Source organism: Bidens hawaiensis, unplaced genomic scaffold (genome assembly GCF_021521415.1).
Source record: "Bidens hawaiensis isolate Kalapana, Puna unplaced genomic scaffold, B.hawaiensis_p1.1 tig00048882_1, whole genome shotgun sequence".
Taxonomy (NCBI): Eukaryota; Viridiplantae; Streptophyta; class Magnoliopsida; order Asterales; family Asteraceae; genus Bidens; species Bidens hawaiensis.
The window spans coordinates 11,144-83,232 of NW_027498728.1; the positions used below are offsets into that span (position 1 = coordinate 11,144).

Below are 72,089 nucleotides of genomic sequence, written 5' to 3' on the forward strand. Positions count from 1 at the left end.
GGTGGACTTCATGATCAGCCTTAGACTTAGAATAAATAAGTATGTCGTCGATGAATACGATAACAAATTTTTCCAAGTAAGGCTTGCAGATTCGATTCATCATGTCCATGAACGCGGCAGGTGCATTAGTAAGTCCGAATGGCATAAAGGTGAACTCATAATGGCCATAACTTGTTAGAAACGCGATTTTTGGAATATCTTCATATTGAACTTTGAGTTGGTGATAACCAGAACGAAGGTCGATTTTGGAAAAGAAACTAGCACCTTGAAGTTGGTCAAAAAAGATCATCGATTCGAGGGAGTGGATAGCGGTTTTTTATTGTGACTTTGTTTAATGCACGATAATCGATACACATACGCATAGATCCATCCTTCTTCTTGACGAATAGAATTGGTGCTCCCCATGGTGATGAACTCGGTCGAATGAAGCTTTTCTCGAGAAGCTCGTCGAGTTGTTTCTTTTGTTCCTTCATTTCAGTTGGAGCAAGACGATATGGTGCCTATGTGATCGGAGCAGTACCGGGAATAAGATCGATCCTAAATTCTACTTCACGATCGGGTGGAATTCCGGGAAGTTCATCGGGAAAGACATCAGAAAAGTCGGAGACTACAGGTACGTCCTTTATCTCCTTTGGTTTAGATTCTTCGGTGACGTAGGCCATGAATGCTAAGCATCCTTGATTCAAACATTTGTTAGCCCTAATAATTGAAATTATGCTAACTTAGCCAGCGTCTTTGTCCCCTTCAATTCTAATGGTTAGTTTATCGGGGGCTTGAAGTTCGATGGTTTTGCTATTGCAAATGATACGAGCATGGTTATCAGATAACCAATCCATACCAAGTACGATATCAAAATCAGCAAGAGTCATAGGCAACAATTGAATAGGCAGAATATAACCAGCTAAGAGAATTTTTCTGTTTTCAATGGCTTCGGAGATTTTAAAGATTTCGCCACCAGAAGTCTCGACGCTTAGAGTTTTATTTAACTTTGTTAAAGGTTCGTTTAATAGACTACAAAATCTATAATCTATAAAACTCAAATTGGCACCCGAATCAAACAAAACTCTAGCATAGGTGTCGTTGACTAAAAACGTACCGGTGATAGTTTCCGGCATGTCAGCGGCCTTTTTCGTGTCGAGTACGAAGACTCTTGCATTTCCTTTCTTGTTCTGGCCACTTCCACCCGCACCACCAGTCGCGGGTTTGTTCTTTGGGCACTCGAAACTTAGATGCCCCATCTCCTTGCAATTATAACATGTTATCTTCTTCTTCCAACAGTCAGCCGCAGCATGGACCAGTCTTTGGCATGATTCACAAACGGTTGATGAAACATGTCGGCATTGCCATCGATGGCGCTTTCGGCAAATCTTACAGAATGGAGCGTTTGAGTTGAACCCAGATCGACTTTGGTTTGCACCCTTGCAGTTGTAGTTGGCGCTTCCTCATATTCTCCCTTGATTGTTGGTTGTTGACACTTTCTTATCTTCTTCTTTGTTGCGGACAAGGCCGCCTATCAGATAACCAGCTAACTCCATCCCGGAGTCGGTAGTTTGAGGTAAATGAGACCTCACCATGTCGCGGATTTCCCGCGGAAATCCCCATATGTATCTTGTGACTTTGCTGGATTCAGGATTAACCAGCTGGGGAACCAGGCGACAGTACTCATGAAATTTTGTGTTGTATTCTCGGAGATTTTTCCCCACTACCTTACGAATAAGAAACTTAGTTTGAATTTGGTCGGTTTCATGCATGGGACAAAACTTTGCCATCAACATTGCCTTGAATTCATCCCAAGAAAGATTGCATAACACTTGACGTCCTTTGCTAAAGATCAATGTGCTCCACCACTCCAACGCCTCGCCTCTAAACATCTGCGTAGAGTATTATATCATTTCTTGACGCTAACACTTGCTTATTTTGACAATTGAAACCATCTCCTCAAGCCATCTAACATTTGTGATAGCTCCTTTATTTCCATAAAATTCCTTTGGTCCGAAATACTTGAAATCTTTGAATGAACAGCCTCCAATATTTAACTTCTTGAACTTTTGACGAATTCCACCATCAGTATTCGATTCATGAACACTTTCCTCAACATGGGAGGGTTTCAGACAAGACTTAACGGACTTATGGGAAATATTAACAAATTGAGAATGTTTAGAGTGTTTTGATTGAGACATAGCCATAGATTCTTCTCTAACCGCATCCTTTATCATTCTTTGTATTTGACTCATATATTTATCAGGTATTGGTTCATCTTGTTTGTTTTCAGGACCTTTTCCTTTTTCTTTTCTTATTTCTTCTTTTTTACGTGCATTCTCTATGTTGTTACTTTGTTGAGACATTATTCATTTCTTTTCAATATTTCTTTATATCTGAAATTTTACAAATTTATTTTCTCAACATAACATTTATTTCATAAGGATATATATATCATAAAATGATATATATATTTATTTTACAACATACACACACACACATATATATATATCGTTTGATTGATATATATATTGATAAACCTATCTTTACGTAAGAACGCCTCAACGTTCTTTATTACACATTTTTCACATAACACATAAGATTACATTGACGCACACAACTTCCTCATAACATCCTCTATCATCATCGCTTCAATCCTTCATAAACTTCCTCACCACCTTGGTTAACTTATTGCATTTTCGAAGAAGCGTCTCTCCTATCTTCTTCTTTTTCTTCCCATCAACGGCTATCTTCTTCCTCAAATCGTCTGTCTCATGCAAGGCGCGGTCCAAGTGTTCCTCCTTTGACTGCGGGATTTCGTTGGGGTATCCGTATCTTGGAGGTGGGTCACGGTAACCCATCATCACCATGTCATAATGATCCTTCGGTTCTGGATACGGTATGCGGTCACGTCGGATGAGTAGTGGAAGAAAGCTTCGGCAGCTTTGTTTTGTTCTCGAATTTCATTGGCTTGCTCTTCTTCCATTGGGATCGTTCCATGAAAAGGTGGAAAACTTGATGAAGCTTGGTTCTTGAGTTTCTCGGGGTATTGCACATAGGGTTCAATAGAACCATAGCTTGGGTTTTAGGAAGAGAGTGATTCCTCCATTGGTGTTGTCATTTCATTAGGATTATCAGGGTATTCTTCTTCCGGTTCTTCCTCAGATTCTTCTTCCGGATCTTCTTCTTCCTCAGCGTTCTCTTCTTCTTCAGGTTCCTCTTCCTCCATGAGTTGAACGGTCTCCTTCACAATTGGTGGCATTCGGAAACTTTCATAGGGCATCATCACCCTTATCTAGGGTTTGTGGGATGGCCCTTCACCATTGTTAGGTTGAGAGTCAACTGAATTGAAGGCAGAGCTTCCAGTATTCCATCATCATTGTTTGGAATGGCATTGCATTCAGTCAGATGATGGAGACCTTGGTTCTTCTTTAATTGGTCGATTGGAGAGGAAAGCATACGTTGGGTGAGGATTTGGTGGTAAATATGTAGGATTGCTAGATGGGTAGTAGGGTGGTATCTCTGATGGTTGATATGTGGGGATCTCTGATGAATGTTATGTTGGAACATCAGAGGGATGATACATCGGGATACTTGGCGAATGGTAGCTTGAGTGTCTTGGTGCTTGATATCCTTGCCATGGTGTATCGTCGGGCAGATTGATCGGGTTTTGTTTAGTACCGGGATATTGAAATGGTTTGGTTAGGTCATGCTCCACATCTTGATCGAAGTATGCTTCATAATAATCTTCACTCATGTTATCCTTGCATAGTGGTTCGGCAATTTCAGCCTCCTTCGCTTTTCGTACATAGTTCTCAATCATGTTCTTGAATGACATCTAACATTTTTGGGTGGTTTAGAGTGAGGAGGGAAAGAAAAGGTTTACCAGCGTATCTTATCCCTATTTCATATAAACAAATAATTCCTATACTTGGATCGAAGCTTAGGTATTATCTTGTAATACCTAATTCGCTAAAATCGATGGCTCTGATACCAACACTTGTCACACCCAAAACACGGACTAGGCATATGACACATGTGTTGGTACCACATTTGTAAATAAATCAGAGTTACGTTTAATTAGTGGAAGACTTATAAACATGGGATTTAAATTGCAAATATTTACATACAAAAGACGGGATTTAAAAGTTTCCCGTTTTAATGTTTAAAAGATTACTTGTTAAAGTTTTACAAAACCACCAATAATATTTATATTAAGTTTTATCAAAAAGATCCGAGCCATCGGATTATCTTTAGCACGTCGTCTTTTCCAAGTGATATCCTCGTTCACCTGCAAAATGTAAGAAAATACGTCAGCAACGACTGGTGGTGAATATGCTGACGCTAAAAATATTTTCTTTACTTAATTACCCCTCGAGACTACGTAGGTCTCGGCCCAACGTGGCTTAGGAATAACCAAGTTAAAACAACACAATTCATAAACTCAAGTCTCTATACTCGGTTCCCCCAGCAAACACCGCAACGTTCGACTAGTTGAGTGCCTATACGTATACACATGGTCATATTCCCCGCAGGCGAGCCAAATTGTGACCAGGTGTGATGTGCCCACCACATATGTAAGGATCCAAACAAACGTACACGATAACCTGAGGCCAGTATTTATACCCTTGTTTATAAAGGTTTTAGAGACACTTAGTCTCATGTAAAGTTTTTCATATAACACGTTGACTCGTTATGAAAACAAGTTTGTAATAGTGGGGGCGCATTCACCTTTTCAATTTGGATTGGCTTCAAACACCGTCCGAGGGTCTTTCCCGTTGCTATCTCGCACCTATAGTACGAGTATAACCATTTGTTAGTCGGATATACAGTCCGGATTAAGACCTTTAGTCTTATTTTATAAACTTTGCCTCGATGAACCTTTAGTTCAAAATCTCTTTTACTTTAAAACATTTAGTTTTAAAAGTAATTTATAAACCTTTAGTTTATTTATAAAACCCTACATTTCTTCTTCTTTAAGAAACGTATTCTTTCTTTTCTTTATTATTTAAGAATAGTTATTATTACTTAAATAATATTTTCATAACAAAGAATATATATACTTACACACACACACACACATATATATATATATATATATCAATATTCACAACCTTATCTTTTATTCTTTCTTTGTTATGTTTTCTTTTATTTATCGAGGTATCGAGTATAACCTCGACTTAAGGTTTAAGCCTTTTATAATATTTTAATATTATTTTCATCGGTGTTACGCCTACCTTTGTTGGCTTATGGAAACCCTAATTACTCGAGCAGCACTCCTTCGCGTTCAACCCTTCTTCTTGTTATCCTTTCTTTGGCACGCCAAAACACCAATCTTTCACCACTTGTCGGCACGCTTAACGAGACTACCCATCATGATGTCGAGATATAGCAAATGCCTTCTTGGTTGATACGTCGGTGGATAGTGGCACGAACTTCGACGAAACGAACATGTAAATCAGGAAATCAGGGCACGCTTTTCAAGGTGGATCGTTGAAATGGTTATGAGATTCTAGTCAGATACTAGAGAGAGAAAGGAGTACTAAATTTTGGTGTGAGAAATGAAGATCCCGACCTTGCTATTTATAGACAAAACTTGGGAGCCCATCGCGATACGCGATGGTCTCCTGGTCACCCGTCGCGTATCGCGACGTAGCTCTGGCCAGTCACCATATAGGTCAGCCACGTGTCGCCACGTGGTAGACGGTGTGCCACGTGTTGACACATGGCGGGCGACGTGCCACGTGTGGCCACGTGGCGGGACACGTGGCAAACGGTGTGCCACGTGTGGCCACGTGACGGGACACGCGTCTCGCTGTAAGACAACCCATCGCGATACGCTAAGGGTCTCTCTTCTGACCCATCGCGTATCGTGATGGGTCAGGAAAACAGAATTTTCATTTTAACCCTTAGGTTTGGATTTTGACAGATTTGGTCCCTATACTTTGGAATTTTGACATTTTGAACTCGAAATTTTCATGACGTTACATCGACCCAACATTGATAGTTGTGTTTATATAGTGGGCTAGTTCAGCACATGTTAACTTGTTAATGAATCACTTATTTAAATTGATTTAAAATAGAAATAATGAGTAGCATAATGCAATGATCGCTCAAACAATTTCTAGATTTTAAAAAATGAAAACCCATAGAGAACAACTTTATGTATATATATATATATATATATATATTATTTTCATTATACATTTGTAATGACGTTTGTCACACCCTCAAAATCCACTAACGGAGTTTTACCGTCAGAGGGTGTGAACTGGCAGGATCGGAATCATTAGTTATAACCAAACCAAAGAAAACGTTTAAATGAAAAATAAGTGCGGAAGCGTAAAACCTTAATTCAAAAGTTGCGTCACGCAGGACGACTTAAAACCAAATGTAAATGTTAAAATTAAGTTTGCAGAGTAAGATGTTTAACAATTAATGCATGCTCCTAAACCGCGCGCCCGCCTCGGCTACCTGAGAATAACATACTAAAAGGGGTCAACACGAGGTTGGTGAGTTCACAAGTTATATAAGACAAATCGTTTAGCGTTTGAGTTCAGCGTTTTCGTTAAGTGTTTTGCGTAACCACGTTACGGCGTTTAAAAGTTTTGCGTAACCACGTTACGGCGTTTAAGTGTGTAACCACGTTACAGCGTTTAAGTGTGTAACCACGTTACAGCGTTTAAGTGTGTAACCACGTTACAGCGTTTAAGTGTTACCAGATAATGTTATGTCAAATTATATATCGATAGGTAGCTAATCTATACAACAAGTATTACTAAGTGGTTCGAGACCGAAGCTGACTGTTTATCAAGTGCCCGTCACCAGGTCAACCCAGACCATGGTAAGTGTTAGCCAAAAATTACACCCACTCAACCTCCAGTTGAGCTTAGCGTCGGGTGGGGTTTGTCAAACCCAGTAGTACTACTCAACAGTGACTCGCTATTCCAAATATTAACCGGTTCGATGCGTGGGACTTCAAGGGTTACGTGCCGCTTAGCCTCTACAAGTGATATATATAATTTATAACAAAATCTTAAATATGTGTTTATCTCAAAAATGCGTTTATCGGAGTATGTTATCTCCCCCAAGTGAAAAACGTTTGAAAACAGTTCAAAGAGCGGGGTAAGTGAACTCACTGTTTGCGAAGAATATTCCAAATTAGATCACCGAGTGATGCGCGTCGTAGAAAACTCTCTAGCGTTCTAAAATAACAAAGAGATTTTCTAAGTATCGGAACGTTTAACGAGTCTCTAGACTCGGCACATAATACCTATGCACGTATCATGTTTCGTGTTTCGTTTGTGAACCGTGTGTGATTTAAACAAGTACAATTGTGATACGATACACGAGTGAGCAATTACTTTCGTGTCATGTATTAATAACATACTTACAAGCAATTATTCCCGTAAGGGCATTTTGGTCAACAAACAAAGACTAACTAACTATTATTCCCCATAAGGGCAATTTGGTCAATTCATGGCAATCAACTAGCAATTATTCCCCGCAAGGGTATTTTGGTCAAAATACCACAATTATATAAAAACTATCATATTTCATGCATTCCTATACAACTCAGCAGCTAGTTTCATTGTGACAGAATTTCTACTTGAAAGATTGTACTATTTCACCGATCATATCATCTCAATTAATTCACCAAAAATCACCACTGAAACATACATGTCTTAGGTTTCCAGAACATATTTTATATTATTTTTATTCCATATAGATTTCTCATAATGATCAAAACACTACAGTAAACTCATATCAGTCAGATTCATGCACAACAGAATGTTATTTGCAATTCCCGGTAAACGAAAAATCCAATAAATGCAAGACCACTTGGGTTTGGTTCCTAACTCAGTGAGTCAACTTCCAGAAGTGGAACCAACCCAATTGGCCTCGTAGTTCATGAGATATAGAATTTACAATATAACCTAACAGCAGGTCTAACAGCTCAGCTTTGCATCACGTTTTTGTAAAATCATAAAAGTATACTTCCACTTATCCAAAAATTACGAATTTATACTTTATAGAAACTAGACTCAACCTAGTTTACTGCAGTACTCACAATCTCAATCAATTTTCACGTTTACACTTCGTTACAGTCAGTTAAACATCGTATATATATTCTGTCCAGAATCTGTTCACATCAAAACTCAACATCATAACAATCTATGAACTATCATGCATCCATATAACCCTCTAGACACCATAACTACTATCCATGCATATAAATCACACCATACATACAAGATTAGGGTTTGTGTTTTAATTCAAATCAAGAACAACAATCAATCATGCAACAACATCAATCTAGTTATCAATCTATTATCCAACTAACAACTATCATATTGATCACATACATACATATAATCGGCTGAGTTAGGGTTTACATACAACCCATTAAACATCAAAATTACACAACAAGGAGGTAAGAGATGATCAAGTATACCTTCCTAGCACCTAGTTCTTGGATTAATCTCTTGATTGATGTGTGTGTGTGTGATGAAGGTGGACGGCAGCCGTGGATCAAGAGAGGGAGAGAGAGCCGATTTAGGGTTGTAGGTTAATAATAAGTTAGGGTTTGTTTATTAGTGATGTATTTATAATAATACAAGTTACACTCTAGTCCCTCTTCTTTCCAAGTGTTGTTTTTCTAGAACATTCCATCATACTTGCCCAATAAGTTAACATGACCATAGTTTTATCACATAGCACATAATCCTAACACATAATAATCACATAATTATTGTTTTTTACGTTTATCGTTTATTTATCAATCGTTTGCGTCAACTCGTTTGCGTTTCGGTGCAAATCCCGAAAGACTACACATGTAGTAAGTGTTACGCGTCATTTAAACCCTAGTTTAAATGTAATGAAGTGTACGTTATAGATTCAACGATCTTAAAGTTTGAATTGACGGAGTTGAGTTAACGGAGTTAACCTGAAATTGACGATTGTCACATCATTCCCATGTTAAAGAATTTTCGTCCCGAAAATTTGAGTCAAGTCGTGATGAGAGTCTGAAAGAGTAAGAAGAAAAATTTTCAGTTTGTCATATCATCCCCTAGTAAAAAGAAATTTCGTCCCGAAATTTAATTCATACCTTCGGTGATGTTTGACGGTTTGCCGGGTTTCGCGGTTTTCGGTGTTTGGTTAGCCCTTCAAAAAGGTGAGGATACTTTTTCATCATTTGATCCTCGCGTTCCCACGTGAACTCCGGTCCACGTCTCGAGTTCCAACGAACCTTAACGATTGGAATTTTGCTGTGTTTGAGTGTTTTGGTTTCCCAATCCAAAACTTCGACTGGTTCCTCAATGAACCGTAACTGTTCATCAACTTGCAGTTCCTCCAAAGGGACTACTTGGGTTTCATCAGATAGGCATTTCTTCAAATTTGATACGTGGAATACATCGTGTACGCCACTGAGTTCTGTTGGTAGGTCCAGTCGGTACGCCACCGGACCAATGCGCTCAGTTATCCGGTACGGACCAACATACCGTGGGTTGAGTTTGTTTCGCTTACCAAAGCGAACTACACCTTTCCAAGGTGAGACTTTGAGTAACACCCGATCGTTCACTTTAAATTCGAGAGGTTTTCAGCGCTTGTCGGCGTAACTCTTTTGGCGATCCCGTGCTGCTGCCATGCGATTTCGGATTTGAACAATCTTTTCCGAGGTTTCGAGTACCAGTTCTGGACCAGTGATTTGGCTGTCACCCACCTCTGCCCAGCAGAGTGGTGATCGACACTTCCGTCCGTACAGCGCTTCAAACGGCGCTGCCTTAATACTTGCGTGGTAGCTGTTATTATACGAAAACTCTACCAAGGGTAAGTGGGGTTCCCAACTTTTTCCGAAATCTAAAACGCATGCACGCAACATATCCTCCAGGGTCTGAATAGTCCGTTCACTTTGCCCATCCGTCTGAGGATGGTATGCTGTACTCATATCGAGACGTGTGCCCAGTGCGCTTTGCAGCGACTTCCAAAAGTGTGAGGTAAAACGAGAATCTCGATCGGAAATGATCGAGACAGGCACTCCGTGTCTAGACACCACTTCTTTCATGTATACTCGAGTCAGTCTTTCCATTTTGTCCGTTTCCTTAATCGCTAGGAAATGTGCCGATTTAGTCAACCGGTCAACGATCACCCAGATGGTATCGCATCCCGTCGGTGTCTTAGGCAAACCCGTAATAAAATCCATTGAGATGTGCTCCCATTTCCACATTGGGAGTTCCGGTTGTTGCAGTAGACCAGATGGTTTCTGGTATTCAATCTTGACTCTGGCACAAGTCAAGCATTTGCTCACGTAGGTGGCAATGTTGGCTTTCATGTTCGGCCACCAGTAAAGTGCCTTTAAATCATGATACATTTTATCTGAGCCAGGGTGGATAGAATATCGGGACTTGTGAGCTTCGTCCATCACTAGAGTTCTCAACTCTCCGTATCGTGGAACCCAAATCCGGTTCTCAAAATATCGGACCCCGTCCGATCTGGTTTCAAGTTGCTTGTTCATGCCCCGCATGAGTTCCGATGGAAGATTTTCATCTTTCAAAGCTTCCAGTTGCGCATCGCGAATCTGATCGGGTAAGCTGGCATGAATCGTAAGTTGCAATGCTCTTACTCGTCTGGGTTTTTCTGTTTCTTTTCTGCTGAGGGCGTCGGCCACCACATTGGCCTTGCCAGGGTGGTACTTGATGGCACAATCATAATCTTTAAGCAGCTCGACCCAACGACGCTGTCGCATGTTCAGCTCTTTCTGATCGTAGATATGTTGGAGACTCTTGTGGTCGGTGTAAATGGTAAACTTGGTACCGTACAAGTAATGCCTCCATATCTTAAGAGCAAACACCACAGCTCCGAGTTCCAAATCATGGGTCGTGTAGTTCTTCTCGTGAACCCGTAGTTGTCTAGAGGCGTAGGCTATAACCTTCTCGAGTTGCATCAGCACACAACCGAGACCTTGTATAGATGCGTCACAGTGTACCTCAAAGTTTTCCGTTCCCTCGGGGAGGGCTAAAATAGGGGCGCTACAAAGCTTGGTTTTCAATAGTTGGAAAGCGGATTCTTGCGCGTCACCCCAGTTGTACTTAGTGCCCTTGTGAGTCAAAGCGGTGAGGGGTTGAGCAATCTTTGAAAATCCCTCGATGAAACGCCGATAGTAGCTGGCCAGTCCTAGGAATTGTCGCACTTCAGTCGGAGTCTTAGGTGCTTCCCAGTTTTTGATGGCCTCTACCTTACCGGGATCGACATGGATACCATTCTCGTTGATCACATGTCCTAAAAAGTGAACCTCGCGAAGCCAAAATTCACATTTCGAGACTTTAGCATACAGTTGTTCCTTCTTCAGTAGTTCCAGAATTATCCTTAAGTGCTCTTCGTGGTCAGTCTCGTTCTTGGAGTAGACAAGAATATCATCGATGAAAACAATCACGAACTTGTCGAGGTACGCCTTGCATACTCGATTCATGAGATCCATAAATACGGCTGGCGCGTTGGTTAGGCCAAAAGGCATAACCGAGAACTCGTAGTGACCATACCGTGTTCTGAAAGCCGTCTTTGAAATATCTTCTTCGCGCACTCTCAACTGGTGGTAACCGGATCGTAGATCGATCTTCGAGTAGTAACTCGATCCCTGAAGCTGGTCAAATAAATCATCAATTCGGGGTAAAGGATAACGGTTCTTGACCGTCACCTTGTTCAACTCCCGGTAGTCGATGCACATCCGAAAAGTCCCGTCTTTCTTTCGGACAAACAAGACAGGGGCTCCCCATGGCGATGAGCTAGGTCGGATAAAACCCTTATCCAACAAATCTTGCAACTGCGTGGACAACTCCTGAAGTTCCGCCGGTGCGAGTCGATACGGGGCTCGTGCTATGGGTGCTGCACCGGGTGTCAACTCGATTTGGAATTCGACTTGACGAATAGGAGGGAGTCCGGGCAAATCCTCCGGGAAAACTTCCGGAAAGTCTCGCACAACCGGTATGTCTTCAATTCGTTTCTCCTCCGCGGGTTTCTCAACAATCTGCGCCAAAATTGCCGGATGACCCTTTCGTAGATACTTCTGTGCTTTCATAAGGGTGATGATGCTGTTGGTCATGCCGCTTCTCTCGCCTCGGACCGAAATGATCTCGCCGGAAGGGGTGGTAATATGGACTATTTTATCATGGCATATAATCTCCGCTCGGTTCTCGGATAACCAGTCCATGCCGACAACGACATCGAAACTACTAAGCGTAAAAGGAATAAGGTCGATGTCAAAAACATGACCTGACAGTTTCAACTTACATCCCGCAAGTATATGAGTTGTTACTACAGTTTTACCATTAGCTAATTCAACAGGAAACTTAGCGTCTAACGGGGTTGGAGTAAGGTCTAAAAGTTGGCTAAAGGCTTTCGACACAAAACTCCTATCAGCTCCAGTGTCAAACAAAATGAAAGCAAAATAATCGTTTACAGGGAACTTACCGGACACCACATGCGGATCATTGCGGGCTTGACCCGATCCAATCACAAACGCTCTTCCTTTGCCATTTCCTCCACCGTTAGTGCCACTTCCATTGCCCCCATTGTTGTCATTATGTTTCAGCTTGGGGCAATCCTTCCGGAAATGACCTTCCTGTCCACATTCAAAACATCCCTTAGTCGTCATCGGTTGCTTAGGAGCACCCTTTGCCGCAAGGTCTCCTCTACATTCTTTCGCTTGGTGACCTATCTTTCCGCATCTTTGACACTTGACACGGTCACACTGGCCAACATGATGATAGTTGCACCTGTTGCACTTTGGATACTTCCCAGCATATCCGCTCGAAACCTGCCCGCTACCGTTGTTGTTGGAGTTGTTGTTGTTGTGATTCTGAGTGTTAAAGCTCCGGGTGAACTCGGGTTTACGGTAGTGTTGTTGCGGTGGGAGGTTCGAGGATGAAGATCTGGTGTTGTCGAACTTTCTCTTCCCGCTGTTCGGGTTGCTGTTGTTGTTACTGTTGCTGGCGTGGTCATTACTCGGGTTGTCACGGGCTTTAACAGTCGAACCCCTCGGTGGTAACGCACCCTGGGTCACAGCCTGATCCGTCAGTTTGTGAGCCAAACGGATCGCTTGTTGGATCGTGGCTGGTCTGGAAGACGTCACCATACCCTGAATCTGTGGTGCTAACCCATCAATGTACATCTCTATTCTCTTGCTCGGCGGATCCACCATCCGCGGACACATCACTGCCAACTCGTGCGAACGAGTAGTGTAGGCTTCAATCTCTGAACCCACCATTTTCAACGACCAAAACTCCGACTCTAACTTCGAAATTTCTTCCCTCGGACAGTACTCCTCTCGCATCATGTTTTTGAACTCCTCCCAGTTCATCGCGTTAGCCAGTTCCAATCCAAGGATCTGGACGTTCGAATTCCACCAAGTGAGGGCGGAATCCTCAAGTGTCCCAGCAGCGAATTTGACCCTACTGGCAGGGGGACAGTTACACATCTCAAAGGCCGACTCGGCCTTCTCAGCCCAACGCAGGAAGCCTATAGCTCCCTCAGTGCCCTTAAACGTACTGGGCTTGCAGTCACGGTAGTTCTTGAAGGTACACGTTCCATTCGGACCTCCTGTTTGATTCTGAACGTGTGCGGCTAAAGCGGCCGCGACATGGTCATTCAGCAGAGTTTGGAGTTCAGCTGCAGTCATGCTGATGTTACCACGTCCTCGTCCAGCGTTTCTTCCAGCCATTTCCTAGAATCACAGTATAAAGATGTTAAACATGAATTTTTCTTTCATATACAACACACCATACATGTAATGAAAAGATAAGTAAGAAAGAAATAAGAGACAACATCACATCACAACCACACATTAGTCTAAATAAAAAAATTCATGATTAAAACCATTGTATCCGCCACAAAGTATTTCCAATCAATCCTCAATTCATAGAAAAATAATAGTTAGGATGGAGACAACCCCTCCATCTAAGCATCATCATTACTAGATGTCGTCATCTGAGGACACCTCTGAGTGTGCCTCCTCCTCAGCCGGTTCTTCCTCCGGTTCTTCTTCGGGATCTTCCTCGGGATCTTCTTCGGGATCTTCCTCAGGCTCCTCTTCGGGATCTTCTTCAGGTTCTACTTCAGGCTCTGCCCCAGGCTCGGCCTCAGGCTCTGCCTCAGGGTCGGCTGCGTTCTGAGCAATCTGCATTTGTAGGATATCGCAACGCTCTAACGCTATTTCGGTTCGGGTCCTTGCTTCTTGGAGTTGCTCTTTCAAGTCTATCATTTCGGCTTGCATCTTCATCATAACCTTCGTTTGTTGATCACTAGCCCCTTGCATATCCTTCATTGCCGCCGCCATGCGGGCAATCTCCTCCTTAGTCTCGGTTTCGTCTTTTAACAATCTGGAAACGTTCTCTCTCGTGTAGCGCATGTAACCCACATCACGCTCCAAACATGAAACAACGGCTGCGAGAACTCTCTCTACAGGTTCGGTTATGGGTGGTAGGGTGTTGGGATAAGCAGGGTGGTTCGGGTGTGGCAATGGGGGAACTTGTTCACGGTAGACCATACGTCTGATCATGTTGGGGTACCATTCCCAGCTAACGTCGTTGTCATACAAGCCTCCGGATAGGCGGTACCTCTTCGGTGCAGGAGCTTCGAGTTCCGGGACTACGCGGGGTGGCGAGGCAGTAGGTAACTTCGGTTCCTTCCCGTGAGCATGCGTCATCGAATCGGATGATGATGAGGGTGGCGTCGACATCCCTACAGGTAAGCCGTGTATGCGCGCGCGTATGAGCGAAAGAGGTAAGAGATAAGATTACAAGACTACACAAACCTATGCAGTGCGTATTATTATAACTAATGGGTCGTCGCGGTTATAGTCTAGTATGCATGAAGTTTCTAGTTCGCTATAACCAATGGCTCTGATACCAATCTGTCACACCCTCAAAATCCACTAACGGAGTTTTACCGTCAGAGGGTGTGAACTGGCAGGATCGGAATCATTAGTTATAACCAAACCAAAGAAAACGTTTAAATGAAAAATAAGTGCGGAAGCGTAAAACCTTAATTCAAAAGTTGCGTCACGCAGGACGACTTAAAACCAAATGTAAATGTTAAAATTAAGTTTGCAGAGTAAGATGTTTAACAATTAATGCATGCTCCTAAACCGCGCGCCCGCCTCGGCTACCTGAGAATAACATACTAAAAGGGGTCAACACGAGGTTGGTGAGTTCACAAGTTATATAAGACAAATCGTTTAGCGTTTGAGTTCAGCGTTTTCGTTAAGTGTTTTGCGTAACCACGTTACGGCGTTTAAAAGTTTTGCGTAACCACGTTACGGCGTTTAAGTGTGTAACCACGTTACAGCGTTTAAGTGTGTAACCACGTTACAGCGTTTAAGTGTGTAACCACGTTACAGCGTTTAAGTGTTACCAGATAATGTTATGTCAAATTATATATCGATAGGTAGCTAATCTATACAACAAGTATTACTAAGTGGTTCGAGACCGAAGCTGACTGTTTATCAAGTGCCCGTCACCAGGTCAACCCAGACCATGGTAAGTGTTAGCCAAAAATTACACCCACTCAACCTCCAGTTGAGCTTAGCGTCGGGTGGGGTTTGTCAAACCCAGTAGTACTACTCAACAGTGACTCGCTATTCCAAATATTAACCGGTTCGATGCGTGGGACTTCAAGGGTTACGTGCCGCTTAGCCTCTACAAGTGATATATATAATTTATAACAAAATCTTAAATATGTGTTTATCTCAAAAATGCGTTTATCGGAGTATGTTATCTCCCCCAAGTGAAAAACGTTTGAAAACAGTTCAAAGAGCGGGGTAAGTGAACTCACTGTTTGCGAAGAATATTCCAAATTAGATCACCGAGTGATGCGCGTCGTAGAAAACTCTCTAGCGTTCTAAAATAACAAAGAGATTTTCTAAGTATCGGAACGTTTAACGAGTCTCTAGACTCGGCACATAATACCTATGCACGTATCATGTTTCGTGTTTCGTTTGTGAACCGTGTGTGATTTAAACAAGTACAATTGTGATACGATACACGAGTGAGCAATTACTTTCGTGTCATGTATTAATAACATACTTACAAGCAATTATTCCCGTAAGGGCATTTTGGTCAACAAACAAAGACTAACTAACTATTATTCCCCATAAGGGCAATTTGGTCAATTCATGGCAATCAACTAGCAATTATTCCCCGCAAGGGTATTTTGGTCAAAATACCACAATTATATAAAAACTATCATATTTCATGCATTCCTATACAACTCAGCAGCTAGTTTCATTGTGACAGAATTTCTACTTGAAAGATTGTACTATTTCACCGATCATATCATCTCAATTAATTCACCAAAAATCACCACTGAAACATACATGTCTTAGGTTTCCAGAACATATTTTATATTATTTTTATTCCATATAGATTTCTCATAATGATCAAAACACTACAGTAAACTCATATCAGTCAGATTCATGCACAACAGAATGTTATTTGCAATTCCCGGTAAACGAAAAATCCAATAAATGCAAGACCACTTGGGTTTGGTTCCTAACTCAGTGAGTCAACTTCCAGAAGTGGAACCAACCCAATTGGCCTCGTAGTTCATGAGATATAGAATTTACAATATAACCTAACAGCAGGTCTAACAGCTCAGCTTTGCATCACGTTTTTGTAAAATCATAAAAGTATACTTCCACTTATCCAAAAATTACGAATTTATACTTTATAGAAACTAGACTCAACCTAGTTTACTGCAGTACTCACAATCTCAATCAATTTTCACGTTTACACTTCGTTACAGTCAGTTAAACATCGTATATATATTCTGTCCAGAATCTGTTCACATCAAAACTCAACATCATAACAATCTATGAACTATCATGCATCCATATAACCCTCTAGACACCATAACTACTATCCATGCATATAAATCACACCATACATACAAGATTAGGGTTTGTGTTTTAATTCAAATCAAGAACAACAATCAATCATGCAACAACATCAATCTAGTTATCAATCTATTATCCAACTAACAACTATCATATTGATCACATACATACATATAATCGGCTGAGTTAGGGTTTACATACAACCCATTAAACATCAAAATTACACAACAAGGAGGTAAGAGATGATCAAGTATACCTTCCTAGCACCTAGTTCTTGGATTAATCTCTTGATTGATGTGTGTGTGTGTGATGAAGGTGGACGGCAGCCGTGGATCAAGAGAGGGAGAGAGAGCCGATTTAGGGTTGTAGGTTAATAATAAGTTAGGGTTTGTTTATTAGTGATGTATTTATAATAATACAAGTTACACTCTAGTCCCTCTTCTTTCCAAGTGTTGTTTTTCTAGAACATTCCATCATACTTGCCCAATAAGTTAACATGACCATAGTTTTATCACATAGCACATAATCCTAACACATAATAATCACATAATTATTGTTTTTACGTTTATCGTTTATTTATCAATCGTTTGCGTCAACTCGTTTGCGTTTCGGTGCAAATCCCGAAAGACTACACATGTAGTAAGTGTTACGCGTCATTTAAACCCTAGTTTAAATGTAATGAAGTGTACGTTATAGATTCAACGATCTTAAAGTTTGAATTGACGGAGTTGAGTTAACGGAGTTAACCTGAAATTGACGATTGTCACAACGTTTGACATGCTTTTGTTGATTATATGAAATTTAGTTTGATTATTTCTTTTTTTTTTATGTGGCCCGACCAGATCCGGCACAAACCAGACCAAAAAGATTCTTATATAAAGATAGTCAAATGACTCCCGGAAAACTTGTACAAGATTGTTAATAGAGATATATGGAGATGTTATCGGTTCATGTGAGATGTGTTTTGAAACCCTGAACATACAAGATTAGATCATAGCATAAAGAGTAAAATGTTTGAAAAAAGAAGCTTTATTTTCTAAAAGCATCTTTACATATGAAAACAGAATTAAAGTTCTGAGTTATAAAGATCATGAACTAAACAAGGAGTCAGGAGATATTGTCAAGTTTGTTCAAAGATCAACAGATGAAGTTACTAGTTGGTCAATTGAGGCTATCAACACTTAGATATGTTGATCTGACGGTGGATATGGAAAGTGTATTTATTGTGCAATGTGTTTTATTTTAGTTGCGGTGTGTTTATTGTGCGGTGTGTTTTACTAGATCTAATTGTGAAAACACACTTCCTACACTTCTTAAAAAGATTATACTTCTTATTGTAACCTTGCTCTATGTTCACAATTTGAAAAGGCTGCACAGAGTAAGCTCATGCTAGCATGTGTTGAATCTATGAAAGAAAAGGCTTCAACATCATCGGTGAATCAAACCACTTTATCGTAATCATAACCTGAAATTCCAAATTTTCTTAGAGTCCAACTACATCGGTGATCAAGACAACCCATTATCACAAGTTCTACATTATTCTACTGCAACTGATTATAATTGTGTAGTCATTGGTCCATCAAAGGGGTACCAAACGACAAACAGCGTACAAAGGCATTGTGTCTGGAGATATTGAATTTTTGCTAGGAAAGAAATACTTGAAACTTCCTCTTGCAGCCTTTATGTATAGTAGAAAAAGGAAAAAGTTTATTACAGAGAGATCAAATGGCAGAGTTTAATTGTTTAACAATAGTGAAGAATTGATGAAAATGGTCGGAACTGATATCATAATGTTTGCTAAGCTATATATTATCAATCCATATAACTATGCTTATATATGCTGAAGGATGTCAACTAAATTTGAGAAGCGTTGTGGCTAATAACTTCATGGATCAACAGACTGGCCAATTCAAGAGAAAGAGGTTGAAGTATTGTCATCAGTGTGTTGGTGAAAGACATCTGTCAAAGATGGGACTTGTTTATCCAAATGTCAATAGAGTGAACAAACTGCCTCTTCAAAAGTTTTATAAAGAAGAATTGGATGAAGCAGTTACTTGGTACTATAATTACACTACGATTACAAGATAAAAGATGTGATTCTATTGAAAGACAGTCATGAGATAAGAATGATATCTTCTGGCGAGTTGAGCTGTTGAGATGCAATACAATGTGTCTGATGCCTCTTATGCACGATGCAGATCGGTGTCAAAAACAAACGAAAGTATGTTTGGTAGAATCAGCCTAGTGGAGTTTGTTGGGCTAAATCCATGGGCTGATGCAAACCAAATCATTTAATAAATTTACCCATCAAACAAGTTATATATAATATTTTGATGGAATTAAATAAAATTCCTCTAATTTCCAATTCTTTTCAAACGTACCAATTCGATCATAAAAATTCTGTAAACCAGAACATGGAACATTTTAAAAACGAAAATCCTAGAAAAAAGATCCTCGCTACACTCTGCTGTACAAACTCATTCTTTGGTTAACATGCGATCTTTCATGACAGCCAGAAAAGGAATTCAAAATTTTTTAATGTAAGATCACAATTAAATGCTTATTTTTAAATTTAATCCTCAAACATTCTCTAAATTACTTTAATCTGAATTTCAGCGTCTCAACTCTCAATACATTCATCATTACCAAAATACCTCAACTGTTTGGTATGGGGTAATGGAATGGATGACGGAATGGAATGAATATGGTAATGGAATGGACAAATGAATGGAATGGGTTTTTACCATTCCAATGAAATGTTTGGTTACCACACGGGAATGAAATGAATCATTACTTTGTATTGTTGGTAGGTAAGAAAAATATAAAAAATAAATAAAATTAAAATGTAGTGAGTGGTGGTGGTGGGCAGCGATGACGGTGGGCGGCGTGTGTGATGGTGGGGCGATGATTGATGGATGCGGCGGGTGGCTGGAGGTGGTGGGTGACTGGCACTGATAGGTGGGTGGTTGTGGCGGAAGACGCCGATGGTGGCGGTGGTTGGTGGTGGTGGTGGGTAGACGTGCACAAAAAAACCGGTTCCGGAACCTAACTGGTGGAACCGAACCGGAACCGGTTCCAGTTCCAACCCGGTTGGTACAATACCCGGTTTGGGTATTTTTGTACCCGAAAATCGTACCCGGTTCTCATATTTGTATGTTAGTATCAGTTCCAACCCGGTTCCTACCCGGTTCTTAATTGTAACCGGTTCCGGCGGGTTTTTTTTGAAGAGTCAAACAAAAGTCAAAGTAGTCGTTGGAACCGGTTCCAACGGTAATATAGCCGTTGGAACCGGTTTTTTTAGCCACCAATTAGCCGTTGGAACCGGTTCCAACGGTAATATAGCCGTTGGAACCGGTTTTCGAGAGACAATAGATCCGTTGGAACCGGTTCCAACGGTAATATAGCCGTTGGAACCGGTTTTTGATGCCCAAACCTATATATAACTTGTTTTCCACCACTAATTTCACCACCAAACTCAAAAACAAACTAAAATACTACTCCTTTAGCAAACCCGTTCCGTTACCCGACCATCCAACTAAATATTATTATGGCACCCATCAAAAAACTAACAAGAAGGCTAAGAAGAGTGTTTTTGTTGCCCCCGTTCCTGTTACGGAGGACCCAAGGGTTGTTACGGTAGTCAACCATAACCGCAACCAAGACATATGGAAGAATTGGGATTTGATTGTGGATGACGAAGGTTATCAAAAGGCTCGTTGCAAACTATGTGGTTCAATATTAAAGCACGATTCCAACTCTACTTTGAGAAAGCACATCGAGAAGCCATATTGCAAGGCGTTGAAAGGGATTGGCGCGACCGATCAAATTGACTTGGGTAAAGATGGTACACTATTTCCTTACAACACGACTCAAGTTCAAGATAGAATGGCAAAGTTCGTTATTCAACGAGGTTTGCCGTTTAACCACTTTGATGACCCGGAGTTGACGTCGTTGATTCGCGAAACTCTACAACCGATATACACACATGTAAGTCGTACTACCTTAAGACGTCATTGTATCAGGTTGTGGGAGTGTGCTAAAAAAGAGTTAATCGAGTCTTTTCATTCTTTAGAAGCCATGGTTAGTTTAACTACCGATGTTTGGTCGGCACCACAAGGGTTGCCCGAATCATACATATGTGTCACCGCTCATTGGGTTGATCCGGTGACATGGCAATTGATGAAACGCACCATCGCTTTTGAAAACTTCCCGTTCCCACATACCGCCGAAAAATTGTTTGAATTACTTGATGAAGTTATAACGACTTACAACTTGAGAAATAAAATATTTTCGATTTCGTTTGACAACGCTTCAAACAATACTAAGGCGGCTGAAAAATTTATCATTAAATATTCACCACCTTGTTTCGGGGATTTTTTTCATGTCCGATGTGTTGCACATATCATCAACTTGGTTGTTCAAATAGGTCTTGACAATGAAAACATTTGTAATGATTTAAAATACTTTAGACTTATGTTACAAGATGTCTTCAAAAGTGGTAAAAGAAGACATCTTGAATATAAGAACTATTGCAAGTCGGTCGAAAGAAAGTATCTGGGGCCGAATTGGGACGTTCCAACCCGTTGGAACTCAACTTGTCATATGTTAAAGTGTGCTTTTGCCCAACGTCAAACTTTACAAGCTTTTCATAACAATCTTGTTGAAGAACGCGAGGCCGATATGTTTTCGGAAAGTGATTGGGTCCAAGTCGGTTATTTGTTGGAGTATCTTGACGTGTTCAAAAAGTCAACAACAAAATTATCGGGAGTCTATTACCCTACTAGTTGTTGGGTTTTGCAAGAATTGTACTATATGTCTTGTGTTTTTAAAAGCTTTGCGGAGAAGAACAAACTCTTCGAAAATATTGTTGCGGTAATGAAAGAAAAGTTCATAAAATATTTTGAAAACATACCGCCGGTCTTTACTTGTGCCGCCGCATTAAACCCCTATTAGAATGTTAATGAGGTTGAAACAACGATTGAGGAAATATTCGACAACTTAGGTATGCACGAGATTGACCCGAAGTTGTCGACGGAAGCGAAGGACAAGTTCAACAAAAACCTTCAAGACCTTTATGACCATTATTTTCAAATGTATGATCCAAGCACGAGATCGTCTTTTGTGAAAAAAACAACTAGTAGGCCGTGCAAAGACCCACTTATAAACTTGATGAATGGGATTCGTGAATGGGCATCTAAGAGGCAAAGAGGAAACACACCAAGTAGCGAACTTGGTCGATATAGTGGAGCAAACTATGTTGAGGGCGCAACGGTCGACGAAATTCGCAATATTGATTTGTTGGCTTGGTGGAAAGGTAAACAAAACGAATTTCCCATTCTATCCGCCATGGCTCGTGATTTGCTTGTCGTACAAGCCTCAACGGTTGCTTCCGAATCGGTTTTTTCTCTTAGTGGGAGGGTGTTATCTATGCGAAGAACAAAACTAACTCCCGAGTCTCTAGAGGTTTGCATTTGCCTAAAGGACCATTTGGATGCGGTGGATCGTGTACAACACAAGGCGAACTTTGAAGACGAAATACCAATAGAGCGTCATATTCATGATGAGGAGGCGGAGGATGGGGTTTCTTCCGATAACGAAGACGAGGGTGAAGACGAGAATGAAGACGAAGAAGAGTTGTAATTATTTGTTTTGGTAAAATTATTTGTAACTTGTTCAACTAATATTTAGTTTTGATTTGTTTTATTATAATTACTTTTGTTACTCATGATTAATTTTTGTTACTTTTTTAATAACGACGAACATTTTATTTATTTAAAAAATAACTATTACAAACATTATTAAAACATAAACGATACTAAACATAACAACTAAAACATAAAAAACAAAGTCCGTCGTTTTAATCCGGGAATACTTATTTTTGGGTTGTAGAGCCGGACGACTCTCCCACTTCCGTTTTTTTAGCTTCCAAACTTCTTTTCTCTCGACAATACTTATTCGTATGTTTTTGTAATGTCGAGTTGGACCCTGCTTTAAGAAACTTCGAGCACTATTTGCAACGTGCCAACTCATGTGAGTCGGTCATGAGACACAAATCATAATGAACCCAAACATCGGGGCATCTTGTTGTTTCGATCACCATAACAACGTCATCATTAGTTGCCATTTGTTGTCGGTTTAAGGTTAATTGTGGTTTGGAAGTTGTTTAACAAGTACACAAACAAACCTTGCTACTTAGAGTAAAAAAATAACCTATTTATAGTTAAAAAACCGGTTCCAACGGTCAAAAATGGCTATATAGCCGTTGGAATCGGTTCCTAACGGCTATGATATTTAAATTTCAAAAAAAACCGGTGGAACCGGTTTTTACGTAAAAACCGGTTCTGGTTCATACCCTACCCGGTTCTTAAAAGTTTGCATATCTGGGCATCGGTTCGGGTCGGGAACCGAACCGGTTCTTGATTGGAACCGGTGCCATTTTACAACCCGGTGTGAAAAAACCGGTTTCGAACCGGTTCGGGTTTTCCAGTTGAACCCGATTTGTGCACCTCTAGTGGTGGGTGTTGATGTTGGGTGGTGGTGGTGTTGGGAGGGTGGTGAAAGTGATGTAGGGTGAAGGAGGGAATGGAATGAAAAAAAAAACATGAGGTATGAATGTAATGAAATTAGGGTATTTTAGAGGGAATGAAATGGACTAGGTAATGGGTCATTCGGTTCCTTTGATCAACCAAACAAGTGTTTTTTTCTTAAACAAACAGACAAACTAATCTGTTAAAACAGAAAACAAGTCTAAAATAAGGATAACATCAACTCAAATGTAGAACCTACAATACAATACACACATTAAATAGGGAACTCCATTTTCACCAAAGACTTCATCATGTCCGCCGAATCATTGCCTCCACTGCCACCATCGCCGCCAACGAGCCAATCCTTAGCGCAAACAACCGCCTCCACGGTTTCAGGCCTCAACGAGCACCGGTAGCGGTCCATCTCCTTCCTCTCCGTCTCGAAAACCAACTCCGAAGTCACAGTCGAAACAGGAACCGTCAAAATATCACGAGCCATCTTCGACAGTGTCGGGTACTTGACCTTGTTCAGTTTCCACCACCCCATCACATCAAACTCGTGAACCCGAGGCAAAAGCGACTCCTCCAAATACTGGTCAAGCTCTGACTTTGACTGTTGACTTGTTCTCTCCATGATATACATGTCAAAATCAGTCAAACCGAGCCCCGCAACATCTTCTTGCTTCACATTTCCTTCTAACCCGCCAACATACTCGAGAAACATTTGATGTATCCCTTCATCGACTATATTAATGTAACTCGCAGCCTCCTCACCGTATATCTTCGTGAAACTAAACTCGACTAGTTTCATTTTGAATCGCGGGTCCATGACGACCGCGATCGCCAATATCAAACAACAGCTTTTCCAGTAAGTATCAAAACCCGCTTGCATCGGTTTTGCAATCGTGTTGATAACCGGGTCTTCACCCGTGGCTGCACGGGTCAGCTCGAGCTGGATTTTCCAAACTTCATGGAAGAACGTGTTGGTTGTCGGTATAGTTTCTGACGTCAGCAGATTCGCGGTGTCAAAGAGCAGCTTCAAACATGTGCAAAGATTCTCGATCTACTTCCATTCGTCACCGGTGGGTCCCTTACTGTAATCGGGGTCGGTTGTATCGATGCAAGAAAACACTTCTTTCAGTTCGGATGCGGCTAATAACATCTCGTATGTGGTGTTCCAACGCGTTTGATCATCGAGTGTTAATGTTTTCATGCTCGGGACTTGCAGTTGCTGCTTGAGTTCTAGAAACTTCTCTTCTAGAGAATCCGATGTTTTCACATACTTCACACAGTCTCTGACTTTGCTGACCGTTTCTCGACACACCTTAAACGCCTCAAGCGCGATACCGCTTAACGAACGCGCAAGACAGTGAGTAAGCAACGACCGACCTCCGAGCGTATTCGGATTTTCTCGGAAAGCAAACCTTTAAGACTATCAATCCCGGCCTCACTCAAATTCTGGTTAATCGTGATCGAGAATAAGCGACCCTCCATGTTCCAATCAGATAAACACGAAGAAACCGCATGGCTAAAAGCCGAATCCGACTCAGGAAACGGCTCCATCACAACGTTTAGCAACTTTCTATGTATTTTCCACTCGCTATCAACGAACTGGCCTGTTACGAAAACATAACCGGTTGTCTGACAGGAGTTCCAAAGATCGAGCGTTAAACAAATCCGACTCGGCATCCCTTCAATCAAACTCTGAACACTCTGTTTCTCTCTTAAATAAGTCGCTATACAATCACCTTGAACCATGTTGAAATTAACCATATTGAAACTTGGTTGAAGGTTCCGCACAAACGTGATAAAACCCGGGTGTTCGACGATGTGAAGCAGGTAATCATGGAGAATAATCATATGGGCTATTTCTTGTCGGCACTGATCTGAGTCAAACTGAACATAAGGAACACTTGAGGTTCGGTATCGACGTTTAGGCGGGTCAGTGGTGGGACCAGCTGATGACTCATGAGCCATTTTTGGCGGTGCGCTTAGAGGGGTCATTGGGTCCTGAGTCTGGTTTCTGAGCACGACCGGGCACCCTCCTTTAGCGATGTGGCGTTTGAGGTGGCTGGTTCCAGCTACTTTGGAACCCATGCTGTATGCGAATGATTGCTTGCATTGCTTGCAGCAGGCTCGTCTGCAACCGGGGCTTACCGTTTCAATGGTGAAGTGTTCCCAGACCATTGACTTTTTCTTTCTGCGTTTGGCGGGAGGGGTTTCAACATTGTTTGTCTCGAGATACACGGGCTCCATGTGCATCTCCATGTTAACCAGAGCGTTATTCTCGGTTGGAATCGACTCCATGTGAATAGAGAAGACAAGACCTGGTTTACACATAAAATATAATTTGAAAATTTGCTTGAACACATTGTTGGATTGGTTGAATAAATATTTGGTTGTGATGAACGAATACATCAAAGATTTGCTAGCAACAATAAAAGATGAAACAAACAAGTATACATACTAAATAAACTACAAAACCTTATATTCACATTTGATGCAGGCTAAGGCAGAAAGTATCAGTTTAATCATAATGTCACTATAATATATATTCAACAAATTTCAGGGAAAGAGTAAAGATGTCATTATGAAAATGAGTATATTGATGTTATGAGAGGATACATCATATATGAAACTATTGATAATCATCAACATACATTATATATAGATCATATATGAAACTATTGATAATCATTAACATATACATATATATATACTTTTAATATAATAATTTCTTTATGTCAATGAGAAAAGTAAACACAATTTATGTGATGGAGTAAAAAAGTAGGGTATTTGATTTTGGTCTATAAATCTTTGACGTCCACTTTTCTTTTTCATTTAAATAGCAGAGAGACATATAAGATGGCCACTTGGGCCAAAACTTCCAGTCCAACATATAGCTAACATAAAAAAATATAACTTTTCTTACGCCTGGTTCTTAGAGTTTATTTTGAATGAGGGAAAGGAAAGAAAAACTAAGGATAGTTAAAAAATGAGTGTTGTTGAGTTTTTTTTAGGATGAAAAGGAAAGGAGTAGGAGAAGTTAGGAGGGATTATATTAATGTATTTTCCCAATAAGTTATCCTCCAAAAAATGGGATAATAATGGGATAATTACTAAGGATAACTATTTTTTAACATAGTTATCTTTTCTTTTCCTCTAATTTCCTTTCAACTCAAGAACACATCTAATTAATAAAATGTCCTTCCCTCCACTTATCTTTCTTATCCTTCCCTCTCCTTTCTTTTTCTTTCCTTGATTAAAAAACTCTAGAATAAAGCGTTCAAGAAACAACTTTGAAAAAAACATAATAACAAGAATATGAAGATTCAACATCCATGGGCTAAAGTTAAAGAAAGACACAGCTCCACCTAAAAACCAGATCTAGGGTTTCTTCATCCAAACCAATAAATGGGCTTCAACACTTGATAACAAACTCAGATAGATTATTATTATTATCAACCAAAAAACAAGATTCAACAACACAAGCAACAAAGCCACCACTAAAAGTAACAATCAGAGCAAATTAAGTGAAAAAACGTGTCAAACTGAACAAAAGCATAGAAATCAAAATCAGGGGTAATTAAGGAAAATTGGGGTTAATTATATACCTGAAGAAGAGAGGAGATTAATTCCGATGAACCGGAGAAATCGAGATCTAGGAATGGAGGAGAGAGAAGATTGGGCTTCAACCCACCGGATTTGAATTGGACTTCTCAATTGGGGTTTGGTTTGGATAGAGGAAAGAAAGATAATATTATTATGAATTTGGTGGGTGGGATATGGATATAAAAATAAGTAAAGTGAATTGGGGTCCGTTGAAACATAAAACTGTATTGGATATGGACTTTGAGATCCACGGACCATGTGATTATTATTATGATTATTCATTCCATATTTCCATGGAGAGAGAGGGGTAGATGTCATGTGGTGCTGCAGCAGCAGCCCATACACCCACCCGCTTCCTTGCTTGCTTTCTACTAGGGCTACGTAATTTACTTTAATACAACTATTATTTCGAATACAATAGTGTACTTAAGGGCATTGCCGAATTTCTATTTATGTATCTTGATAACGTGTAGGATGTAGTAGTATTTGGAGGACAGTAGAGGTGAGTTAATTATACCCATTAAATTTTTTAAAACCTTTTAGGGTGGTTTAATGTCGTGACACCAAATTCACATACTAGTTCTTCATCCAGGCTTAAACATAAGAATGTGACATATGAATGAGATTCGAAATAGCGATGTTAAATAAAATAAACTCTTAGACGAAACTAAGATAAAACTCCTGACCACCTTTAAACGATGGTGATATGGACTTAACGTTTTATTAAAGAATATAAATTAAATGACTTATTTATTCTATCTTTTATTTGATTAAATGTTTATTTCATTTACATTTGGATATTTTTTTTCTCCAGTGCAAATTGTAGTTATTATAACATTTTTTAATTATAAATACTGTCACTTTTTTCTTTGAAAAAAAATTAAGTTATATAGGTTTGAATGTTTGGACGTTTTCAAGAGTGGCTTAACGTTTTTGAATGTGGACGAATGCTCTCTAGCACCACGGTGTACTGACACTGTCTATCATCTATGGATTAGTATAGAGGTAGGGTACCAAAATGACCCAAATATCCATAAGTACTACCCGCAGGACATACGGATCATCCGCAGAACACGGTAGAGGTCATCCGCGAGATAGAACACCTGCCCGCCAAAATGACCGGAAGGCAATACCAACTAGACAACTGTCATGAACTAATTGCCCTCTAGAAGAGTATCCACGATTGTTACTTGAAGAATACGTGACTCGCTAGCCAATGAGCAAAGGACACCTGGCCAGGTTGTTATAACCGTGCACATGGCCAGGGTATGGTCCATCCTATCATAAGGCGACGCGTGTTCAGGTTGTTATACCCATGCACATGGGACGTATAGCTCAACCTATCACAAAGGGACACACGTCCAGGCAGTTATTAAGATCTTCTAGAAGAGGACAGCTGGCCCAATCACCTTCCTACATCCTTCGGCTATAAATACCTTGTCAACCTGCATGAGGTATTCATTCATTTCATTCGCATTCACTCTTACTCACATATACTCTGACTACACTTAATCTGTATACTTCAGTACTTTCTTCTTTACGAACGACACTGATTCTCACGCCGGATGGTGGTTACAGGAAGATCCTCCCTCTTGTCCTTCCTGTAACGAGACTCGCGGTGTCTGTTTTGCAGGTTCCGGTAATTGGACTTTGGGAAGTTGTGCTCATACTATGTTAGTAGTTATCGTATTTTACCCTGTGGACTCATTGGATCCAGGACCCATACCCGGGGATAGGATCCGTGTTTCTTCATTGGCGCCATCCTTTTTGATGTTAGAACAGCAAAAATTTTCGTTGGTTTTTCGGTTCGTTTAAAGTATGAGTAAACTTCCTGAGGGGCCGACGGGAACTCCTGCACTTACTTCACGTGTGACTAACATTGAAATACCTGAAGGCTTTGCCTTAAGTGTTTTTGCACGTGTGGCGGCTCCGGGATCACGAACCACTGAAACAACACCGGGTGGTCGTACCCTTGAGTGCGTCACCGCACCAACTGGGCCAAGTCCTACCGATTTATGACATGTAACGGCTCTAGAAGGTTCTAATCTAGGTGACTTTGGACGAATCATGAGGGAGACCCGTCGAACTCAATCAGTATTGGACCCGGAAGATAATTCCGGTGATTCTGATATGGCGAGGTCTCACCGTCATAATTCCAGATCCGGAGGACTACTGTCCCCGGAAGAATGGCTTCATGCCCAGCAAGAAAACCTGAAAGCAGAATATGAGCGGAGGGTGCGGAATGCGCATCTTCACGCCCGCGCTCTGACTTACGAAGAATCTCCTCGGAGATCTCTTTCTCCTCCTCCAACGGTGAGGGGAAGTCAGATCCGCCACAGTCAACAGACTGAGCAAGAATTTGTTGAACCACGACGATTGCGCCCTCATCCTCGCATAGACATCCGGATGCTGTCTTACTTTGATGAGTATGACAGTTATGACTCAACGTATCACCCGGGAAACTACAGTTTTTACACGGGTGATAGCAGAATGAGTTCAAGGGCAAGAAGCAGTCGTCCGCGGGATGTAGTCCGCCACACCGAGTATCATAGTGATGTTGAGGAAGATTTCACCAAGCCATACCGCCCGGAAGCTTTTGCCGAGAAGTAGAAATTTATAGCAAGCATTGCGACAACATCTTTTCCTTTCAATGCTAAGATACCAACATCAGTGGGTAAATACAATGGCATGACTGATCCAAGTGATCATCTCCAAAACTTCTTGGCGGTAGGTGGTTTGAGCGGATGGACGCTCCCTTATTGGTGTCACATGTTCGCATTGACACTAACAGGGGCAGCGAGGGAGTGGTTTGAGAAGTTACCTGACGGTCAAATCTGCATTTAGGATGATCTGGTGAGGAAATTTTCACAACAGTTCAGCCAGCAAAAGAAACACACGCGCGACCAGTCAAAAATTTTGGATGTTATCCGCCGTGATAACGAATCCATAGAAGATTTTATTACTTGGTTCAATGATGAAACTCTAAATATTGGTGGGATCAGCAAAGACATGCTTCGCGGTGCCTTCCGCAAGAATGTCAGGTGTGACGAGTTGATCCGCACACTCATTGGTAGGAATGGAATGCCGAAAGAATGGGACAATATCGTGACCGCGGGGAAATTGTTTGCCAACACTGAGAAAATATTGGGGAATAATAATTCAAAACAAAAACTTAAAGTCGAATTTCAAAGTCCGAGACCCAATAAACAGGCAAAGGGACCAATCTGGTCAAGACTTCAACCGAACACGGAAGCATCAAAGCCATTCGATGCAAGATCCCTCATCGGCAATAAGAATAAAGGGGGACCCTCGAATCGAGGTTCCAACAGGTGGACTCCTCTCTCAAAGACTCCTGCTGAAATTCTCACCACTGAGAATGTAAATTTTCGGAAGCCACAGCCACTCACGAGGAGATCATTCCTCGATACCAAAAAACATTGTTCGTTTCATAATGACATCGGTCAAAACACGAACGAATGTAATGCTTTGAAAAGTGAGATTGAGGCGGCCGTAACGTCTGGGAAACTTGAACACCTGGTGAAAGATGGAAAACTTGGGACTGGTAAAGCTCCCATGCGGATAACTAGGGCCCGTCAAAAAAGCAAGCCAAGGACTTGAACGTCCATATGATCCAGGGAGGACGAAAGGTCGGAGGAAAGAGAACAGAATCTGACGAGTAGGAATGGAAAAACGAGCCAGTGATTTTTCCACGAGTCAAGGGAGGTCCCAGTAACAAGAAACCCCTGATTATCACTGCCCACTTCGGCTACTATCGCTCGCAATACGTTTTCTTTGATACTGGAAGTACATCGGACATCATGTACGAACAGTGCTTTGAACAGCTTGATGAAGAGGACAAAGAAAGACTGAAACCCATCCATGCTTCTGTGTCAGGATTTGGAGGGGAAATAATGCATCCGCGAGGGGTGATTTCTTTCCTAGTCACCCTGAGCGATGGAGTTCATTCAAGGACCGAGGAGGTCGAATTCTTGGTTCTGCCAGCAACGTCGAAACATGACATCATCTTAGGACGAGAAGCAATTGGTGACTTCAATGCTCATCCGTCCACGGCTCACGGTGCGGTAGGGGTTCCAACCCACACCGGTGTAGCAATAATCCACGTCAATCGACATTACTTTGTAACGGAAAGCTCAAAACCCAGCAAGATTCAAAAACAATCTCTGAGGACTGAACCAGAATAATGGTCCTTGAACAAAAAGTTTCCTGATCAGACTGTAACAATTGGACCTACTATCTCTGAGATAGTAAGGACTTTTCTGAAACAATTGTTAACAAAGAATGTTGATGTCTTCGCATGGCAACCCACGGACATAACTGGTGTCCCGCGGAACATTGCGGAGCACAAGTTGAGGGTAAACCCGATGTTTACACCGATCATTCAGAAACAACGTAAGATGGGTCCGGAACAAACAAAAGCAATGAATGAGCAAGTTCAGGACATCTTACAGGCTGGAATCATTCGACCAATTCAATATCAGACATGGGTCGCCAATCCGGTTATCGTTCCCAAAAGTAACGGGACGTGGCGGATGTGTATAGATTTCAAGGATCTTAACAAGGCGTGTCCCAAGGACTGTTATCCATTACCTGAAATAGATCTCAAGGTTGATGTTGTGGCACCGTTCAAATTCAAGTGTTTTTTAGATGCTTATAAAGGCTATCATCAAATCCGCATGGCTGTGGGTGATGAGGATAAAACAGCCTTTCGTACCGATCAATGCACTTTTTGCTACAAAATGATGCCTTTCGGACTAAAGAATGCAGGGGGGAATCATATCAACGGTTGATGGACATAGCGTTTAAAAGTCAAATTGGTCGAAATTTGGAAGTTTATATGGACGACCTTGTGATCAAGAGTGTTGAGGAAGACCAAATGTTGAGGGACATCGAAGAAACCTTTGAAACGTTAAGAAGTATCAACATGAAGCTGAATCCAGCTAAGTGTTCGTTCGGGATGGAGGAAGGAAAATTCCTTGGAGTAATTATCACGGGTGCGGGCTTCAAATCCAATCTGGATAAAGTCCAAGCCGTAGCCCGCATGCCCTCTCCTTCCTCCCTCAAGGAAGTACAGACGCTCAATGGTCGTTTGGTTGCTTTGAATCATTTCCTGGCGAATCATGCAGCCAAATCTTATCCTTTCGTCTCAACACTAAGAAATTGCCTCAAGAAAGCACAATTTAAATGGACCGCGGAAGCGGAACAAGCTTTCTTGGAGGTTAAAAATTGTTTGATGGAATTGCGCAAGTTGACAGCACCTTATGCGGGGGAACCTTTAACGTTATATTTGTCGGCATCAGACATTGCTATCGGGGCTGTCCTCCTGACGGATCGGAAGAACGCTCAAACACCGATTTATTACGTTAGCAGAACATTGTCGGACCCAGAGACAAGATATTCAATGCTGGAAAAACTTGTCTTAACATTGGTCTATGCTGCCCAACGCCTCCGCAGGTACTTTCAGGGGCATCCCAACAACGTTTTAACCGGATACAAACTCAAGAACGTTCTCAGTAATCCGGAATTGTCTGGGCGATTGGCAAAGTGGGTCATCGAGCTAGGTGAACACGAGATAGAATACAAACCTAGGCCAGCAATTAAGGGGCAGGTGTTGGCGGACTTCGTCACTGAAGTCCCGCAACACAAAGGAAAAGAATGCTTGATAGAGCAACAACCCCAAGCACCTCCTGGGCTAGGACAAATTTGGTCGTTGTTCACGGACGGGGCTTCAAGCAGTGAGGGATCTGGCAAATGCTAGTCAATCCCGAAGGCCACGGGTTTACATACGCCATAAAGCTAGACTTCAAGAGTACTAACAACGAGGCAGAGTATGAGGCTTTCTTGGCCGGCTTACGGATAGCCAAAAAGCTTGGGGTGAAACATTTGGCAGCCCGCGTGGACTCCATGTTAATTGCGGGACAGATCAACGGCACATATGAAGCAAAGAATGACATAATGGCTTCGTATGTATCACAGGAGAAAGATTTGATGCTCCAGTTCTCCTCATGTAAAGTGATCCACATAAAAAGAAGCCGGAACAAATCAGCAGATGCTCTTAGCAAACTGGCTTCAACGAATTTCGAACACTTTGCTAAAGACATCCGCATTGAAATATTGGACCGCCCATCTATTCCACAACATCAAGTTTTAGTGATCCAAATTGGAGTGGAATCCTGAATGACACCTATCATAGCATATCTGTCATCAGGAGCCCTCCCAGAGGGAAAAGCCGCGGCCCGGAAGATAAAGCATAAAGCCTTGAACTATCAGATACATTACGGTGTTTTATACCGACGTTCCTTCCTCTGACTACTACTCCGATGTGTGGACGCCGAGGACGCGAACTACTTAATCAGAGAATTTCATGAAGGCATCAGTGGTCTTCACGTTGGCCCGCGCATGGTCGTAGCAAAATTGACGAATTCTGGATATTATTGGCCAGGAATGCATCTGGACGCTGTGCATGAAATCAGAAAGTGTGATTCATGCCAACGTCATGCCCCTAACACGCTACGACCAAAAAACAGCTCGTTCCAGTCACTTCAGCTTGGCCGTTCTAGAAATGGGCTATCGATATAATGGGACCTTTTCTTGAAGCCCCGGGACATGTCAAATTCTTAATAGTAGCCATCGACTACTTCACGAAGTGGGTGGAAGCCAAACTAGTTGCTTCCATAACAGCAGCAAGTGTTAAGAAATTCCTGTGGGAATTCATAATCTGCCGGTTTGGTCTTCCGCTGGAACTCGTTAGCGATAGCGGAACTCAGTTCGCGGACAATGGGCTACAAGAATGGTTGAAAGAGCTACACATTTCTCAAATCTTCACATCTGTATCCCACCCGCAAGCGAATGGTCAGGTTGAAAGAACCAATCGAACCATCAAGGAAGGAATCAAAGCAAGGTTAGGGACTAAACGGACGGGTTGGGTTGACTAATTGCCCCATGTACTCTGGGCCTTCCGCACCCAAAAGAATTCCAGTAATTCTGAGACCCCCTTTAGTCTAACCTACGGCAAAGAGGCCATGATTCCGGCCGAGATTGGGATTCCATCCGCAAGAGTTTTGCTGATCGATGACAATGATTACAAACTCAGGATGAATCTTGACCTCCTCGAAGAGAGGAGATAACTAGCATCGATCCGCGAGCACAATTACAAACGCCAGTTGCAAAAATATTATAACTCGTGGGTCCAGAAATGCGAGTTCGATGCGGGAGATTTTGTCTTCCGCAAAAATGAAGCCTCCGGGCAAGTTGGCCCCGAATTGGGAAGGACCTTATAGAGTTAAAAAAGTTTTATCTAAAGGTGCTTACAAGTTAGAAAAGTTGGATGGGACGGAGATCCCTAGAACTTGGAATGGGGCTCAATTGAAGAAGTGTTACATGTAGTGTGTTTTTCTTTTTGGCCTGCACGCCTAAATAGACTAGCAATGTTATGTAATCTCATCTTTCGTAATTCGGCTTATGCCTCATCTATGGAAATTTTATTTCAGTCATTTACGACATGTATTGTTATGTAATCCTTTATTGACATACAAAGAAGATCCTACAAACACTTATATTATGAAGAATAAAACAAAGTGTACCAGATGTAAAAAGACTTCTTTATTCATGAAAAAGGGATTACAACAAAGGGACCTTAATTACAAAGAAAAGAAAAATCTATCTATGACGCGACATCTTTATGTCCCGCGTCCTGGTCTTCCACATCGTCAGAATCTTCTTCATCTTCTTCAACAACGTCAAGAAGGTCTTTTAGTTGCTCAATACTATCATCCTTATCCGCAAGATCCGATATCTGCTCCGCCAAAGAAAATTTCAAGGTATCAAAATCTTTTGTTTTCTGGATAAGGAAGGCAGCAGTATCTTGGCCGTACAACACGTATTCCTCCGGAAGCTTGGATTCTGAACCGAATTTATAGTCTTCCTCGAAACCTATTTGACGACCAGCTTGCTTGGATGCTTTCAAGAGGATAGCAACACAATTCCCAAGTTCATCACTCGCTCGGACGTCGGTGATGACCTGTTGAAATAATAAAATATAAGTAATTACAAACACTTAGTTTATTTACAACAAGACAAGATTCATACCTTGGGAATTTCCTCCGCTAGCAACCATTTCTTGTCCGCCTTAGCCCGGACAAGTTCCATCTTGTGGCCGGCACATTCCAAGGCCTGATCTCGGCTCTTGGCAGCAAGATCAGACAAATGCTTGTCTTTGGCTGCCTATTCAGCCTGAAGAGTCTTTATTAAATTGGCTTGTTCATCCAATTGCTTCTGGAGAACAGCCTTGGCTTCCTCGGCGGCAGATTGAGCAGTCCTCTCGACTTCCAACGCTTGGCGGTGTTGGGTTTTATACAAGTTTATCAAAGTCAAGTTAACCATATTTAACTAGAAAACACAACGGAAGCTTAGATTTTAAATCTTGTTATGAACATACCAATATGTTAAAACTAAAAACCCAATGAACAAGGATCAATATTACAAGAACAATATACTTATGAAATGTAAAAGTACCTCCTTATACCTTATAAGAAGATGTAGGTTGTTGAAGGGGATGGTGGTTCAATGGCAAGCCTCCAAAGTAGAAGACCTCAAGATAGTAATACCCCAAGCTTTTTGTGACAACACCAAGTGATTGCTAGGATTTAAGAACACTTAAACAAGCTCACCAAGCTCTCCCAAAATCCCCTCTTTGGCCGTGAGTTTTTTTGGAGGAGGAAGAGAGAGTTTTTGTTATTTTTTTTTTAACTCACTTGAATTCAAAAATAACAAAGAGAGGATTGATTTGCATGTCTTTTGATTGGAGGTCTATATGGAGGTTGTCAACACAAAAGGACAAAATATGTTTGGACAAAACTACCACCCACATGGGTGGCCGGTTTTACCTTTTTTTTTTTTTTTTTTTTTGTTTCTTATTTTGTTTTAACCATTTAAAACCATCTCCATTTATTTTATAAAACTAATTTTATAAAACATACATGCTATCTTAATTATTTAACCAATTAAATAATTAATTTATATAAATAAATTATCCAGATAATTTATTTAAATTATCAAGTGTGTTTGTTTAGAAAACCAATTCTCTAAACACTTAGTGTTCGGTATTCGTTTAAATGATCAAATCATAAAAGAATACATTTGGTGTTGTCTAGCTTGTTATTGGGTATGACCCGACTTGGATCAAACATAGTTAGCCACATTAGTATAAGTATGTGTCTCGGGCATACGTAATTCCAACAATCTCCCACTTGCACGAGATACATAGAAAATTAATGTAAGTGGTGAATACCGCCTAACAACAGTTCACCACCCCCAATGTGTTTGACGAAGTGCCATTCAATAACATCATCCCTTCAAGTCCCTTACTTGATATGATTTAGGTGAATCTATCATTATATCCCTTTGTTGCTAGATGTCATGTTGGATCTAAGAGACATAGGTGATCATTCTCTTTACAATTCAACTTTATCAGGCCTTAGACATCTAAACTCTCAACACATAAGAGGAACAAATTCCGTCTTGACTGTATACGCCTCTCACTATCACTTTATACTCCACCCGAGCTCATCCTTATGTACCATCTTTTACGAATAGCGAAGGGGAGAGTCAAAGTATAATACTCGGTGAAAATCAAGACCCAATATACATCTCAGGTCTAAGGATAATATGAAATTCTCCTTTACTCAAGATTACTAATGATCAAGTCAATCGACTCCATGTAGTAATATTGAGAGCGGGTCAGTCCAATATTTGTATCCCACAAATATCTATGAACTTTGGCAGCAAACCTATGCTCCATATTCATTCCTTATGAATAACCACCAATCCTAGTTCATAATAGTCTTGCTTCATATTTGTTCCCACAAATGTGATCGACTACGGACTTTTAGAATAAGATAACTTATTCATGGATTAAACATGCAAAATTAGAATTTAACTCAAGATTCCATAATCATATAAAAGAGTTAAATTACAAAAGTCTTTTAAACTTTGATACAAAATAGATCAAATCCAATTACTAGAATATCGAAGTCCTAAGCCACTCGCATGACGCTCATGTTTCGGTCTTTCTAGGAGCTTCGTGAATGGGTCCGCAAGATTTTGATCAGTTCCAACTTTGCGAATACATATCTTTCCCTTTTCAACTTCATCCCTTATGTAGTTGAATCTCCGCTCTATGTGCCTCGTCTTTTGGTGCGAACGAGGTTCCTTGATTTGAGCAATCGCACCCTCGTTGTCACAAAAGATTTCTAGGGGGTCTTGAATGGAAGAGACCACCCCTAGATCAGTAATGAATTTCTTCAACCATGCAGCTTCCTGAGCTGCTAATGAAGCGGCGATGTATTCTGATTCTGTAGTGGACAATGCTACCACTTCCTGTTTTGAGCTCTTCCAAGAGACAGCTCCTCCATTAAGAGTGAACACATACCCAGATTGTGATCGAGAATCATCTCGATCAGTTTGGAAGCTCGCATCTGTGTAACCTTTTATAGCGAGTTCCTCCTCACCAGATCCATATATCAGAAATATATCCTTAGTTCTCCTAAGGTATTTCAATATGCTCTTAACAGCCATCCAATGACTGTCTCCTGGATTCTGTTGGTATCTGCTTGTCATGCTCAAAGCGCATGACACATCCGGTCTAGTACATATCATCGCATACATGATGGATCCTATAGCAGAAGCATATGGGATTTGTTTCATCATGTCTTGCTCACCCTTTGAGCTTGGACATTGAGCTGAACTCAATATGGTCCCTCTTTGAATAGGTACAAAACCTTTCTTGGAGTTTTCCATCTTGAACCTTTTCAAGATCTTATCAATGTATGTACTTTGGTTCAAACCTATCAAGCGCCTTGACCTATCCCTATAGATCTTTATTCCCAAAATATAGGCAGCTTCACCAAGATCCTTGATGGAAAATCTACTTCCAAGCCAAGCCTTAACGCTTTCCATGGTTGGAATGTCATTTCCAAATAGTAGAATGTCATCGACATACAATACTAAGAAGGTAATTATACTCCCACTAGCCTTTTTATACACACAAGCCTCATCAGCGTTCTTGATGAATCCAAAATTTTTGATTTCTTCATCAAAACGATGATTCCAAGTTCTAGATGCTTGTTTCAATCCATAGATTGATTTCTTTAACTTGCATACTTTATTAGGATGTTTTGGATCGACAAAACCTTCAGGCTGAACCATATAGACATCTTCCTCAAGATATCCATTTAGGAAAGCGGTCTTGACATCCATTTGCCAAATTTCATAATCATAATGTGCAGCTATGGCAAATAATATCCTAATAGACTTTAGCATTGCCACAGGCGAAAAAGTTTCATCATAATCAACCCCTTGAGTTTGAGTGAAACCTTTAGCTACAAGTCTTGCTTTATAAGTATCCAAGTTTCCATGCATATCAGTTTTTCTTTTGAAAACCCACTTACTTCCAACAGTTTTGGTGTTAAGTGGTGATTCAACCAATTCCCAAACTTGGTTGTCATACATGGATTGCATCTCAACGTTCATGGCTTCAAGCCATTTGTCACAATCATTCTTGGACATTGCATCACGGTATGTGGTTGGTTCATCCGAATCTACCACGTAGCAACCTTCTACAAAAAATCCATATCTTTCGGGTGGATTGCTAACTCTACCAGATCTGCGAACGTTTTGTGTGTTTTGATCAACCACTTGATCACTTTCAACAACCTCTTGTTGAGTGCTAGTATCAACCAATTGTGTATCATCTTGTGATTCTTGATCCTCATCAAATTTCACTGTTCTACTATTAGTTCCTTCCTTAAGGAACTTAGTTTCCAAGAACTTACCCTTTCGAGCAATAATAACATTTTGCTCACTAGGATCGTAAAAGTAATATCCTATATCATCTTTAGGGTAACCAATAAAGATACACTTAGTGGATCGGACTTCTAATTTGTTTGGGGTGTATTGCTTTACATAAGTTTCACAACCCCAAACTTTTAAGAATGATAGCGATGGAGCCTTTCCATGCCATATTTCAAAAGGTGTCTTCTCCACTTTCTTGGTTGGAGCCATATTCAATATGCGAACAGCGGAAAGTAAAGCATAGCCCCAAAATGATAGAGGTAAAGTGCTTCTAGCCATCATCGATCGAACCATATCTAATAGGGTACGATTTCTCCTTTCAGACACACCATTATGTTGTGGTGTTCCAGGTGGAGTAAGTTGTGAAATAATTCCACAACTCTTAAGATGATCTTGAAAAACACCACTTAGGTATTCACCTCCTCTATCACTACGAAGTACTTTGATTGTGGTTTTGAGTTGCCTTTCTACTTCAGTTTTGAAGTCTTTGAACATTTCAAAAGCTTCATCTTTGTGTTTCATTAAGTACACATAACCATATCGACTATAATCGTCAATAAAGGTAATGAAGTATCTTTCACCATTCCTAGTCATTGGTCTAAAAGGACCACATACATCCGAATGTATGATACCCAATAATTCTTTTGACCTTTCAAAAGTTTTATTAAAGGGTTGCTTTGTCATTTTGCCTTGTAAACAAGATTCACATACATCAAATGAATCAAACTCATTGGTTTCTAGAATACCACTCTTGCGAAGAGTTTGCATGCGATTCTTGCTTATATGTCCAAGGCGACAATGCCAAAGATAGGAATCACCCAAGTCCTTCTTGAGTTTCTTGGTGTTGACATTATACATTGAACTACTATGTGACATACCACTTTGATCTATTTCATATATACCATTCATGGGTATAGCTTTAAAATAAAATATGCCATTCATCAAAACATGAATATCATAATCCACAAATTTAAAATCAAAGCCACATTGTTTTAAAAGGGACATGGAAATAATGTTTCTCCTTAACTTAGGAGCATACAAAACATTTTTCAAAATTACTTCCAAACCACTTGGAAGCTTTAACATGTAGTCTCCTTGAGCTTGGACTTCAACTCTTGCTCCATTGCCCATAAAGAGACTAATGTCCCCTTTGTTGAGTTGTTTACTTCTTTTGAACCCCTGCAACAAATTGCAAATGTGAGTTCCACATCCGGTATCAAGTACCCATGTATTTGAAGAAATAACATTTAGTTCAACATATATAGTAAAGATAATACCTGAGGTTTGCTCCGCATCCCTCTTATCTTTTAACGCTTTGAGATAGGTCGGACAATTTCTTTTCCAATGACCTATCTCTCCACACTCAAAGCATGGATCTTGCGTTGCAACCTTTTGCTTCTTTTCCTTCGGTTTGTAGGGCGTAATGGCTTTCCTCTTTCCCTTTCCTTGGACGTGGCCCTTGCCCTTAGCAACACTTGCTTTGGGTTTGGAGTTATGTCCCTTTTTGCCTTCATTGATTGTTAGAACGGGTAAAACCCTTTTACCCATTCCCGCTTCGGCCGTTCTTAGCATTGCGTGAAGCTCACCAATGCTTTTGTCCCACCCATTCATGTTATAGTTCATGACAAAGGTTTCAAACCTTTTGGTCAAAGAGTTGAGGATCAAATCCGTAGCCAACTCATTAGAGACGGGACAATTCAACCTACGAAGCTTTTCAATGTAGCTTTTCATCTTTAGGACATAAGATGAGACGCTTTGGGTTTCCTCCATACGACATGCATGAAACGCTCGAACCGTTTCGAAACGTTCCGCTCTAGCTTGTTGAAGGAACATTTCCTTCAATTGAGTTATCATGTCGTATGCCCCATGATGCTCGAAATCCTTTTGGATTTCGGGAATCATAGTTCCCAACATGAGGCAAGAGGCTTGCACCGAATCTTTGGTGTACTTAACCCAATCGTAATAAGCCTCCTCATCTTCCACGTTAGGCTCGTCGGGAATGGGATCGTCTAAGACATATGATATCTCTTCTTGCTTGAGAACTATTCTCAAGTTGCGATACCAATCCATAAAGTTATTATGGTTTAGACGATCCTTTTCAAGGATGGTTCTTAAGGATAGGTTACGGGTGTTATGGGTAGAGGTGTTTGCATTGTTAGCGGCCATCTACAAAATTTAACAAAGTTCTATTTTAGTATTATAAACAATTTAATTATTAATACCCTTTTATTCCAAATTTTAAAATAATAATTAAATTCTAGAATCCAACGATAAATCAAATTTCGGTTAGGTGACCTTTATCCCGTTATTTGATTTAACAAGGTAGTCAACCTTGACAATTGCAACCCTTTGCAACTTCTAGAGGTATGGGACCATTCGAAATCCTTATTTCGTGTTGGCATGTTTATCCCATCAACACCATTGGACCCCATGCTTAGGTGACCTTTATCACATGGTTTCCAATTCAAGTCGTCCTACTTGTATAAACATGTAAGATTAACATACAAGTGGTTAGGTGACCTTTATCCCACAATTATGTTAATATTACCTTAAGTATATTAGTTTGCTCTAAAATGGTTAGGTGACCTTTATCCCATTTAAAGTTTCCTAATACGTTAAGTGTCTTACAAAAGGATGGTGTTAGACTTGCTTCCATGGTAATTATGAAAAAGGGATTTTTTAAGTTTTCCAATATTCTAGTTTGAAAAACATTATGCCATATCCTAACATGCATTTAGTAATATGGCGATTTTGAAAACCAATTTTCAAGGTTCTAGTTATAATAAAACCAATTTTATTATATGTGAGTAATCGCTTAGTTTTAATAAACCCATTTTATTAACTAATTGACGCGATATTACCAAATATATATTAGAACCCGTTTTATGCTAGTTGTCGTTCCTATGTGACGGTTTGGATATCCTAATATCTATCAACCACACATTACATAAAGTAAAACAAACAACCAAGCATACATGCAAAATATAGTCATAACCGAGAACCGCTAAGTTTGACCATACTTGTTAGCCGAAACAAGTATAGGTCATAAGTCTCACCTAAGGGACAAAACATGACACAAGGATGGAATGTTGACTCCCACTTGACCTTGCATCCAAATGCTTCAAGTATCCTTTCCTAGTTGTTGTGTTCTTGTTGGGCTTGTTAATGGGCTCCAAACTTCCAAAAGTCTTCTTGGGCCCAAGAGTGAAATTTATGGGCCTAATGGGCTTGAATCCCATGATGGGCCGGTGAGGCCCAACAAGCCCAAAATTTCGGTCCAAGGCCCAAATCCACCAATTCTTGCATCTTCAATTTTTTTTACAAAATGTATCCTAATACATATTTTTCTAAAAAAAAGGAAAATGCAACTAATCTATTTATTACAAACCAATTTATGAATAAATAAATTACACAAGCCTAAGATTATGAATTATTACAACCATATTGAATAATAAACATAATCAACATACACAAACAACACATCCAAGGTCTAGGTTTCGGTTATGACACAATCAAACATACCAAATGTTCTAAGCATGCAACCTAAGCAACCAATGCCCAAAATCACCAAAAGGAATCGGCCCCCCCCCCCAAGAGGCTACGGCCCATCCCCCCCCCAAAAATTTTGCAATTTTGATATTTCAACATCCAAATGTTAAATGGTTTCCTAAGATCTTTGCATGCATGTCAAGATCTTACAAAACCATGAGGGGTAAAATCCACCGAAATTTCGGACCCCTTTTTCACCCATGAAAAAACCGAAATCTATGAACACAAAAGAAGCATAAGTCCTTGTAACCGGATCTTGATGCCATTGTTGGGTTTTATACAAGTTTATCAAAGTCAAGTTAACCATATTTAACTAGAAAACACAACGGAAGCTTAGATTTTAAATCTTGTTATGAACATACCAATATGTTAAAACTAAAAACCCAATGAACAAGGATCAATATTACAAGAACAATATACTTATGAAATGTAAAAGTACCTCCTTATACCTTATAAGAAGATGTAGGTTGTTGAAGGGGATGGTGGTTCAATGGCAAGCCTCCAAAGTAGAAGACCTCAAGATAGTAATACCCCAAGCTTTTTGTGACAACACCAAGTGATTGCTAGGATTTAAGAACACTTAAACAAGCTCACCAAGCTCTCCCAAAATCCCCTCTTTGGCCGTGAGTTTTTTTGGAGGAGGAAGAGAGAGTTTTTGTTATTTTTTTTTTAACTCACTTGAATTCAAAAATAACAAAGAGAGGATTGATTTGCATGTCTTTTGATTGGAGGTCTATATGGAGGTTGTCAACACAAAAGGACAAAATATGTTTGGACAAAACTACCACCCACATGGGTGGCCGGTTTTACCTTTTTTTTTTTTTTTTTTTTTGTTTCTTATTTTGTTTTAACCATTTAAAACCATCTCCATTTATTTTATAAAACTAATTTTATAAAACATACATGCTATCTTAATTATTTAACCAATTAAATAATTAATTTATATAAATAAATTATCCAGATAATTTATTTAAATTATCAAGTGTGTTTGTTTAGAAAACCAATTCTCTAAACACTTAGTGTTCGGTATTCGTTTAAATGATCAAATCATAAAAGAATACATTTGGTGTTGTCTAGCTTGTTATTGGGTATGACCCGACTTGGATCAAACATAGTTAGCCACATTAGTATAAGTATGTGTCTCGGGCATACGTAATTCCAACAGGCGGCTCTCCCTGGCTTCATTTATATCCTTAAGGGCTTCTTCTTTAGCATCGGAAGCTGGGCCGCCAGTTCGTCCCATTCCTCATTCATTGCTAACCAGTCCCGGGTTATCTCCCGACTGGTGGAAATGATAAGAGTTTGAGTTTAATAACTCTTGGCGAATACTACGACGACGTCGCTCCTTTTCAACGGGAGGAAGACTCTCCTGCAAATACTCGAAGCATATGTCCACGTCGCGGAACGTTGAATCTCGGCGTAAAGACCAACGTGGACGATGCAGAGTAGGATCTTCCTCTTGAGGAGACGGAGATGTCTGAGGCCCATGAGCGAACATACTCACACCCCCTTGATCCCTAAAGTGATGAACATTATAGGAAGGTGACATACTGGTATGATCAGCATTATCCACCTCCTTATTCTTCACGGGAGACTCATCCGCCACTATGATTGGCTCCTCGGCGGTGTTAGGAGGAGGAGATGATGGCGGAGGTGGCACCTTTGAGCTTTTTAGACCTGAAACATCTTTAGAAAGATCATTCAAGGCCATTGACAAACGTTAAATAGTGGGTCAGAAACATGTTTGACCCATAAACAATTAACAAATGTGGAGTATTAAACTTACCCAAAGAAGTGTCTTCTAAGTCAAGCTGATGTAGGCGCGCATCCAAGTCAGCAGTAGGCTTCCGCTTTTTCGAGTTCTTTGACGGGGCAACCTTAGCAGGTTGAGCCTTGTGTTTGCCGGCTGCCTTGGAAGCACCTGCATCAGCAGTTTGATGCCCACCCTCAGTGGCGACGTCATCAGATGCGGGACGATTACCCTCCGCGGTAGCATCAACATCGTCATGGTCCGCCGCTTGACTGGCAGTGGCTTTCTGACGGGTCAGACCTACAGTCGAATGCACGACGTTAGTAGAAGAGCTTCCTCCACAGAGTGATGACTCTTCACTAGACGAAAAGAGTACAATCACCCTGCCGGAAGTAATAGCAGTCACGGGTCGAGGTTGTAAAATTCCCTCACCTTTCTGAATGGATTCTTGAACGTAATCCTCACCTTTAGCGTATATCGCCTCGGAAACCACAGGTTCCGGACGGAATGCGGTGGGAAATAAGAAGTTGACACTGGTGCGTTCCAAAAAGGGCACATCCCTTGGATAAATTGGACGACGCACCATCATTCCCCCTTCATGGTCCAACAGAGTATCGAAGGCGGAACCCTCATCTGCACAAATAATAATAAAAGTCAGAAATCAGACATTTATTAAAAAGAGGGAGCAGAAGTAACACAATGCTTACTCTTGTCGGTCCTCTCGTAGTAAGGCTCCAAGTCAGGGAATGGCCACTGGCGACTCATCTTCACACTCACCATCGCTCCCTCGTGGATAGGGCGCATGGGAATTGGCGTGGAGGTCAAGGTCATGAACCACGGAAGACTCTCATGAGCAGCGGCTGGAACCAATGGCATGATGTCCTCCGCCTTGCGATGAGTCATCGCGAACGAAATAACATCCTCCCTGATCCAGAAAAATTTTGGCTTCCAACCATGTAGGCTACGGATCCAATCCGTACCTATAACTTTCTTCCCGGTAGAAGCGAAGCTATACCACCCATCGCGGAAGGTCATCTTGTAGAAAACGACAAACATGCCGACAGATGGTTCAAAATTGCGTGTTTGGCAACAGAATTTGAAGTGTCGAATTCTCAACATCCCGAAGGTATGGACTTGTAATATATGTATACCATAGGTCGTCAAGACCGATTGCACAAATCTAGTTACCGGGATCCGGAAGTTTCCCGTCGTGAAATGGTCCATGTACACAGCCATCTTCTTCGGAGGAGGACTGGTTACAAAGGAACCACTTGCTGGACGCTCTGGTTCCTACTCAGACGCCAAACCATATACATTAACAACATCGTCGAAATCCTTCTTCTTAAGGTTCACAACGACTTCATGAATGGCAGGAGTACCCTTTTTATCTCCAGCCACCTGAATAAGAACGATAGTACGAAAGACAAAGAAATCTCAGAAAGTTCGAGTTTTGAATGTTTGAGAGAAAAAGAATTCGAAAGCGATAAGAGTTAAATGGAAACCACGAGTGATCTATTTATACTCATCGCAATTAATGCGACTGATGGAGTGCCAAAGGAGAGAGAAACCGCGGACCGTCAGATGGTTGACACGTCAGGCGGGAGATTCAAGAAATTTTGAACAGACTGTCAAAGACGTCACACACGTCTTGTCAGTTATCCCTTAAAGTCCTTCTCTTTACCACGTCATCAAAATTATTCAACTCACAGAAATTTCAAATTTCAAAAATATCTTCCAAGGATATTTTCCCTCAATCAGTCCATTATGTTCACTGATCCACATATCCCGCTCTTGTTTGACATCAAGGCCATGAACCGGATGATCTCTAAACATGCGATTGCTCTGAGCATAAGTCATCCCTTCATTGAAGCCCCTCGCGCGACCAAGCCGGGAGGAGGCAGTCATCAAATTGACGAAGCTGTCAACCATCTCAGGACTCCCCTTGATATGGCGGATGACCTGCCAAAAATAAAGAGATAAGTTATTTAATATCAAGGTGTGAAGCTTATGGTAAACAACAAATGAGAAAAAAAACTCACAGAATCAAGTCCCCAAGTGAGGAACCACTGATGATCATGCTATGCACGTTCAGCTCTCTTTCGGAACTCTTGGGACTCTTCAGCCATTTGTTGCCTCTCATTCAAAGTTGTAGTGGCGCGGGCCTCCGCCTCTTCACGGGCTTGCAAAAGGAAATCGTAGGCAGCTTGTATCTCGGCAGCACTTTTTTCTTTCAGCTCAACCCGTCCCTTTGCAACCTCAACTCTGCTTCAAGTTCTTGGATACAATTGTCTTGAAGGGCCACTTGATCTTCCAAAGCTGAGTTCTCCCCTTGAGCCCCCGCCAAGTCAGCTTTTTTCTTTTGTGCCTCCGCCCGGGCAGCCTCAAGAAGGGAATTCTGCTTTTCACAGGCTTCCTTCCATTGGCGGGTGGCGGCAGCACTCCGGTCTTGTTCACCCTTAAGGGTGATCTCTGCGTCCGCCTGCTTCCACTTGGCTTTACTAGCCACCAAGCGGTGGTCTTCAGCCTCTTTCTTCGCAGCTTCAACAGCCCAAGAAGCTTCACCCAACTTCCCGTCCATGGTACGCCATTCACGCAAGATTTCTTGGCTGCAGGCCAAAGTATTAGCCAAGGAAAAAGACAGATCGGTGTGAAGGTCATGGCGGGAACGATCACGCTGGTGCACCATTTCAGCAGGCGGCACGCAATGCTTAACAAAACTCATACAGGTCCCGGGATCAGAAAACCGGGACCCATTGGTAATATCCCATGGAGGGACGAACAAATCAAAATCATCCCCCAGGTTCGCATCTCCGTAATAACGGGAACCTGAGACTTCGAGGCGAACGGGGATTGAGGACGACTGTTGAGGATCATTCTACGTTATTGCCTCCCCGGCACCTCGGAACGCTTGCCCAATTTGAAAACCTCCTTCCCCACCAGTAGTTAAAGGGGAAGAGGTAGCAAAAATTTGTGGAGGAGAACGAGGAGGAGATTCGTCCGTCCTAAAGTCTTCCGCATTAACAGCCGGGCCGCTCTCCTGAAAACCAGTAGCAGTACCAGTATGAAAAAGATAGTCAAACGGACTTTCAGTCCCAGACTAGACGACTGGTTCCTCCACTGCGATCTCAGTTGGAGGGGTAGGCGGCTTGTCTTCTGCCTCCTTCTCTGGAAAAGGAGACGGATGTTTCTCAGACATGGGGTTGGGGATGGTAACTTCTCAGACACATCGTCCCCAAATATCGATGGGTCTGCACAAAAAACGCTATACTTAGCTAACGTTCCAGAGTAGTAAAATACAAAAAGTGAAACACATACCTTCTACTGTATCCATACGTTCCGCAAGACTATACTGTGGCTTCTTGGGGCGATGGATTTTTCTTTTCTTCTTTTAAGATCCTTCTCCATCGTCCGCGGTTTTTGCACCCGCATGGCTCGCCTGAAAGGACAGAAAAGTCCTCCTCTTTTCCAACTCTGCCAATAAATGTGAGACAGAGGAAAATTCAGAGGCACCATCATTAGAGTTCCTCTCCTCTTAAGAGGCGGAAAATTCAGAGGTATCATCATCGTCATCGCTTGTTGATAAAATGGCGATCATCCCATCAGAAGTAAGAGCATTAAGTGGAGGAGGGTTTAGAACATACGCACTTGTTTGAAAGGTGGCGTCCGAAATAACAGGTTCAGCTCGCACCTTTGTTGGAAAGAGAAATCGGGCCTTGGTCTTCTCAAGTATAGGTTTGTCACCTGCATCACGGATGATTTTACGGACACAACCCTTATCCTCAAAAAGGGCGCTAAACATAGAGCCCCGACCTAAAAATAATCAATCATAAGAAGCTTCGAGGAAGAGAAAGGACAAAAAGGATAACTTACGTTCATTCAAATCAATGAAAACAGGCTCCATAAATTCAGATGGCCATAGACGGCTCATGCCTATCCACACTAGAGCCTTCTCAGGTAGCGCCCGCATTGGCGTTGGTTCCGCCGTTAAAATACGATACCAATCACGACCCTCGTGAGCGGCCGTGACAACGTCTGGAAGATCGCTATTAACTGGACGACGGACCATGGAAACGGGCACCACGTCCTCGGATATCCAAAAGAACTTGTTACGCTAGTCCGTGGATCCTTTCTCGACTTCATAACCAATACTCCTATCGGAAAAACCTTGACATGTAAACCAACCGTCACGATTGGCAAACCGATAGAAGACCGGAAACCGGTCAATATCTGGTACCATGTCATGTGTTGTACATACGAATCGTAATGACGAAATCGCATTACAGCACGCGGATGCAATTGGGATAAATGGATCCCATATGCAGTCAGCACCTTCATGAAAAATTTCGTTATGGGAAAACAGAAATTCCCACAGAAGAAATAATCAGAATACACAGCCATTTTTCCAGTCGGTGGCAGGCTGGCTATAGAACCAGGTAATGGGAATTCTGGTTCCCATTTCCGGTGGGATACCATATGTTTCAATAAGTTTCTGATACTCAGCAAGATCCCATTGAACTTCTATTTCATCAACCTCGGTCTGAACTTTCGACATTATAGCAAGATTTGGTGAAATAGCAAGAGGATGTACGAGAAGTTCAGTATTTTATCAGAGAGAAAGCAAGAAGATAATCAGAAATCAAAGGCGATAAAACTTCGACTAGAAGGTATTTCCCACTATTTATACTCATCGCAACTAATGCGATGGGATATGAACAGTAGAGAGAGAAAATCATCACCTAATCAACAACCGCCACGTCACGCGGGAAATTCGAAAAAGAGAAAAAGTTGCACAGTCGGGTACAGTGACAGCCGTCATAAACGTTCCATCACCTGTTCACGCGCCTGCGAGTGGTCAACTTGTCCTTTTTTCATAATTATCTACACCAACAGAAGATATTTTCTACCAAACTTCAAAATTCAAAAACCCCTAAAATACATTAAGTCCAAAATTTCACCCGCAGAAAGACTTCACGCTGAAGAAACACTGGACTGGGGGGACTTATAGAGGTAGGGTACCAAAAAGACCCAAATACCCTTAAGTACCACCCGCGGGACATACGGATCATCCGCATAACACGGTAGAGGAAGAACGTCCTCACAGCACACGCGGAAGCATCCAGGCACCCTCAGAGGTCATCCGCGAGATAGGACACCTGCCCGCCAAAATGACCGGAAGGCAATACCAACTGGACAGCTGTCATGAACTAACTGGCCTCTAGAAGAGTATCCACGATTGTTACTTGAAGAATACGTGACTCGCTAGCCAATGAGCAAACGACACCTGGCTAGGTTGTTATAAACATGCATATGGCCAGGGTATGGTCCATCCTATCATAAGGCGACGCGTGTCTAGGTTGTTATGTCCATGCACATGGGACGTATAGCTCAACCTATCACAAAGGGACACACGTCCATGCAGTTATCAAGATCTTCTAGAAGAGAACAACTGGCCCAATCTCCTTCCTACATCCTTCGGCTATAAATACCTTGTCAACTTGCATGAGGTATTCATTCATTTCATTCACATTCACTCTTACTCACATATACTCTGACTACACTTAATCTGTATACTTCAGTACTTTCTTCTTTACGAACGATACTGATTCTCACGCCGGATGGTGGTTACAGGAAGATCCCCCCTCTTGTCCTTCTTGTAACGAGACTCGCGGTGTCTGTTTTGCAGGTTCCGGTCATTGGACTTTGGGAAGTTGTGCTCATACTGTGTTAGTAGTTATCGTATTTTACCCTGTGGACTTATTGGCTCCAGGACCCATACCCGGGGATAGGATCCGTGTTTCTTCAATTAGGAATATCACTCTAATCATAAAATTGATATCGAAAGTAGGTTTCAAACATAAAAACATATATGATTTTGAAATTCCAAGTACAACACCAACACTAGAAATCTACAATCAAGCATACATTCTACCAACACTAGAAATCCAAACTCTTTCGGATCTAAACAACTCATTTATGATTTATCTACATATAGCCTAAAACAATGACATGCTTCAACAAGCATTAAGTGGTTATGATCAAGAATTAGATCACAAGGGCATTTCTTGCTCTAGACAGCAGTTAAACTAAACATAAAGTAGACTACTAGATGATTACACTTCAATTGGTTGTGTGCAATAGATGATTGTACGTACTATCTTTGGTTTTTATGTAGAACATGGTTCGAATGAAAACCCTAAAAGTTAAGAAACATTTGAAAATAAGAGTCATTGTTAGAGCATTCTCATCCAACCCCTCATATTATGTGAGGGGTGTTTTTATAATTTAGAGAGTGATTCAAGGTGTTGTGAGTGAATGATTTTTATATTTTAGAAAAAATAGTGATTTTTCTGTATATTTGAAAAGTTACTGTTCATCCCCTATAATTTTTTAATATATTTTGAAAGTGGTTGTGAGTGAAGGAAAGAGAAAAGGTAATGATAAAAGGTATAAAAGTATTATTTAATTGAAATGAAGAGAGAACTTAAATTAGTTTTTGTGTAATTTTTGGTTTGAAGATAGAGAGTGGAATGAGAATGCTCTTGCACCCCTAGATATGAGTAATGAATATTTTTTTACACGGCCGGTACATTATAATAATTGGCCTGATAATAGGTTATACTATGTAGTGTACTTGTCGGCTGATAATAGTTTATACTAGTTAATATACTTGGATTTTTTTAAGTGAAAATTCCTAAAATGCTTTTAAAATGATTATTCACCATTAGATACAAGAACATATTAGTCATTGTTAGAAACATATAGTGTTTTCATCAATCATCGGTGAATTCAAGTAAACACAAATGAATACACTATCATAACTATAGTGCACATGGGTTAATACGTAATACATACACAACGAATGTACTGCCCTACGTTATTGAAACCCAAAACGGATGAATACATTACATGTAGTTCGATCTATTAAATTTTAGAAAGATTTGAAGAGGATATCTTTTGGAGATAACAATATTAAAAAGTAGATAAAATAGAGAATAAGAACATATATATGATCACACACTAATTCACCATGTGTCCACCCTTTGATCTCCTGCATGTTAAAAGTTATCCTTAGTGTCAAACTTCTCTCAAACCTTGATAGAGATCACTGTTATAGGTGTCTCACTAAAACGACCAGTGATCACCCAAAAACTTCTCTCTTTAAAGATAGAGATACGTTTACGCCCCCATTATGTTAAACATGGAAATGATCACCGATACATGAAGATTACAGGTGTACGTAGTATTTGTGCCAAACTATTCTACGTCTTTGCTGTGATTTGAAGCTTCTGATACTCTCTTGCTTACTTAACAATCTTGATCTTTGATTTGAATCAATGATATATAGGTGTCAAAAATATATATAAGTGAATTTATATGCAAGAAGTGATTTGAAAACGTTGAGAAATAGTTTGTTTAGTAGTGATTTTGTTTCACCCAAACTTGTTTTAGGTTAAAAAAAATATTGTATTAAGAAAACCGTTTAATGTCATTTGTAAACATACTTTTGTGTTTACTAGTTTATACTCTTATGATAATATCATGTTTGTTTCTTGTTGTAGAATGCGTAGTCGATTTATCATTGTTCAATCTTGTTTGTTGATTTCCAAAGTTGTTTCAGTAATGATTTGTATAATTTTCAGCAGATGATTCAGCACAATCGAACGTCAAACTTGCCACATCCCTTCTATCTTCTTTTTGCGTTTGCATCTTTCTAATTGGAGTTATTGACTATAAACATGCATAAGATTATCTTAGGATAACATTAAATCTATATGCTCATAATTTTTTAACATCAACAAAACATTTTATACATGCTTAGGCATGTATGAACAAACATTTTAATATAACTACAAAAATATCAATGTGTAAAAATGTCTATAAAGCTAGTTTGACGACAATACGGTGTGTGTATATGGATGCATATAAACATACACACCGTACACTAGGGATGAGCGTGGGACAGTACCCGTATCCGTACCCGTACTGGTACCCGTTTGTACTCGTACCAAAGATCAATAAAAACACGTACCAATACTCGTATCAAATTTTTCGGTATGGTACGAGTACGGGTACGGGTATTTTGGTACAATACCCGTTTTTGTACCACTTTTGCTTTTTTATTTCCAAATTTTCGACGATCATGAACCAGTGCCAGTATAAGTAACAAACAACCTGAATTAGTCCGGGTATCGGTACTTGCACATGTACGTGACGGGTACCAAATTAGTACATGTACCAAATTGGCCATCAATTTAATGATAAGATAATATTGAAGAACCTTAACTTGGTCGTCGATTTTAAGTGATTTGTTTATTGGTTTGAGTCTTGGATGTTATATTATTTAATTTTGAAGAAACGTTTGGTAATTGTACAATAATAACATGGTTGGAGAATTTATTTTATATATTAAATATGAAGAATTTCAATTAAACCCTTATATAATCCAAACAGGTACAAAATACCAAATGTACCCGTACCGTACCCGTACCTGTACCCGATTGTACCCGTACCAAAATTCAACAAAAATGAGTACCAATACCCGTACCGAATAGGCTAAATCGGTACGGGTACGGGTACAGGTACATGTACGGGTACGGGTACATGTACGGGTATTTGTGACAAAATGGTCATCCCTACCGTACACATTATTAACAATTAAAGGATAACCAGAGGGATTCATCTCATAATAAAACTAAACAGAAGATTACGTGAGACTTTACAAGATTGCACATTATGAGAAAAGACCAACAACACGGAGATTTAGATGATTATTAAACAATGGGTGACACCGTCACTGGCCAAGTTGTAGAGTTTTGGAATTGGGTTAAATAGATACCATGAATTAGAGAGATTTAAGCACATCAAACTGATATAAAACCTCAAGCCAGTGACCTTTTAAAATCATTAAGTAATTTAAAATAGTTATTTTTAAACTATGACTTTTTAAGTGTTAACAGAAAAAATGTAAAAACTATTTGTCTTGCATTTTGCAACTCCAATGTATCAAACTAGGTAACAGTAAGAAATATAAACAAAGTGATTAATTAAATTCACTGATAACACAAATATAATGTTCATGGTAAGACCATCATGGCTGGCGCCTCTCGTAGCACCCTCTTCACCTCTCGCAGCTCCTCACCTAGCCTCCGCACCTCTGCCTCCAACGACGTAATTCTCTCTTCGTGTGTAGGCTCCTCCACAGAAGACTCGTGAGCCATCTCTGACACTGGCTCCCGGTTCTGGTTTCTAACCATCGGGCAACCGTCTTTAGCAATATGGCGTTTGAGGTGGCTGGTTCCAGCCACTTTGGAACCCATGCTGTATGCAAATGATTGCCTGCATTGCTTACAGCAAGCTCTTTTACAGCCCGGGCTAACCGTTTCAATAGTGAAGTGTTTCCAAACCATTGACTTTTTCTTTCTACGTTTGGCCGGTGGGCTTTCAACATTGTTTGTTTGGATACCTAGATCAAAGGGCTCATAAATAACAAGAGCATTATTCTCATTGGGAACACTAGGCAGGTCGTCGGCGGGAGCAGCAGAAGACTCGTGAGCCATCTTACTGAGTAGAGTTGGCGCGTCTCGGTCCTGGTCCTGGTTTCTAAGCAACACCGAGCAACCACCTTTAGCAATATGTCGTTTGAAGTGGCTGGTTCCAACAACTTTGTACCCGTTGATGTATGCAAACGATTTCTTGCACTGCTTACAGCAAGCTCTTTTACACCCCGGGCCAACAGTTTCGATGGTGAAATGCTCCCAGATCTTTGAGGTTTTCTTACTACGTTTGTTGGGTGGGATGTTAACTTTTTTTGTTCGGGTTTGGATACCTGGCTCAATGTGCAGCTCCATATTAACAGGAGCATAATTCTCGGTGGGTGGGTCAGACTCGTGGGCACTGATTGGAGTCGACGGGTCCTGTTTCTGGTCTCTAACCACAACGGCACAACAATCTTTAGCAATATGGCGTTTGAGGTGGCTGGTTCCAACACGTTTAAAACCGTTGATGTATGCATATGAGTTCTTGCATTTCTTGCAACGGGCTCTTTTAATTCCCGGGCTAACAGTTTCAATAGTGAAGTGTTCCCAAACCATTGACTTTTTCTTTGTAGGTTTGACGGATGGGGTTTCAACATTGTTTGTTTGGATACCTAGATCAACCGGCTCAATGAGCATCTCCATACAAACCAGAGCATTATTCTCAGCTGGAACACTGGGTGCGTCGGTGGTGGGACCAGCAGAAAACTCGTGGGTCATATTTTCCGGGGCACTGAGTAGAGTTAGTGACTCCTGGTTCCGGTTTCCAACCACAACAGGGCAACCGCCTTTAGCAATATGTCGTTTGAAGTGGCTGGTTCCCACAACTTTGTAACCGGTGATGTATGCATATGATTTCTTGCATTGCTTACAGTAAGCTCTTTTACACCCCGGGCTAACAGTTTCAATAGTAAAATGTTCCCAAAGCATTGAGTTTGAGTTTGTGTTTTTCTGTCTACTTTTGGCAGGTGGGGTGTTAGCATTGTTTGTTTGTATGCCCGGCTCAACATGCATCTCCATATTAACCAGATTATTCTCTGTAGGAATAGAATGTATCAGTTCAGCATAACTACAGTATAATATTTGAAACTTTGATGCTAAAATGTAGAGTTTCATTAAATAAAATTATACAAGTTTCAAAGGAAGGGTAAAATTGCCATAAATATGAAAACGTTCCATATATGCTAATAGGGCGGACATATGTTGCCCCACGTAAAAGAATATCACGCATTGAAATCTCGAGCAACCTCACCCACACACAAATATATAAAAAATTTTCAATTACCCCCCTTGAACTTTCAAACGAACCAAATGAAATTTGAAAACCGACCCCTAATTAAATGTTAACCTTTTTTGAACTTAATTCTTAGGTCCGGTGTCGAATTGTTAAGCCTTAGCCTTGGCCTTGGCTCATGACTTCAAACCTTTTTATAAAGGAGAAAAGAAAGTTGAAAGAAACGGCAAACACATCGCTACAGAAAACCGACTGCCAGACATGACTCATGAGAAGCCAGCCGAAAATCCACCGGATCAGAACCAGATTGAATATAATTATTATCCAACGATAAAAAAGAGTTTCTGGGTCTGCCACGGTATGATATATGTTATATGCTGGGTAAATATGATATAAGAGGTTTTTTTAGGGACATATGGAATTATAAATCAGCACATTGTTTTAATCTAATAGCAAATGGCAATTACAAGAATAAACACAATTCATGTGATCAACAAACAGAAACATAACCCATCCAATTGAGCAAATAAAAGTAAAGAATGAGAGCAAATTATAGGGGAACAAAATACAAAATTATACCTGAAGAAGAGCTGCAGCAGATGTACTATACCGATCACCGAGACCTACAAAGATTTCTTTTCTTCGATGACAGACAAATCGATTATACGGACTCGACTTTTTATTTAACCCAACTCAGACACTCTAAACCGAATTCAAGAACGTCTGAAAACCCTAAACACGACTAACCCGAGCATTAAATGGGTAGGTTATCGGGTTAGTTTTTGTCAACAAAAAGCCCGAACAATCCAACCCAATAAACCAGAAACCCAAAACCAACCTAAAGAGTGTATTTTATTGTTTCTATCCATGTGTTTTGGTTTAGAGTATTTGGTATTTAAAATATTATGTTTTGTGGTTTGTTTTAGAACTTTTAAACATTATCATTTGATGATTGAATCTTTATGATATTTATTTACTAGCATGATGATATTTTGTGAATAAAACGTTTTTCTTTGTTCATTTTACATTTAAACCCAAAAATCGAACAACTCGATTATATGCGGTAGTTAACTTCAAATACAATATTGATGAAAGGTTAAATAATCACTAAAAGTCAATGCTGAAAGCTTTATAGAAAAATTAATTCTTTCTCATTACTCTATTATACTGTAATGGTAAATCACACCAAATATTAAAATTGTTGATAAGTTCTTCATGTATGTAATAGAAAACATGAATATTATGATAAACCTATGACTAAAAATACCTGCCACAACAGAGAGATAAGCCACAACTGATGAGAATGATCTAGACGACATGATAGTCAGCTTTGTCGAGTTTCCATTTAGGATGTATATTAGTGATGGGGATTTAGGTTCTTGAGAAACCGAGTAATATATATAGAGAGAGGGGGTGACAAATTTTGTTGTGAGGTTTAGGGTTATGTCTTGTGACGTTAATTAGCCTCTCCATATATTTATATACACCTAAGAGGAAAACCCTTGATTAGCAAGAAAGGGGTAATGTGGTCCATCGATATTTACCTAGCTAACATAATAATAAGATATAATTAATTAATCTGATCTTATATTATATAAATGATAATGATGGCCATATATATATATATACACACACACATCCATATATTTATTCTTACATTCTTCCATTTGGCCGAATAATCATTTGTAATGAGCATTAGATTAGTCTGCTGATTTTAACACTCAGTTTAGCTTTAAACTCAAACTAGAGCAGAGAAATATAATCATTGAATTGAACATTAGCTCAAGACCGCCATTAATCATACTATAGTCCTTGTTGAAAACCTAAGTAGTTATGATCAAAATTTATAAGTAAGCCCTTCAAATGTTTTTTTTTATACTAATTTTTATATATATCATTACCCATGCAGAACATATTAAGATACATACAAAATCAAAATTGAGGAATTTTAATTAAATATAATGCAAATAAATACAATATGCAATTAAATAAGGTCTTCAGTAAATCCCATAGTAGAAACATATACTTTAAAAACTTTAAGTGGGAGACCTTTAGTCATTGGCTCCGCTAGCATATTATTTGTCACACCCCGCAAAGGCGGAAGCACTGGTGCGTGACGTCATGCATACCATAAGCATATGATTATCGCCAACATAAATGTATTACGATACCAATAGTTTTAAAAGTGTTTACAAACCATAACCTATTTTTAAACAAAAGAAGTTAAACATCAAAATGGTATCCTAATTATACAATGAGGTCCCGTCTTCACGATTTCTTACGTGCGTTGTTAATTCTTTGATGAACATACGTTTAAAGAGTCAACACAATGGTTAGTGAGTTCACAGGTTTTAAGACTTGCTATGAAATCATGTTTTCATAAATCGTTGAATCAGGTCACAAACAAGCATATGATAACTTATTGAAACAAATACGATGATCCTCCGTAGACTAGCTAAATCTACGAATTAATATGACGAACCCTGAGCCTATAACCAAACCACAACTTATATCCTTTTGCCCCGTTCAAATCTCATAGATGGAATATACGCACCCTGTTTCGATGCAATATCGAAGGTTAGCGCGACTAACCTAACAGTAGGGGGAAATGTCAACGTCAATAGTACTATTCGTATATTCCTGTGGCTAACTTCATTAGCTAATGGTTATAGTATGCAAGCAAGGGACTTATAACATTACATAGTTCAACTCATGTTCGCATAAGGATTGTGTGTTTTGTTTCTAATTATCGTATATAAAAGCAGTTGTGTATGTTTTCCACCCCGAATAAATAAACAGTAAAACCGTAAAAAGGGGGTAGTGTACTCACCTCGATATTTGAGTGATCGTTTCGCTAGCAATTTTGTAAGGCCCCGTTACCGGTAGCCCAACTTTCGTGTTGGATTTACTCATAAACACAGTTCTACACATCAGAGTTAATTAAAACATTTACGCGGAATATAAAACTTTCATAAAAAATTACATAATTCATAACTTGTCTCAAAACATCCTTTGTCTTTCAACATTAACGCATTAAAATTAAAACATCATAAGTCTTCAGATGCCAGGCTCTTGTTCAATGCCACGTGTCTCCTCAAGCGAGCTGCCTCATCCTACTCACCTGCGTGCATACTAAAAGTCAGCTACGCTGAGTGAGTTCTAGTTAATCATACACTATACAATACACATAAACTTATATTCTTTCATTCATACTTTCATACTTTCATACTTTCATTCTTTCTTACTTTCATACTTTCTTACTTTCATACTTTCTTACTTTCTTTTGTATTAACTTACTTTCATATCTTACGTTATAAAGAGCATTACGCCCTACATTCCTCGAGTATTATTAGGGCTCGGTACCCTCTTTCCTCGAGTATTATTAGGGCTCGGTACCCTCTTTCCTCGAGTATTATTAGGGCTCGGTACCCTCTTTCCTCGAGTATTATTAGGGCTCGGTACCCTCTTTCCTCGAATATTAGTAGGGTTCGGTTCCCTAGTTCTCGAATATTAGTAGGGTTCGATTCACTCTTCGTTACCATACAACCATACATCATACCTCGAGTATTAGTAGGGCTCGGTACCCTGTTCGTAACCATACAACCATACATTATCATTTCTTTCTTCTATTATCTCTATCATGTTCATACACATAAACATACATAACATACTTACCTTATACATAGCGTTACAACCTGATAGTACGTGCAATATCCGAAGATCGTTCACGTACCATCAAGCAATCATTCATACATTTCACATTATCCACATAAGGCATACACTTATCTCTTAGGATAAGTGTATTAACAAACATATTGAGTATGCACACAGCCCCGAAAACGTAACACATAAATGGGGCTAGAAACTCACCTGAACACGGTTACGTTCACCATTAATCGTAATCCCTTTCTTCAGTTGTGCACGGCTGACTGAATAACAAGTATACGTATCAATTAACTATCACTTCTCATAATGTATTTCTACCTTTATATGACCCACAACGAACGGGGGTCCGGGGGCAGCGCCCCTGGCAGCGGGGTCTAGGGGCGGCAGCCCCTAGCAGGGTCCAAGGGGCAGAGCCCCTGGCTAGGGTCGAGCTGACACATTTTTCAATAGATTTTTAATTTATTTTCTAATCGAACTTGACTTTAGGCGAAGTTAACCCTCAGGCGAACTTAGCTCTAGGCGAAGTTAACCTTAGGCGAACTTAGCTTTAGGCGAAGTTACCAGCTAGGCGAACTTAGCTTTACAGCGAAGTTGCCATCAGGCGAACTTGGCTTCAGGCGAAGTTGTCATCAGGCGAACTTGGCCTCAGGTGAAGTTACCAGTTAGGCGAACTTAACTTTACAGCGAAGTTGCCATCAGGCGAACTTAGCTTGCAGGCGAAGTTCATCAGGCGAACTTAGCCTGCAGGCGAAGTTCATCGCTTTGAAGGCGAAGTTGCCCAGTTGCAGGCGAAGTTGTCCAGACAGCCGCTGTTCGGTTTCTGACCAGCATTTCGAGCGATTTTAACACCCTTGCTATGGTTCAACATCACCCACTACGCTTCCCGACCATTTTCGGTCGCTTATACACTAAAAAGCTTGGATCTTTAAACTTCAAAGATCAAGAATCATACCTTTTTGAGCTTGTTAGGATCTCGTTTAACTTGTTAACACACTAATCGCTCTCTCTCTCTCTTGGATCTGCCCGGTTCTTCTCTTGGTCCGGCCGGCGAAGTGTGGTGTGTGGTGTGTGTGTTTTTCTTTTTGGAGTATTAGAAAATGAAAGGAATGAAAGATATCTTGGGTTTAGGGGATATTTATATCCCTTAGATCCCATTCTCATTTAACCCATCTCAATTAATCTAAGTCCATGATCCGCTCCTTACCCGATATTAATTAATAACACGAAATCACTAAACATAGCTTTCTTTATTCATCATTAAAATTTTAGGATGTTACAAATTTCATATTATCACAGTTTTCTGCCTTCACACGTCCTAAACGAGTAATGACAGTTAGTTCGTTATCGACTCGCAATTAGGTTTATGCTAGTCGCTTTCACCCAACTAGTAGTTTAGTTGTTTCTGCCGATTGTTTTCACCAACCAGGCATTTCGTTTATTGTGTCGGTTGCTTTCACCAACCGATCGTTTCGTTTAAGGTGTCGGTTGCTTTCACCAACCGGTTGTTTCGTTTATTGGGTCGGTTGCTTTCACCCAACCATTCGTTCCGTTTATTTTGTAAATAATGTTTCACACGTTAGTATTGGATAACCCGTTGGTGATAAGTTTTTGTGTCTATGTTTAAAGGTATATATCTATATATCTATATAAATACCAGCATAAATGCCCGCGCGTCGCTGCGGGTTCGCATAAATTATCCCCTAATATTAATTAGTAGTGTTTAATATGGTGTGTAATGGGTTATCAGTGTGAGCGGCACTTGCTACATCAAAACATATATTTTATGTAAATTACGATACCACAAATACAAAATTCGTATGATAACATTATCATAAAAAAATTAAACATAATTACATAATTTAAGTTAACGAATATGATTGAACATGATCCCTTGGAAGCTTCGCCTTTACCTGAATTCGACACTACATTTTGAAAAATGATCACTTTACATAAGAAAGAGAAAAAGGTTTACCTTAACGTTTGTCCACCAAATAAATTAAATGGGTTAAATCAAAACACAACATAAACATGACAATTTGTAATGAGTTAATATAGTTTTCTTTCTTTCTTTTTCTTTTACTAAAATTTAGATAAAGATAATGAAGCAAGATAGTAACATTTCTTGTAATTTTTAAAATTAGTCACATTTTCAAGCATAGTCTTGTAGAAAGCCAGTGGAATTTGGCTGACCATCCTTGTCTGCATTCTCAACATACCATATCACAATTAATCATGATTATAAATCCAAATCAAAAACATAAATATAAATATACCTAATCTCTAAATATGCATATGAACCGGAATGAAAATGAATTACCCATCAAGGCGGTTAGTTGAAGCATGAGTGGCGTTATCAGGAGTCCTTTTTGTGGCAGCTCTCCAGCAAAAAGAAACTAAATCACCTAGGAAATAAGTTCAGTTAGACCTCAAGAACCCAAAAAGAGAATAAGACGAAAGCTAAATTTTTAAGAACATGAGAAAACTACCCATTGCGGATTTGTGTTTATTTCACATTTTGTTGAGTGGGTCAATGAACAATTTTTATCACTTTAAGTTCCTGATAGTAAAAAAATAAAAATAAATAACATGTACCATTTATAGTTCTTGCCTGCTGCAAACTGCACCATCTTGCATTAAGTTTCCAAAATGTAATGAAAAAAGCTTTAATCTTCCTAAACTACTTCCCCATTTTGAATTACTTCCTAAGATTAGTGATCCAAAGACTTATCACCATGTTACTGGCAAAAGTAGGACATGTTAATTTATATTTCCACAAGTAATAAACAAATACTTATCTTGAAGATATGGGTCGCTCGGGTCAAGTGTTACTCTTTAATTGGTTAAATACTATTTCTCTTAATCAAATGGCTTTTGAAGTTTAAAAGAGAATTTTCTAGCAGGACATAAACCTAAAATGAAACTTGTGGGTTTAGATTTAGTTTAAACAGGTTCGGGTCTATTTAGCGTTTAGCCCTTGAACATGTTCAACTAAATGGGTGGTGCTCGAGTAAACCCGATACGTTCGTGGGTTGACTCACCTAACTTGTTCCTATATGTAATGGGTCATGTTCGTGCCAACCCACGAATAAATTTATCATTTTCATAAGTGTCGCACGATTTTCAGGTTCCTGTCGTGGTTGGCTTCACTTAAAACTTTCGGTTTTGACCTGCCAACTCACAAACGTTATCCATTTAGCAGTCCTAGATACAACAACCCTCGTTCCATTTAAAATACATCCTTTTTAAAATAACATTTTTTCTCATTTAACCGGTTATGATCCATTAATAAACAAATGGTTCACGAAACCATAAAATTATTTTAACTACAAATCTTAACATAAATATCTATTACACAGATGTAAACTAACCTGAATATGTTTCCGTGTACAGTACTCCGATCATCAAAATTCATGAATAATATTCTCTCTTAGCAACCTGAAATATGAAGCAATATCGTAGCTGACCAACCAAGAAGTTATTGTGAAGCTACCTCAAAATGAAAACGAAATTAATTGCATATTTAACAAGACAACCGGTGAATACGGCCCGTTTAGCACCAGTGATTGTGATGATTTCTATAATCCATTTAATCAGTTTAAAACATCAACCCATTCAAAATTATAATAGAAGAAGTCGTAAAAATATATTTTATAAGTTAAAGCTAGCATCCAACCTGAAGTGAAATCATGTCTCATTTGTTCATATATGTTCGTAAACATTCGCTTACCTTCGTTCATTTAAGTTATGCATATTTTTGTAGTCAAAATCAAAATTCTACACAAATTATTGTCAAGGTCAAAAGTCAAACAATTGAAATAATTCAACTTAAACTAAGCCAGTCTCAAGTTAAATTAAACAATAACAAATGCGCTGACAACCTCTCCTAAACCCACCAATCCACCATAGATGAGCAGGTGGGTCAACAAATATAATTTCTTTAGCTTCCAATGCATCCGCCAATTTTAGAATTTCGGACTCCTTGCCTCAACCCAGCCAAACACCATCAACATGTGTTACCTCAACAATCTGAAATCAAATTATTAAATACAAACGGTTAATAATTTGGTACCTAAACAAAAAAAAGTGTTTTATCAATAAATAAATAAATAAAACCTACTTACCAATATAATGAATTGCACATTAGTGTATTTGTTATTGTTTGTACCATCAGGTACTTCAACCAAATGATCAACAATTTTTATATGATATGCATTTATCATCATATCTTCCGGAGTTGCCATGGCTATCAATAAGATTATTTTTTCTGAACCAAACGTTTTATAACTCCATGTTATCACACTTCTTCTTAACCTTTTCTCGACTCGGCTTGGCACATTATTCAGTTTGAAAATAAATAACCTGAAAACTGAATTGGACTGAAACTTATAAAAAACGAACTGAATTCTTATTCAATTTGGTTTAAAACTGTAACAAAAATACCACTTTGGAGCGGCGGCGCAACTTGTTGCCCGCTTACATGCCTCTCTATTGTAAATGGATCCTTTTATTATAAATGTGAAGATGTTAAAAAAAATCTAAATCGTTTTATAACCGAATAAGCCGTATTAACCGGTTAAACCAAACACATATACTAATTTGTAATGACATAGTAAACGTAATGTATATTTATGTAAGTAAAAAAGTCTCTATAGAAATGTAGCTAAGCTTTCGAAGTAAGACCTATTCAGTAGTGAAAATAAAGTAAAAAAATAGAGTTTTCATAAGGTGTGTATATTTAAGTTTTAGCACTACTCTCTCTCTTCAAAACACTTTGCTTCTATTTCATCAAGGTCGCCCTGCAACGATATAATAGCATAATCAAATAACATTAAGCAACCTGTTTGTGGCTAAAAAAAGGTTTCTCATGCATACATTTACAACCCGCACGTTGTATGCTTGCAAACAACTGATCGACATTAATTGTTTTGGTGTAATAGAAATATCCAATAGAATAAAGTCAAATTATGCCAAAAAAAATATTGATACATGTTTCCGCATTGTAGCGCGAAAAGAGAACACAAAACCTAACTTGTAATTTGATTATTTAAAATGTACACAACCAATCATGATTTCTGCAACACAATTTGAGAATTTGCAAACACAAAACCTAAATTTATACATATTTTAATTCGAAGATACAACATCGATTTTAACCAATCATGATTTGTGCAACACAATTTCAGAATAACCATTTCTTTCAATAAACACTTCATCTTTCACAAAGTAATTATAAAGTTCCAAATTTCAGCTATTTTTCATGACATATTGAAAATAACAAAAAAAAAAATTGATATGATGGGCTCATGAAGTTTAGAAGAGGAAATATTCATAACATAGTTCTTAAGTAGTTTCATTTACAAAAAAATATTAGTTGAGTCAACAATTTACAGGATACAAATAAAAACTTTAATTAATCATGATTAGAATCAAATTAGTAATGAAAATGGATTAATATACCTGTAAGTGGCGACCGCATGAGGGGTTAAGAAGGAGGAGTAATAGCTGAACCCACAAAAAGAAAACTTAGACGTTGGGAAAGCCACCATAGTTGATGAACCTAAATAACAAAATTTAAACATTTGCCAATGACAATCAATTAAAACACTAATTCAATGAGAAAATTCCAAGTCAGAAAACTTACGCCTTTAATGGAAGCGTGATGGAGCTTCCTTGGATTGTTAATGTGCGTTGTGAATCCTTAGTCGATGAAACGAACCAACTTATGCACGGATCAGAATTTTCAATTCCACGTACTCTTCTCGAAAGGGCTCCTTATGATCGATTGATCAAAATCTAACTGGAAGAGTGGAGGAGATTTGAGGCGTCTTACAGAGATTATGTAACGTAACAGCGAGAATTCAAAGGAATTGTAACTGACATCAATTTAAAGGAATTGATTAGGATTGCATCCTACTATTGATGGCGGTCGATTATTTAGTTGTAACGTTGCCTAAGATGGAATCTTTATGTGACCGATCGGTGGGAAGAAGGTCGGTTTTGATCGAGAAATTAATAGAAAATCAATAAGAACCCTAAACTTTTACTCCGTGTTCCCGGGGGTGTTTGGATGAGATTTTAAAATTACTTTTTTGCTTATTTGCTTTTTGAAAAATAAAAACAACATTTGAAAAGCTCCAATTTAAAGCTTTTTGGTGAGTTTTTCCAAACACATTTTGCTTTTCAACAAACAAATAAGCAAGTTTTAAAAGCTCACCCAAACACCCCTAAGTCTCACTAATGAAGAAAATGGAAAAGAAATGAAATGCAACAATTTGTGTGTTCCATATAGTTTTTTAAAAAGAGAAAGGAAAATAAAGATAAAAGTGGTGTGTGCTTACATCTCATTAAAAGAAAAATAGAAAATAAGTTGGTTGTGGCTCAACGGTAGAGCACTCACTTTATAAGTGAGAGGTAGGGGGATCAAACCTCACTACCACCAACTTATATGGGAGATATGAGGGATGACCCAGGCTTGCCAGGGTTCGAGTCCTGATCTCACCCGGTTTTACCGGCTCCTCGCTGTCGTGCCGTTTGGTGGGCGTGGGGGTCGGATTTTCCGGTGAATCCCTCAACAGGTGGACCGCTAGGGGCTCCATCCGTCCGGACTAGTGGCCGGCTCGGGCTACCTTTAGCTAATGGGGGACGCGTACGGGGTACCTGGCGTTACTTAGTTGGCCGTTCAAAAAAGAAAAATAGAAAGAAAAAAGGGACAAATAAAAAAAGAAAAGAAAGGAAACCTTTCTCTCATTAACTAAAATCGGTAACATAGCAATGTCAGAGAACCATTTCCATTCAATATATCACTCCATTTAATTTTAGTTTGCGTTTTTCAATTTTGCCCTCACACCCTTGCGTGTGGATGTTGTACTATCACACTATTTTATTTTAGTTGCATTTTTGAATTTTGCTGTCACACCCTTGCATTTGGATGTTGTGCTATATGCATGAAGCATATAAAGACATGTAAAACTATTAAAAAAATTCTTAACATGCCCATGCTATGTGTTTTATAATATAGTATAGATATAGTAACTATAGATATAGATAATATAGATATATTAAGTATTTTTTTATCATCATTAAAAAAGAAATATCATATGAACTTAACGTGATAATGTAATTAATAATTAATTATGCATTATTATATGTACTTAATGTAGTTGTTAAATTATAATTATCATTAGCTAAAAGACCATAAACCTTTGTATCTTCTAAGGATGGAAGAGTAATTTTACAAATGTAAAGCTTAATCAACTTGTACCGAACGCTTTAAAAACAAGTAGAGGGATTGCCAAATTACTTTTCCTACCCAGTTATGAATTGTCATTTTTGTCCTTGTCCTATAATTATGAAATTACTTCATTGTCCATCACTCTTCCTTTATATATAATATAGATTAAGAATATATAGTGTATCCGCCTCGTATTATTCGTGACAAGTTCGTGTCATTTAACTAACAATACTTACTCGGTTGCATAAGAAATATATATATATATATATATATATATATAATAAATTTATATATACTTAAATAAATACTAAGAATATAATTTTTATTATTGTCAGTTTCAACTAGACATAAACGATTCGCTTGGTCGGATAATAAATATAAAAAGTATATTTATTTCTAAGTGACATTTTGTTAAGTTACGATTAATACTTGTAGTAAAACACAATATATTTATATATTCGTTCGAAATCTCCCAACTGACTTTATGTACCATTTTGATCGTTTAATTTTTAACAATTATTATTTTTACTTCATAGGTATAAATATATTCAAAATATAATTTTATGTTCAAATCACTGCCTTGACATAACTATCGTTTTCTACATTCCATGTGTATTTCATCAAGTTCGTTTATTCATTTCTCTGTTAATAATGTTTGTCGTCTTCAATGATAGATTACGTATAGTTTTTATTTAAATTACAACAAGCATTTTAAACATAAACACTTATATATATCCATTTCTATTTATTTCTATAAAATGCATTTGGACTTTTAAGGGTACATGTTTATTCTTCTATTGTAAACCGCGTGTACTCGTTTATCTTTATATATTCAAATCTAAATACTTGTATATAAGTTTATTTTTCCATATTTCAAATATAACTTGGATATAATTTATTTTTGTACAAACTCCAACTTTTTAACACATGAGAATATATGATATTTTTAGAGTTTTTAATCATAATTTAAATTCATCTTTCATCATCTTTATTTTGTATGAAGAAAACCCTTTTAACAAACATGTAAACACCATATTTTACAATAATCTTGTATATGATCACCTTTTACATAATTTTAGATTATATTTTATACCCCTTTCAAATCTTAACCAAAACTCATATTTATTAAGTTTCAACATACGCATTGGCATATTATTAAACATAATATTAACTTGTATTTTGATCCTTGGGTGTTAGAGCTAGCATAAACACACTTTGTATAAATATAAAGATAGGCTTAAGAGGTTTAACTCACTTAGTTATAGGATTGAGGTGTAGAAAGAGACTAGAGAGCCTTGAGCTAGTTTCTCCATGTGAAGTTCGTTTATCTTCTTGAAAAAAAAAAAGATCTCCTATACCATAGTAGTGTTGAAACACAAGAAGATATAGATTAGTTAGGATGTCCATGCATGCTTGGATATGAATGAGTAGAGATCGAGAGTGTGTGTGAGATCGTAAAGAGAGAAACGGTGACGTTAGTGTGTATATATTTATACCTGGAGAGAGGTTCTAGAGAGGGAGAAGGTGGTGGTGGACGATGATGGCAGTTCCGGACATCTGGCTTGGTGGTTCGCGGTAACCGTTGGAGGGTGGGGGTGGTTGATGGAGTTGACGGTTTGATGATGGTGTGTTGCGGTGACGTTACGGTGATGTTCCGGTGGAGATGGTGTGCCGTGAAGGTGGCGGTGCTATGGTGGCTGCTTCATGTTGTGAAGTTGGGACGGTAGGGTGGTGGTTGCTTATGGTGGTGAATGAGGCGGTTGGTGGTGGTTAACCAAGACGAAGGAAAGGGTGATGGGTGGTGGTTTGTTGTTGGGCGTTGGTTTCAAGGGGAAAGATGACGAGAGAGTGTATATAATACTAATTAATTGTGTGTTTGTGCATGAATGTAAGTATTGGTTTATACAGATCATGTGACGGGCATGCTTCTTATTTTAATCCAAGTGTGTTGTGAATTGCATTGAGTGTTTGACAAGAATGAAAAAGGTGAAAGATTTTGGGTATGGTGAGAGTGAGGGCCGACACATCACAAGGATGTGATATGGTGTGAATGGGTTGTTGAAGTGTTGGTCAATTGATGTTTATCTAGATGTAGGAATGGTATTTTATTTATAAAATATTTTGTGTTGTGTATAAGTGTTTCTATATATAGCCATGTATATTTTGCATGGTAAATAGAAAATATATGTTAGTCCTCATGACTGTAGTTATTTGCAAGATAAATTTAGGACTAGTTAATGATGCTTTAATTGTTAATTATATAATTAGTTTATCAGTAACTTATAGGCCACGGAATTTAAATGTGTTTAGTATTTCGCCATCTAATTGTTTAAGAACACAACCATACTGATGTGTAATATTACGTTCTCATGAGTGAGTTTATATGTGGCATGTAATAAACCTAAACATTTGAAGAACCATTTCGTATTCGATGTTCGGATGCTTCATAAAAATGGTTATAGAATATAAACGTATAACACATAATTCAACCTCCGAGTTCATTTTTATATATATATATATATATTCGAGTTGTCTAAAAATAATAATAATATCACCAATGTTCGTGTTCAACGGAACTAATCCAAAATTTTGAGTAATAAAAATAAATTACTTATATGGAATGTATCGTGCATATGCGGTCCTATGCTATACTTGTGGTGATTAAACTTAATAAATTTAATCATGCAGGGATTGACGTTAAGAAATCATGATTAACCTTTGTACGAAAATGATCTATTTAGAGGGGTATCACATTCTCCCCATGCTATGAGAATTTCGTCCCGAAATTCAATTCAAGTTAACTCTTTACACGAGTTATGATAATGTCCTTTGAAAGAACAAGTCATTGTAGTAGACTTGGGAGATTTATTTGCCTAACAAGAATGAATCGCATAATTTAATTGTTTAAATTATTAAAACAAAGGCTCGTGTGCAAATGATTCTTGCTAAATATATTCCAAAGAAAGAAATTACCATATAATGAAAAGAGATTAGGATATTAAACTACACCAAATGCATGGCGTGGTTTGTTTTTGTTTTTTTTTTTTCTTTTTTTTGTATACATGTTACATCAAGGGAGACACCAACGAATGTGGTCATGTTGAAAGCACATATGGTTTAAACTGATATTCAAACTAAGAGATTAATAGTCGAAATGACAATAATTTGAAGCTGTTGGTCGCGAACGCTAGAAAACCGAGTCATGTACTAAAAGTGTATGACAACACTGTCAAACCTTTGTCTCGCCCATAGTGATAATTCAAGTTACTATTTGTAGCATATTGTTTGGTTTAGTGATACATAAACGCACGAATTTGCATATGGATATATAAGACATCCATTGTGTGGACGTGAGGGAATATTAAATCAATTATCGTGACCAATAACTGTTACTCTCAATAATTTAGATGATCTAAATGAGCGTGTGACCCATAACTAGCAGGATGAAAGGTTTTCAACAGGATATATTACTCAGGCGGCATGGAGATGAGACTTATCCATCTTGACAAATTATGTAAAGAGTGAATTCCATAATTAGGAACTAGCTGGCTAACAAAGATTCCGGTATCTTTTTCCACAATCTAAGGGCATCTTGCTGGTATCAAGTAATGCTACGTATCCACGAATTGGTTATCACAACTAAATTTAGGGTTTGATGAAGAGTTTTTTTTTTGTTCGATAAAGTGAAGACTTAGTGATAAGGATTTATTAAGAAGTCTCATGCATCCAAAGAACATGTTATGTAATAATGAATTTTTAGAGTTTACGCACATTGGTATGGCAATAATCATTGTTACGGATAACGATGACGTAATTATAGGTAGGGGTCACCTTTTGTAGTGCATTTCATGTGCAAGACTTGCGAAGAGGGATTTATTTACAAACATTGAAACATGGAAGATCTTTATTTTAGGGTTGAATAGAGATCAAGAATAATTTATTGGCCAATAAACTGAGAGACTTAACACAAGTCCAAAGTAGCGGTTCAGATCATAGAGTTTATGTCCCGGAGTTTTCGAATCTGGAAAACTCTAAATCACTAACTTGACAATGATCCGTATTACTTGTTTATCCAATAAGGGTGTTTATTGGAGAAGGATATTGGTTATCGTTCATATACTTGCAATATAGCATTTTATAGAGGTTAACGATGATGTCAAGAAAACATCCCCAATTTCAATATCTACATAAGTGTGTTAAGTTCAAGGTTTGATAGGAGAATGTGGTCACTATTTCCTTTATAATTGCGAATCGTAGGAATAAGCATGAAAAGCGATTGAGTATGGTTGTAGATGTCGAATTTTTTTCTTACAAAACTGAATAAAGCATTCCGTAAACAATGGCTAATGTGGGCTTATGACAATTGAAATGGATAAGACCCTAGGATGTTACGTTCATGATTTAAGAAGTCTTATGTCGTTCCGAGCCTACTAGTACTAGCAATCATTTCAAACCTCTAGTCCCCAAGTTTGTTTACTGAATTTTATCCGCATATACCAGTGCTAATGACTCCCTGAATGGTCTAGAGAATTGGTGGTTAGGGAATATAATATTTCAATCTTCTATTGTGTTATGATAAAGGACAGACGTAAAGGTCACATTGCCGTATTGATTTTCATAAGGTAAACCAATAAGAGACTTGGTAGCAATGACACGAAGAAACGGTTGGACACAAATTGTATCGAATCCCCAAGGTGTATAAATGAATATAAATAAACGAAGAATTAGTCATGGAATAAAAAGAGACTCAAATGATCGTGAAGATTGAAAAGGAAATGTGGCTTCGTATTGGAATAAGGCGGCATATTTTATTTTATTTTCAAATTATATGGTTGTTTAAATGCTTCTTGAAAATTCCACATATTATGTAATTAGTTCCAGAAATAACTATGTAGCTCATGTATATGGAGAACTCGTTCATAAAATTTATACACATGTATTACTAAAACTACATAAATGTTGTGAGTGTTTTGATAAATATAGTCATCGTAAAAACTAGAAAGATTTTTACAAAAATATTTCCACCAAAACTATAAGTGTTTTTATTTATTTATTTATTTATTTTTCGTATGAGTATATTGACATTTTGAAAATTCATGTTTAAATGACAACCCATTCACGTAAAGATGATAGTCTTAATCAAATAGGCTTTAGATTTTATTTTTATTTCAAAAAACCATATGGTACGTGGATCTTTGTAAGAGAAAATTCTCTGATTTGAGTGTTTATATAAACATGACATGATTACAAAAATAAAATTATTTAGCATGGCGTCATACGATTGAAACAGAAAAATTTTGTCTAGGAAATTATTTGTATTGATCAAGTTTGAAAGCTTAAATCAACTTAGTACTTTGTTAAGATGTTTAGAACTTGACTGTCACATGAAGGTCAAAATAACAATAAATAGGGCTAGATTTGCGATAAAGCATATCCAGCAATTTGAATGGGAATGCAAAACCTAAATTGGCGAGCTTGATACATAAGAAATTAATTAGCGTTAGGGAATGTAATCATTTTCATCAATTTTTTTAAGGAATGAATACTTAACGATCTTTTTAACGATGGATGAAGGGTTCTATCATCATGTTAAATGAAGTAATTGGTTGTTGGCGATCTATATGAGTGTTGTTAGAACAAGTAACATTTAAAAAAAAACCATGTGGTCTGTATAGAAAATTTGTAGACTTTTGTGTTTTCGTGATGTGACTGTCGGAATAAAAATTTCATAGCACAAGATCATACAATTCAGTCAAGAATTTTCAGAGGGAGTTTCTAAAGTCGTTATAGTTTAAAACCTTTAGTAAGACTAAATAGTTATCTAGGTGGTTAGTAGTTCCAGTTGCCACATTATGCTCTGAACAGGGCTAGATTATAAGAAGAACTCATACCCAATTATTAGAATGGGACGCAAGAGCAAGGTTACTTAGCTTGATAGAGTACGCTAAGCGTCCGTGGATGAAATCATTTATTGTCCAAATTAGGTAAGAACACCTAGCGATCACCGCGATGGCATACGGTGGGCCTTATTATCATAAAGAATGAAGCAATTTATCGATGGTTATAAATCGAAAATCAAGAGATTAATAATTTTTAATACGGTGGTTAAAGAATGCTAAAGGAATGGCGATAAACACAAGGAACATATTACAAATGATAGTCGTCAAGAAAGAAAGTGAAAGTTATCAAAATCGACGTAATGAGTAAGCCGAAGAAGACAACAAGGGTGTATTCAGACAATTGAACCATGGT

At 39.1% G+C, this 72,089-nt stretch overlaps 1 pseudogene across 1 annotated transcript; it reads right to left on the minus strand.

Moving 5' to 3' along the window:
* Window positions 1-23,601: 23,601 nt before the first annotated feature.
* LOC143597696 (zinc finger BED domain-containing protein DAYSLEEPER pseudogene) lies at window positions 23,602-55,541 on the minus strand (annotated as a pseudogene). The gene is made up of 2 exons (XR_013146977.1): window positions 55,520-55,541; window positions 23,602-25,721 (listed from the first exon to the last, which is right to left on the minus strand). The product of XR_013146977.1 is annotated as a zinc finger BED domain-containing protein DAYSLEEPER pseudogene (transcript).
* Window positions 55,542-72,089: the final 16,548 nt, after the last annotated feature.